Below are 72089 nucleotides of genomic sequence, written 5' to 3' on the forward strand. Positions count from 1 at the left end.
CAGTTACCGATATTCGGAGTTTTCTTGTCTTGGTCGATTATTATCGTCGCTTCGTGGAGGGTTTCTCATCTATTGCATCGCCTATGACTAAATTGACCAAGAAAGGTGCTCCATTCCGGTGGTCAGATGAATGTGAAGAGAGCTTTCAGAAGCTCAATAAAGCTTTGACTACAACTCCAGTATTGGTGTTGCCTATAGGTTCAAGGACTTATACTGTGTATTGTGACGTGTCACGTATTGGTCTCGGCGCAGTATTGATGCAAGACGATAGGGTGATTGCCTATGCGTCCAGAAAGTTAAAGGTACATGAGAAGAATTATCCGGTCCACGACCTTAAGTTAGCAATTATTGTTCATGCTTTGAAAATTTGGCGGCAGTACTTGTACGATGTCCATTATGAGGTATATATCGATCATCGGAGTCTACAACATTTGTTTAAATAAAAGGATCTTAATTTGTGGTAGTAAAGGTGGTTGGAGTTGCTTAAGGATTATGATATCACCATTCTCTATCATCCCTGAAAGGCCAATATGGTGGCCGATGCCTTGAGTTGTAAGGCGGAGAGTTTGGGCAGCTTAGCATACTTACCTGTAGCCGAGGGGCCTTAAGCCTTGGATGTTCAGGCCTTGGCCAACCAGTTTGTTAGATTGGATATTTCCTAGTTGAGTCAAGTTTTGGCTTGTGTGGTTTCTCGGTCTTCTTTATATGATCGCATCAGAGAGCGCCAGTATGACGATCCCCATCTGCTTGTACTTAAGGACACGGTTCAGCACAGTGATGCCAATGAAATCACTATTGGAGATGACGGTATATTACGGATGCAGGGTAGGCTATGCATGCCTAATGTAGATGGTTTGTGTGAGTTGATTCTCCAGGAAGCTCACAGTTCGTGGTACTCCATTTATCCAGGTGTTGCGAAGATGTATCAGGATTTGAGGCAGCACTATTGGTGGAGGCGAATGAAGAAAGATATAGTTGGGTTTGTAGCTCGGTGTTTAAATTGTCAACAGGTGAAGTATGAGCATTAGAGACCGGACAGATTGCTTCATAGACTTGAAATTTCAGAGTGGAAATGGGAGCGTATTACCATGGATTTCGTAGATGGGCTTCCACGGACTTTGAGGAAGTTTGATGTTGTTTGGATGATTGTGGACCAGTTGACAAAATCCGCGTATTTTATTCCAGTTGGTACTACTTATTCTTCGGAAAGGTTGGTTGAAATTTATATCCGCGAGATTGTTCGCCTACACGATATGCCAGTGTCCATCATTTCGGATCGGGGCACGGAGTTTACATCACAGTTTTGGAGAGTAGTGCAACAAGAATTGGTCACACAGGTTCAGTTGAGTACAACATTTCACCCTCAGACGGACGGACAGTCCGAGCGCACTATAGAGATATTGGAGGATATGCTATGCTCTTGTGTCATTGATTTTGGGGATTCTTGGGATCAATTTCTGCCACTGGAAGAGTTTGCTTACAATAATAGCTACCAATCAAGCATTCAAATGTCTCCATATGAGGCTTTATATGGGAGACAGTGTCGGTCTCTGGTGGGTTGGTTTGAGCCGGGTGAAGCTAGGTTATTGTGTACTGATTTGGTTCAAGATTCTTTGGAGAAGGTTAAATTAATTCAGGAGCGGCTTCGCACGACGCAGTCTAGAGAGAAGAGTTATGACAACCAGAAAGTCCGTGATGTTGCTTGCATGGTTGGGGAAAAGGTTGTGATCAAGATTTCACCCATGAAGGGTGTGTTGAGGTTCGGAAAGAAGGGCAAGTTGAGCCCTCGGTATATTGGGCCTTTTGAGATAATTAAGAAAATTGGAGAAGTGGCTTATGAACTTGCTTTGCCACCTAGTCTATCAGGTGTTCATCCAGTGTTCCCATGTATCCATGCTCCAAAACTATGTCGGGGATTCATCTCATATTTTGGATTTCAGTAGAGTGTAGTTGGACGGTAATTTGACTTATGATGTGGAGCCGGTGGTTATTTTAGACCGGCAGGTTCGGAAGTTGAGATCAAAGAACATAGCTTCAGTGAAGGTGCAGTTGAGAGGCCAGCAAGTCGGAGAAGCTACTTGGGAGACTGAGCGGGAGATACAAAGCAAATATCCATACCTATTTAAGACTCTAGGTATAATTCTAAACTCGTTCGAGAATGAACGTTTATTTAAGAGGGGGAGAATATAACGACCCAGCCGATTGTTTTGAGTATTACAACCATGTTCCTCCATTTACTGCTCAAATTATGATTTACGGTTGTTATTTGGCTTGCCGGGGTTATTGGTTTGGGTCCAATGAGTTTTTGTAATGATGTGGAATACTTAGTTCCAAGGTTTAAAATTTAAGTTGAAAAGGTTGACCGGATGTGGACTTATATGTAACAACCCCGGAGAATTTTTGCTAAAGAAATTAAGGTTTTATGGTGCCGAGGTAGATCAATTAGTACAAAGGTTAAAGAAGAATCACTATGCGGACCGCATAATAGCCGCAGAGTGAGGCAAGTAAGGGGCCATTTTGGATGCCATTTTGCGGTCGACTATGCGACCGCAGAACAGGTTTGCGGGCCACATATTGACCGCAAACCCAATCAGGTTCTTCCTAGTTCTGGAGGTCAATTGTGCGGCCGATATGTGGACCACATATCCATTATGTAGTCGCATATGCGATCACATATCCTGTCCGGAGCTTCGTTTTTGGGTTTTTATAACCCGACCCAACTTCGATTTATAGCGCTTGAAGCTCATTTGTGAGCCAATATCTGACATTTTTAGAGAGAAATGAGAGTATTCTAGAGAGAGGAAGAAGCTCAAGTGCTTTATTCATAAAGATCTTGTTCAAGCTTTGAAATCCAATAAGGAAATATCACAAGATCTTTACCCAAAAGGTAAGGTTCTAACCCCTAGTCTTCAATTTCGAGTTTGGGTAAAGATGGGTAATTAAGAGTATGATTCTTGGGTGTTAGAGTATTATTTATACATACACATACTAATAAGGTTTATGGAAACATTATTGAGTTCAAATGGGTAAAGATTGGGTTAAAAATTGTAGAAATCTTAAAAGACTTTAATTAAAGATTTGAGGGCCGAGTTGATGTCAGAATTTGGTGAAATTTGTATGCTTGGACTCGTGGTTGGATGGGCGTTCATATTTTGTAACTTTTGTCGGGTTCCAAGACATGGTCCCCACGGAAAATATTTGAGTGAATTTCGGATTTTTATTGGAAACTTAGTGTTTCCTTATGGAATTAATTACAATTAGTATTGACTGAATCGAATTAATTGTGGCTAGATACGAGGCTTTCAGAGACTAATTCTCGTAGCAAGGGCATAGCGGAATAAAGAATTTTACGGTTTGAGGTAAGTAACAGTTCTAAATTTGGTCATGAGGGTATGAAACCCCAGATTGTGTGTTATGTGATTGTTTTTGAGGTGACGCACATGGTAGGTGACCGGCGTATGGGTGTGCACCGTAGGAATTGTTACTTGGTCAAATTCCATGAAACTTTGTAGTTGAATAATTAGTTGATATCAGTACATTCTCTACGTGTTAGAGAAAATTGAGCTGAGACTCGTATTAAAAATCATGCTTAGACATATGTTGTTATTATTGGTACATGCTGAGGTTATTTCTGTGGTTGAATTATATGTTCAAATTATAATTTCACACTCAGTCATGTTCATTCATTTCATATCATATCTTAGTCTCTGTTGCTATTTATTGATGCATCATATTATCATTTTTGGGCTGATTTGCATGATATCTTGAGGCCGATAGACTGGAGAGGTTGATGACTGAGTGAGGCCTAGGGCCTAACTGTGAGGATATTTATGGGATCGAGCTGCACGCCGCAGCATGTTTCATTGCTATATGCCATGATTAGCTTGATATAGTTCTTGGGCTGAAGGAGTCCCTCCGGAGTCTGTACACACCCCCAGTGAGCGCAGGTACCTACTAAGTGCGAGTGATGAGTGACTGTGAGGAATGAGTGACTGTGAGGAATGAGTGACTGCGAGGAAAGAGTGACTGTGAGGTTGGAGTGAATGGGAGGACAGAGTGACTGTTGCTATGAGAGGATGCATTTATTTCATTATTGCTACATTTCAACTGTCATATATCACTGATTTGGAAAAATTTATAAAAGGCATTCTCTTCTGTTTAGTCGAAGTTGATATGAAATTACTGTGGAGTTTTAAATGTTGAACTTGAAAGCATGACTACCCTTTTATGTTGGAAAGTACTGTAATTGAACTTAGCTGAGAAGCTCGTCACTACTTTCAGTTCTTTATTTATTATTGTTACTTACTGAGTTGGTTGTACTCATACTACACCCTGCACTTCGTGCGTGGATCCAGGTGATCCCGGATACAGTGGGTGTTGATTATTTTACACAGTTGATTTTTTGGAGATTCAGAGGTAGCTGTCATATTTCGCAGACCTTGTCTCTCCTTCCATATCCTCTTATTTATAGTATTTGGTCTCAGACTATTATAGATCGTGTTTTTCATACTTGTAATGTATAGATGCTCATGTACTCAAGACACCGAATTTTGGGAGTAATTATATTCAGTATTGGAGGAATTTTTCCCCTTAAATTAATTACTATGTTTCCAATATTCAAAAAAAATTGTGGGTTATTGATGTTGTCGGCTTGCCTAGTATCGGGATAGGCGCCATCACGACAGGTATGATTTTTGGGTCGTGACACCAAACTTCTAAGATTTAATTTTTTTCCTCTAAAGTGATTATGTCTCGACCAAATATATATACTAACGTAACGACGTTATTTCTCAAAAACTATAATCAAACCTTCTTTTATGTAGATATTAGTGAAATAATGGAAATGAAGCAATAATCAACTAATTTCTATACTATTGAGGCAATATTCTTTATCATTTCTATCTTTGACAACTTATTATATCCCAGTAACCACCAACCAAATTAATTCTCGTCTAAGTGTATGGACGAAGAAGGAACCAAAGCCAAGGGCATATAAACAATCAGTATGAAGCAAACTTAATTTCCATCTAAATTACGGTACCTTATATTAGAGGTGTCAATGAATATTTAAAAATCGACTAAACCGACCGAATCGATTTTAAGGTTTCTTTTAATAAAATAATAGATTTTTATATAAATCTATAACTGTACCGATAATTAGGGTAGGTCTTTATTTTGTGAAATTAAACCGAAAAAATATCGAATCGTACAAAATAAATTTACATGTAAAAAAATATATTTATACATTACGTTTAAAAATAATAAAGCATTAATTTATTTTTTTGGCATTGGAATTATAAAAATGGTTAAAAGTCAACGAGTAATTAAACTCAAAATCCTAATTCTCAAAACTATTATGCTACTCTTATTGAAACTAAATTATTTTCAGCATATTCGCTAGCAAGATACAAGGTATTCTAGCGATTATGAGTAGCAAACTGCAATGTATTGAATATGTTTCTTCTCGTATGATTTAAATTTATCTTTTTGAATATTTAATCTTCTATATACTTTATTCTTGAATCTCAACTTGGTTAATAGCTTTGCATTCGTGCGATTTATATTTTCTTTGTCTTTGCTTAGCTTGTTTTATGCTGTTGAAAAATAGTTGATGGATCTAATACTATGTCCATCGCCATCTTTCATTTTTTCTTAATTCATCACCCTTTAAAAAATAAAAATATCTAGAGAGTTTTGCGAACTCCTATAAAAGTATGTATGTTATTGCATTCTACTTCTATTAGTGAACTTTACCTGACATTTAAAAAAATACCAAATATTAACCAAACCATACCGATACCGAAGAGAAACCGACATGATTGGGACGATTTCGGAAAGTTTAATTGTGGCTATACATAATAGAATAATCAAAATAATTAGTATGATATAAATATTATAAAATAACCGGCCGAATCGAACCATTGACACCCATACCTTACATTCAGCAAAATCTGTCGAGATATTTTTCATTTTTCGAAGATGAACTATCAAGGGAAAAATATTATTCTCAAGTTAATTTAAATTTCATCTCAAAACTATATATGTAACTCCATCTCATTTCTTAATTTCTAACATGACAAAATAGTTTGATGTTTTTATATTAGCTAATTCCAAATTACAATTCCCATTTCATTTCAACCCAAAAAGCAAAAAGAATTGAAGAAAAGAGAAGAAATTAAAAAAATTCGTAAATTATTTAACCTCACTAAACGTGGGAATATTTTCTCATGTCCATTTTCTTCACAAGTACTTCACCAATCTAATAGATTAGTTGAAACACACTAAAATTAAAATTAAAATCAATTTAGGCTGAAATAAGTAATCATTTTCATTTTCTTCTCTAACAAAAGTGAACGAAATTAAATTAAATTAAACCTAGTTAACAAAAGTATATATATTTTTAGACTCCGAAACAAATTGGTCAAAACCTACTTACAACAACAACAATAACATACCTAGTATTATCCCACACTGTGGGGTTTGTGAAGGGTAGTGTGTACGTAGAACTTACCCTAACCTTGTGAGGATAGAGAGGTTATTTCCAATAGATCCCCCACTCAAGAAAGAATAAGCACCACATTAATGAAAATATAGACAACATGAGATAATACAAAAATTCATATAAAAGCAGAATAAAAACAACAAGATAGTAAGGTGATCAACAATGAAAGAAAATAACGGTTAGTCATAAAAACCTACTACCAACAGAAAGCGAGACTACGTGTCAATACTACTGTTAATAACACTCTAGACTACCTACTCTACTACCCTAATCCTCGACTTCCATACCTTCCTATCAAGGGTCATGTCCCCCCTGGATGTGGCATGTCAGTACGTCCATCAACAGAGCAAACAATAAAGGGCTAAGTGTCGACCCCTGATGCAACCCCATCATAACCGGTAAATGGTCTGAGTCCACACCCACCATCCTCACTCGGGCCTTTACTCCATCATACATGTCCTTAATCAACCTAACGTAGGCAACATGTACACCTCTAGCCTCCAAATATTTCCACAAAACCTCCCTTGGAACTTTATCGTATGCCTTTTCTAAGTCGATGAATACCATATGCAAGTCCTTCTTTCTCTTTCTATACTGCTCCATAAATATACTAACAAGGTGGATGGCTTCTATTGTCGAACGCCCCAACATAAACCCAAACTGGTTCTCGGAAATAGACACATCCCTCCTCATCTTTAGCTCTACCGCTCTCTCCCAGACTTTCATAGTATGGCTAAGCAGCTTGATACCCTGATAGTTATTATAATTTTGGATATCACCCTTGTTCTTGTATACCGGAACTATCGTGCTCCACCTCCACTCTTCGGGCATCTTCTTCCTTCTAAAATGACATTAAATAGCCTAGTGATCCACTCCAAGCCTGCCTTTCCCGCACTCTTCCAAAACTCCACCGGAATTTCATCCAGCCCGGTCGCTTTGCCCCTGCTCATCTTACGCATAGCCCCCTCAACTTCATCAACTCTAATCTGCCTACAATACCCAAAGTCACAACAACTCTGGAGAATTCCAAATCACCCAGTACAATGCTCATTCCCCCTCCTCGTTCAAGAGATTATGGAAGTAAGTCTGCCATCTCCGACGGATAAGCCCCTCCTCAAACAAAACTGTATCTTCTTTGTCCTTGATGCACTTCAGTTTGTCCAAGTCATGCGCCTTCCGTTCTCGCGCCTTGGCTAACCTGAACAACCTCTTATCCCCATCTCGGCCCTCGAGTTCCTCATACAAACGACTAAAAGTTGCAGTCTTGGCTGCCATAACTGCTAGTTTTGCCTCTTTCTTAGCCAACTTATAATGATCCCTATTCGCCCTCTTCTCCTCCTCGTTTACACTTTTCACTAGCTTTAGATACATTGTTTTCTTGGTTTCCACTTTTCCTTGCACCTCTCCGCTCTACCACCAGTCTCCTTTGTGCCCACTAGAGTAACCCTTTGTGACCCCTAATACCTCTCTCGCGGCTTCCCTAATGCACTGTGCAGTCGTGGTCCATATAGCGCTTGCGTCCCCACTCCTCCTCCAAGCCCCCATAGTCACCAGCTTGACCCCCTAACTCCTGTGATTTATCTTCCGTAAAGGCTCCCCACTTGATCCTATGTTGGCTATACATCGCCCTCTTCCTCCTCTTCCTCATGATCTCAAGGTCCATGACTAGGAGCCTATGAAGGGTCGAGAGGTTCTCACTTGGGATGACCTTGCAATCTATGCAAAGACTTCTATCGGACTTCCTGCAAAGTAAATAATCAATTTGAGTCTCAGCCACCGAACTCCGAAAGGTGACCAAGTGCTCCATCTTCTTCGGGAAACTTGAGTTTTCTATCACCAAATCAAATGCTCTAGCAAAGTTCAGTAGATACGTTCCTCCCCCGTTTCTATATCCCAAATCAAAGCCACCATGCACATTATCATACCCCCAAGACGTCGCCCCAATGTGGCCGTTGAAATCTCCTCTTATGAAAAGCTTCTCGTTGGGCGGGATACCCCGCACCTTCTCATCCAAATCCTCCCAGAAACGCCTCTTGACTTCCTCATCCAAGCCTGCTTGGGGTGTGTACGCACTAATTATGTTCCAAGTAAAGCATCCAACAACTAGATTAATAGTCATCAACCTTTCATTCACCCTCCTAATCCCTACTACTAGTTCACGGAGGTCCTTATCAACCAAGATACCTACCCTGTTCCTGCCCCCACCCTTTGTCACGACCCGAAATTTCCACCTTCGGGACCGTGATGGCGCCTAACATTTCACTAGCTAGGCAAGGCAATGTTAAAATAATATTAGCCATTTTAAAATTATTTTAAATTAATTAATAACAAAAAAACAAATGTGGAAATAAAGTCTGAAATCAAGTGAGTAATCCATAATAATAACGATGTGTAAATACCATCCCATAACTGGTGTCACAAGTGCACGAGCTACTAGAATAATATAAATAATGGTCTGAATGAAAATAAAGTTGTCTGAAAGAAATACACATCTATGATAAAGTGTAAGGGGACTTCAAAACTATGAACGCTATGCAGCTATACCTCAAGTCTCCTACGAATAGCTGAATCCGAGCAAGTCTACTATGTGCCTCTAGGATCAACTCTGGTATCTGCACAAGGAGTGCAGAGTATAGTATGGGTACAACCGACCTCATGTACTCTGTAAGTGTTGAGCCTACCCTCGACGAAGTAGTGACGAGGCTAAGGCAGGTCGCTTACATTAACCTGTACGCATTAATAATAATAATAACAGGAATAGAAGTAAGACCGGTAAATCATATCAAATAATTAGGTCAATTCAGTAGTCATAATCCCTCAATTTATTTCCGTTACGGCGTGCAACCCGCTCTAACAATATAAACTTAAAATAAAATCCGTTGCGGCGTGCAACCCGCTCCAATAAATATCACATTTAATAAGAATTTATTAATAAATACCATATTTAATAAGAAATTATTAGGCAACAAAGCATACAATTATTATGATTTATTTAGGAAACAAGTAGTGACAAGTAGCAATTAATTGAGGAAATTAAGGATAAAATAGGTATTTTAATAATTAGTATGCTAAATGTCAAGTAGAAATTAAGTTACATAAATCAAATAAGCATGTAGCAATTATAACATGGATTCAAGGCATGATATTGAGCAAGGAATATGAGAGAAATAATTAATATAATAATTAATTAATGATTTAAAATAATTTATGATTTTTCAAGTAATTATGCAAACAATTAACTTGAAGATGTATAGGCACTCGTCACCTCGCCTATACGACATTACACATGAAATTCTATTAATAATTAATTTAAGGGTTCTCTTCCCCCAAGTCAAGGTTAACCACGACACTTACCTCACTTTGCAACCAAATTCAAGATTCCAATAAACCTTTGCCTCGTAAATTAGTGTCTGAAAGCTTCAAATCTAGTAAAAAATAATTCAATATACTCAATACGAATCGTAGGAATTAATTCCATATGTTTCCAGATAAAAAATCCGATTATTTTAAAAATTAATCGTGGGACCCACATTTTGAATCCTGAAAAAACTTACGAAATATGAACACCCGTTCCGATATAAGTTTAACCATACAAAAATTATCGAATTCCGACATCGGATTGCCTTTCAAATCCTCAATTAAAGTCTTTGAAGATTTCTACCATTTTCAACTCAATCTTTACCCATTTGAACTCAACAATCTTCCCACAAACCTTATTGGTACAAGCATGTGTAACTAATACTCTCACATCCAAGAATCATCTTACTAATTACCTATTTCTAGTTGGATTTCGAAATTGAAGGATTGACGAAAGATATTCTTACCTCTTTGAAGCTCTAGCAACCCTTTGATGTGATTTCAAGGTTTGATTCAAGGTAAAGTAGTGAAATCCTTAGTCCTTCTTTTCCTCTCTCTAGAATCTCTCTCCCCCCTCTATAAAATACCTAAAATATGAACCCTAAACGAGTTAAATGAAATGGAGGTCGGGTTATAAAATTCTCCAAATTTCGGACCGACCTACAGACCAAGCTAGGCACGCTCTGTAGCTCTGTAGCGAGCTACAGGCCAGGCTTCGCGAGCTAAATACCAGGCTTCGCGAGCTCTATAGCAAGCTAAATACCAGGCTTCACAAGGGATATAGCACGGTATACTGCATTACAGACCTGACTTCGCGAAGGATATAGCACGGTCTAGCGCGCTACAGACCTGGCTTTGCGAGGTTGAAATGATTTAACTCCCCAACGCACCGTTCAACCCAATAAGTCCGAAAATACAAAACATTAGCCTACCTTGGTACCACGAAACCTTAAATTTCTTGGCGAAAGTTTACGGGGCATTACATTCTCCCCCGCTTAGGATCATTCATCCTCGAATGAGAATCAGAGTCCGCCCAAACACATAAAATAACTTATCTCTTCTTTCACCCATTTCGATTTTCCGAATTTTAACTAACTCCTAATCTCAACACATGATATATAAATATAAAACTGCAAATCAATAATTACAACTCCCCAAAACCCGGTAGAAATTAGTCACAATCTTCTAAGAGAAAATACTAAGTGTCTATATACATCAAAGTCTAAAGAGAATAAGGAAAACAACATAATAAGGATAGAGGGAGACTCAGAGGTCTGCAGACACTGTAAGATATACCTAGAAGTCTCCACGTACAGTCCAGCTTACTAGTATCTGGCCTGGTAGGAAGAACCTGAGTGTGCACAAAAAGATGTGCATAAGTGTAGTATGAGTACACCACAACGGTACCCAGTAAGTGACGAGCCTAACCTCGGTAGAGTAGTGACGAGTTCAAGTCAGGGCCCTACTAGTTTAAAAGAAAAGTAAGGCAGAAGATATAAAAATATTTGAAATGATAGAAAATTAAAACAACGAGAAACTTCAGAAAATAACAGATCATCAATTAGAGGTAACAATAGAGGAGCTCCCTAGGTACCGCCTCGTAGTCCCAAATGTAAATATGCAAGACATGGGGGATCTCCCAAGGTACCGCGTCATAGTCCTAAAGTTAATATGCAAGACAGGGGTATCTCCCGAGTAAACGCCTCGTAGTCCCAAAGTAAATAAGCAAGACAGGGGGACCTCCCGAGTAAATACCTCGTAGTCCCAAAGTAAATATGCAGTATATGGGGATATCCCGAGGAACACTCGTAGTCCCAAAGTAAATATGCAGTAGATAACTGAAGGAACAACGAATTTACAGCAAGAAATCTTACAGCTAAAAATTTAATTCAAATTAAGGGAAGCAAGTAATTCAACTAAGCATGTTGCACAAATTGCAAGTAAAAGTTAAGGCACGCAGACATTTGATACTAGGCTAAACATGATCACTACATATGCTAAGGAAACTCAGTTAAGGAATTTAAAAGAAGACAACTCAGCAAGAACCGAAATTTTCATAATTAGCCCGTGTACGTACTCGTCACCTCGCATATACGGTGCTCACATATCACAAATTATTACAACAGTACCAAATTCTAAGTGAATTTCTCCCACACAAAGTTAGACAAGTCACTTACCTCAAATCTCGCTCAATTAATCGATAATGATACCTTTTCCTCGATTTTCCGACTCTGAATGGCCCAAATCTAGCCAAAAGCAATTACATAACATGAATACAACTACAAGAAACTAATTAAAATCATAAATCTACAACTTTAGCAAAGAATCAAAAAGTCGCCACAAAAAGTCGACCCAATCCCACGTCTCGGAATCGGGTAAAAGTCACAAAATACGAATACCCATTCGATATCGAGTTCACCCATACCAAAGTTACCAAAATTCGACACCAAGTAGCTACTCAAAACCCCAAATTTAACTCTCCAAATCCCTAGCCTCCAACTCCCAAATTCCACCTTAAACACACAATCTAGAAAGAAAAATTAATGGGGAAACAAGGTTATTGAATAAAAATAAGTACACGAGACTTACCTCAAGAAATCCCTCGAAAATGCTCTCAAATATCGCCAAACCAAAGCTCAAAATGTTTAAAATGAGCAAAAATCGCGAACCATTGCATTTAAGTGTTCTGTCGAGCATTCCGCTTCTGCGGACACTTAGCTGCATCTGCGGCGTCGCAGAATCGACATCATACCCACATATGTGGTTCACACGCTCCTGTAGTCCATGCATCCGCATCTGTAGAAGTTCTGTTTCTGCGGTCCTAAATCCGCTTATTCGGACTCGCTTCTGCGAGACGAAGGTCGCTTCTGCATATCCCCCATGCTCGGTCCCTTCGCTTCTGAACTGCCTTCTTCGCATCTGCTATCTCGCAGATGCAGAATTTCCCTCGCATCTGTGACGTCTGCCCACACTGCTCCAGCCCTCTTCTGCGATCAACGCACCACTTCTGTGTGCTCGCATCTCCGGTCAATATTGCACAGGTGCGATTACACCAGAGCTTGTGCCTTCAGCCATTCTCCCAAGTCCAAATTTGATCCATTAACCATCCGGAATGCATCCGAGGCCCCCAGGACCTCAATCAAACTTACCAACAAGTCCTAAAATATCATACGGACTTAGTCGAGCCTTTAGATTACATCAAACAACGCTAAAAATACGAATTGCACATCGATTCAAGCCTAATGAACTTTAAAACTTCAAACTTCTACATCCGACGCCGAAACTTATCAAATCAAGTCCGATTGACATCAAATTTTGCACACAAGTCATAATTGACATTACGGACATACTCCAATTTCCGTAATCGTAATCCGACCCCGACATCAAAAGGTTCACCCCTGGTCAAATTTTCCAACTTTCGCCAATTGACGCTAAAATAACTTACGGACCTCCAATTCACTATCTGAACACGCTCCTAAGACCGAAATCACCCTACAGAGCTATTGGAACCGTCGAAACTCCATTCTGGAGTCGTCTTCACATAGTTTGAACTACGGTCGATTCCTACGACTTAAACTTCCATTTTAGGGACTATGAGTCCCATTTCACTACGAAACCAAAAATAAATTCTCTCGGTAAGTCACAAAACCCAAAAATGAATATAGAGGGAGCAATAAATAGGGGTTCGGGGCTAGTACTCTCAAAAAAATCTGCTGGGTCTATATAAAAGATCCAAGAACAAAATAGGTAGCTAAGGAGATACAATTACGCCAAAATATCAAACTATTAAAAAATATCAAAACAAGAGAGGAGCAATAGAACCTGGATTGCAGCCCTTGAAGTTAACGGAAATCTAGCTGGCGGTGATGGATTGCGATGAGCTGGAGCAATACTCTATGTATTTCTCGTTCAAATAGAAAGAAGAAACTTCGAATATTTTGTGTTTTCTTTGGAATTTAGACCAACCAAGAAATCTGAAAATGGACCAAAATGAAAAGAAGAACCCTAAATTTTATCTGCCCCTCTTATCCGAAATCTGAAATTCACCGGTCTCTGAGGGATTTACCGGCGAGAATTGATCGGAATCTGAATCGTAAGCTTACTGCTGTCAACTCCGGCCAAGAACAAGAAACAAAAAAATATAGTGTCGAGAGTTGTTATTTTGTTGTAAATCTAATAAGAATATATTTTCTATTGCTAGATAACAGTGACCGAAAATCAAGAAATGGAGATCTGTTACTGGGTTTTCTTTCCTTCAATTCAAGTAAGTAATGAAAAAGGTTGAAGAGAAAGAATTCAAAGCACCTTTAGATGTTCGTTCACAATTCTTCAAATTATCAGAAACAATTTTTACTCTAATGGCCAAGAATTGTAGTATTTAAAAGAAAAGAGCAGGGGAAAAGTTAAAACTTTTACTTTTTTGGCCGACCAATGAATTGTGTAAAAAGTCCTAAAAGAGCGCAATAAATTGTTTTAATCCAAATTTTGTACAGTATTTGTTAGAATTTCAGAATCCACCAGAAATTAGAAATGACGGAATCAAAACTTGTAGAGGGAGGAGGGGCGACAACACCGTTATCGGCGGAGGAAAGGAAAAACCTAGACCGTAACGATAACAATTACCAGTACAATTATTCGCTTATAACCGATGGTCAAAACCTACTTGAGGAAAAACAAAATTGCTACCAACCCTCCCGCAAATAGATTCATAGAACCAAATAAATTCTTTTAAAGTATCACATTAGTAGAAGAAACAGTACATGCAACCGTTACTGCTTTAAAGGAAAACAGAAACATTGCATTTTAAGAATTGGAAAAGTGTCGTTTCATTTTTTAAAAGTTACTCCTACTACTTTTGGGCTACTAAAAATGAGGTGAGGTAAATGGAGAAATAAGGGGAAAGAAGAAAAAAGATAATTAGTTTTCTTGACTAAAGAGAGGTGCTAAGTCAACACTCTTTTTCCTTCCTTTATATATACTAGTTTACATTTATGTGCGTTGCACGTGTCATTCCACGTAAATCATATAAATATTATATGTCACAAGAATGATTTTATACGTATCTAACGTTAACAAAAATAGAAAATATGAGATATAAGTCCTTTAAGTTATATCAAACTTATATAACTAATGTCATGAAGGTGTATTTTTGTAATTTTTACCGATGTGCTCTTTTAACAGTAAAACATTTTGCTTTGTAGCTTGGAGTATTAATTTCAAGATGCAAAATTCATATGAGCTTTACAATGGTAACTGTAGACACATATATGAAAACAAAATGTGAATGATCAAAATTTGAATTATTGTGTAATTGCAGCAGATTTTTCATAAGAAGAAGGTGATCAACTTATAAAATATTGGTGAATTCGGTTTGAGAAATATACTTTTCCACCATTATATCAAACCGTTAGTTGAGCGAGTATAATTGAGATTTGAAAAGTTTTGATGTAATATGTTTATTAAAAAATATCTATCAACATCTCATTTTGGGGCTTCATTTAAAATAAAATGCAAAAAAAGATTTAAAGGTTTAGAAAAGCAAGAAAATGTGTATTTTGTAATATTTCTTGTTTTCATTATGAACATAAAAATTGAGAGTAAAACTTAAAAATTCTAAAAAAAAAAAAAAAAAGGCTTACTACTTTTCTGATGTTACCATACAAGAAAACAATTAAGTTATTCGTTAACTAAAATCTATTGCAAGGAAAATAATAAAGTACTATAATTAATTAAAAGGTCAAATGATGAGTAAGGAATTGATGAGTTTATAGAAAAATATATTCTACTATGAATGTTTGCTCCTTTGTTTCCTGACATTTTTTTTTTTGAGATCAAGATGTGATTATTAAAAAATGTGCCATGCATACCAATTGTAGCCATATTGCACGGATGAACAAGGTACTCCCTTCTAGTGAGGGTAATATTACTGATAAAAATCAAATTAAGCATAAAAACTGTTAAAACTCATGATGATCCTTAAGAGAAGCTCATATGCTAAGTAGGAAACTTGAAAAATAAACACAAACAAATCAACATCAGCGAAAGAGATGTGAATGGGTAGCATACCTCATAGGCCATTTAAATCAAGGTCAATGTCATCCAAAGTACTGAAAATTACAAAATGAAAGGAGGAATTAGCATATCCCAAAGTAATACTCTCACTGTCTCAATTTTTGTGATGGTATTTAATTGAGCAGGAGTTTTTAAAAAAAAAATTATGTTCCTAAATAGTAATATTGTTGGAGGACTCTAGTTTTCTAGAGGTAACCGATTGATGTAAAAATTTACAAAAAATAAGTAGATTGGTGCATATCCAAAGTTACTTTGCGTCCAAAAATCGAAGACGGACCTTGGCCCTATATGTCTGTCACTAATGGCTATTATCTCCATGCATCGCAGGCCCTGAGCTTGGGTAATCTAAGAAAATAGTGGAACACATAACGTCAATTTCACAAAGCCATGAAGCAAAAACTACACATAATGTTTTAGGTCTTATTGGTAAATTTGGTTGAGGTCCCGGGGACCTCGGGTAGATTCCGGATGGTTAATAGATCAAATTTGGACTTGGGAGAATGGCTGAAAGCACGAGCTCTGGTGTAATTGAACCTGCGCAAGATTGACCGTAGGTGCGAGCCCGCATAAGCGGATTTAGGACCGCAGGAGCGTGTGAACCACAAATGCGGGTATGTTGTCGCTTCTGCGATGTCGCAGATGCAGCTAAGTGTCCGCAGAAGCAGAAATGCTAGACATAACACTTAAATGTAAAGGTTCGCGATTTTTGCTCATTTTAAACATTTTGAGCTCGGGTTTGGCTATTTTTGAGAGCATTTTCGAGGGATTTCTTGAGGTAAGTCTCTTGTACTTATTTTTGATCTATAACCTTATTTCCCCATTGATTTTTCCATCTAGATTGTGTGTGTTTAAGGTAAAATTTGGGAGTTGGAGACTAGATATTTGGAGAGCTAAATTTGGGGTTTTGAGTGACGACTTGGTGTCGGATTTTGGTAACTTTGGTATGGGTGAACTCGATATCGAATAGGTGCTCGTATTTTGTGACGTTTACCCGATTTTGAGACGTTGGCTCGCGTCGGCTTTTTTGGACGATTTTTTGATTCTTTGCTAAAATCCGTAGATTTATGATTTAAATTAATTTCTTGTAGTTGTATTCATGTTATGTAATTGCTTTTGGCTAGATTTGGACCATTTGGAGTCGGAAAATCGAGGAAAATGCATCCTTATCGATTGATTGAGCGAGATTTGAGGTAAGTGACTTGTTTACCTTTGTGTGGGGAAAATTCCCTTATGATTTGATACTGTTGTAATAATTTATGATATGTGAGCTCCGTGTACGCGGAGTGACGAGTGCATACACGGGCTAATTGTGAAAATTTCGGTTCTTGCTGAGTTTTCTTCTTTTAAATTCCTTAACTGAGTTGCCTTAGCATATGTAGTGATAATGTTTAGCCTAGTATCGCATGTCTATGTGCCTTAACTCTTACTTGCAATTTGTGCAATATTCTTAGTTGAATTACTTGCCTCCCATAATTTGAATTAAATCTTTAACTGTAAGATTTCTTGTTGTAAATTCGTTGTTCCTTCGGTTTTTTGTTGCATATTTACTTTGGGACTACGAGGTGGTTCCTCGGGAGATCCCCCTGTACTGCATATTTACTTTGGGACGATGAGGCGGTTCCTTGAAAGATCCCCTTGTACTGCATATTTACTTTGGGACTACGAGGTTATTTCTCGGGAGATCTCCATGTATTGCATATTTACTTTGGGACTACGAGGCGTTTACTCGGGAGATCCCCTCTGTCTTGTATATTTACTTTGGGACTACGAGGTTATTCCTCGGGAGATCTCCATGTATTGCATATTTACTTTGGGACTACGAGGCGTTTACTCGGGAGATCCTCCATGTCGTGCATATTTACATTTGGGACTACGAGGCGGTACCTCGGGAGCGCCCCTGTTGTTACCTCTAATTGTTGAGCTTTATTTTCTGAAGTTTCTCGTTGTTTAAATTTTCTGTCATTTCAAATATTATTATATCTTCTACCTTACTTTTCTTTTAAACAAGTAGGGTTCTGACTTGACCTCTTCACTACTCTACCGAGGTTAGGCTCGTCACTTACTGGTTACCGTTGTGGTGAACTCATACTACACTTCTGCACATTATTTTGTGCACACTGAGGTTCTTCCTACTAGGCCAGATACTAGTGAGCTGGACTGTACATGGAGACTTTAAGATATATCTGCCAGAGTCCGCAGACCTCAGAGTCCTTCTCTATCATTATTATGTTGTTTGCCTTATCCTCTTTAGACTTTGATGTATATAGACACTTAGTATTTTCTCTTACAAACTTGTGACTTATTTCTACCGGGTTTTGGGGAGTTGTAATCATTGATTTGCAGTTTTATATTTTTATATCATGTGTTGAGATTGGAGTTGAATTTATTATTTATCTATTTCACAAATTGTTAGGCCTACATAGTCTTAGAAATTAGGTGCCATCACGACATCCTACGGAGGAAAATTGGGCTCGTGACAAGTTGGTATTAGAGCACTAGGTTCATAGGTGTTATGAGTCACAAGCAGGTTTAGCAGAGTCTCGCGGATCGGTACAGAGACGTCTGTACTTATCTTCGGGAGGCTATGGAACTGTTAGGAAAAGCTTCACTTCTTTGATTCCTTATCGTGCGAGATTTTGACTTCGGATGTTAAATTTTTGTCTTTCTATTCTATCACAGATGGTGAGAACATGTATAGCTGGATCGGATGGCCAAACACTCGAGCCCCCTACTAGACTCGCGAGAGGCCGGGGTAGAGGCCGAGGACGTCCATGTGGTGCAGCCAGAGCACCCGCACGTGCTACTACAGAGGATCTACCAGTAGCTCAAGTTGGATGGCAGGCACCTGAGACGCCTGTTACTATACCAGCCCTCTAGGAGACTCTAGCCCAGTTTCTGAGCATGTTCAGCACCTTGGCTCAGGCAAGATTTATACCACTTACTCCTACCATATCTCATGCCGGGGGAGGAGCATAGACTCCTATCACCGGTACCCCAGAGCAGCGGGTTCAGGTCGACCAGGTTCCAGAGATCATACCTATGCAACCAGTAGCTCCAATTCAGCCCGAGATTAGGGTAGCAACTTCTTAGGCGGATCAGCTCAGGCTCGAGAGGTACAAGAAGTACCACCTTCCTACTTTCAGTGGCTTGGAGTTATAGGATGCCTAGGGTTTTCTTGAGGAGTGCCATTGTATCCTCCGTACTATGGGTGTTGCGGAGACTAGTGGGGTTTCTTTCACTACGTTACAGCTTAAAGGAATGACCTATTAGTGGTGGCGCGCATACGAGTTAGATAGTCCAACTGAGGCAACTTCACTCACTTATACTCAGTTATCAGATATGTTCTTGAGGGAGTATATTCCCTAGAGTCTTAGAGATGCTTGGCGCGCAGAGTTTGAGCGGTTGTGCCAGGGTGCTATGACCGTGTCAAAGTATGTGGTCTGATTAAGTGATTTGGCCAGGCATGCACCAACCTTGGTTGCTACTGTCCGAGAGTGGGTTCGTCAGTTTATTGAGGGGCTCAACCTCAGTATCAGATTGAGCATAGTCCAAGAGTTGGAGATGGATATTGCGTACTAGCAGGTAGTAGGGATTGCTAGGAGGTTGGAGGGTATGCTGACTCGGGATAGAGAGGAGAGAGGGTCCAAGAGCTCTCGAGAGTCTGACACTTATAGTGGTACACGTGCCCCAGCGGCAGCTCGTCAGGGCAGGGGTTATATGAGTCGCCTTGTTCATTCAGCACTTCCAGCCTCCAGCGGTGCTCCAACAACTACTAGGCCCCAGGATCCTTATTATGCACCGCCAGTCACTAGTGTGCCTCATGTACGGGGTGCCACAGTACTCATTCCAATCGATCAGGCCCGAGCCAGTCGCAGAAGCCACACCCTCCTAGAGCTTGTTTTAAGTGTGGTGAGGGATTGTCCCAGATTTAGGAGGGGTGCACCTCCATAGATTTCTCAGGCACCGCGTGCTCCACCGGGTCCTCAGGCTATGGTTACAGCACCAGCTACCACCCCACCTGCACAACCAGCTCGAGGTGGAGGTCAACAGGTAGAAGTCGCCCTAGAGAGGTAGGCCAGACCAGATATTATGCCCTTCCTGCTAGGACAGAGGCAGTTGCATCAGATTCTGTTATCATAGGTTTTGTTCCGGTCTGTCATATAGATGCATCAGTATTATTTGATCCAGGCTCCAGTTATTCCCATGTGTCATTTTATTATGCCGTGTATTTGATCTAGGCTTCACTTGTTTATGTATTTACACTCGTGGGTGATTTCATTGTTGTTGACTGTGTGTATCGGTTGTGTTTAATTGTTCTTAGTGGTTTTGAGACCAGAGCCAATTTATTATTACTCAGTATAGTGGATTTCGATGCTATTTTGGGCATGGTCTGATTGTCTCCCTATCACGCTATCCTTGATTGTCATTCCAAGACGGTGATGTTGGTTATGCCAGGTCTACCACAGCTGGAGTGGAGAGGTACCTTAGATCATGTTTCTAGTAGGGTTGTCTCATTTCTTAAGGCTCGGCAAATGGTTAAGAAGGGGTGTAATGCATATCTGGACTATGTGAGGAATGTTAGTGTTAATACTCCTACCGTCGAGTCTGTTCTGATAGTGAGGGACTATTCAGATGTATTCTCGACGGATCTTCCGAGCATGCCGACCGACAGTGATATTGACTTTGGCATTGATTTGTTACCGAACACTCATCCCATTTCTATTTCACCTTTTCGTATGGCCCCAGCAGAGTTGAAATAATTAAAGGAACAATTGCAAGAGTTGCTCGATAAGGGCTTCATTCGGCCCAATGTGTCGCCCTGTGGTGCTCCTGTCTTGTTTGTGAAGGAGAAGGACGGTTCTATGTAGATGTGTATTGATTATCGCCAGTTGAACAAGGTTACAGTGAAGAACAAGTATCTATTTCCATGTATTGATGACCTATTTGATCAGCTTCAGGGTGCTCGAGTGTTCTCTAAGATCGACTTGTGTTCATGCTATCATCAGTTGAAGATTCGGGAGCTAGATATCTCGAAGACTGCTTTCAGGACTCGGTATGGTCACTACGAGTTTCTTGTGATGTCTTTTGGGCTGACCAATGCCCAAGCAGCAGTTATGCACTTGATGAATAGTGTATTTCAGCCATATCTTGACTCCTTCATCATTGTGTTTATTGACGACATTCTGGTGTACTCCGGAGTCGGGAGGATCATGAGCAGCACCTAAGGACTGTGCTTCAGCCCTTGAGAGAAAAGAAGTTGTATGTAAAAATTTCAAAGTGTGAATTTTGTCTAGATTCAGTGGCATTTTTGGGTTATGTGGTATCGAGTGAGGGGATCAAGGTAGACCCGAAAAAGATTGAAGCAGTGCAGATTTGGCCTAGACCATCCTCAGCTACGGAGATCCGGAGTTTTCTTGGTTTGGCGAGGTACTACCGTCGATTTGTAGAGGGTTTCTCGTCTATTGTTGCACCTATGACCATATTGACCCAGAAGGGTGCTCCATTTAGGTGGACCGAGTATTGTGAGGAGAACTTTCAAAATCTCAAGACTGCTTTGACTACAGCCCTAGTGTTAGTGTTGCCTATCGGATCGAGGTCAAATATAGTGTATTATGACGCGTCGCACATTGGCCTTGGCACGGTGTTGGTGCAGGATGGTAGGGTGATTGCCTATGCGTCTAGACAATTTAAGGTGCATGAGAAGTATTATCCTGTCCACGACCTCGAGTTAGCATCTATTGTGCATGCTTTGAAGATCTGGTGGCACTATTTGTACGGTGTCTTTTGTGAGGTTTTCACCGATCACCGGAGTCTACAACACCTGTTTAAAGAGAATGATCTTAACTTACGGCAGCGGAGATGGTTGGAGTTGCTTAAATATTATGACATCACCATTCTCTATCATCTCGGGAAGGCCAATGTGGTGGACGATGCCTTGAGTCGCAAGGCTGAGAGTTTGGGCAGTTTAGCATATCTACTAGTAGCAGAGAGGCCTTTAGCCTTGGATATTCAAGCCTTGGCCAACCAGTTTGTTAGATTGGATGTTTCCAAGCCGAGCCGAGCTTTGGCTAGTATGGTTTCTCAATTTTCTCTTTCGGATCGTATCAGGGAGCGTTAGTATGATGACCCCCATCTACTTGTCCTTAAGGACACAGTTCAGCACGGTGATGCCAAAGAAGTCACTATTATAGATGACGATGTATTACAGATGCAGGGCAGGCTATGTGTGACTAATGTAGATGGTTTGTGCGAGTTGATTCTCCGGGAGGCTCACAATTCGCGGTACTCCATTCCCCCAGGTGCTGCAAAGATATATCGGGATTTGAGGCAGCATTATTGGTGGAGGCGAATGAATAAGGACATAGTGAAATATGTAGTTCGTTGCCTAAATTGTCAGCAGGTGAAGTATGAACATCAACGACCAGGTGGATTGCTTCAAAAGTTAGATATCATAGAGTGGAAATGGGAGCGGATCACTAAGGATTTCGTTGTTAGGCTCCCATGGACTCATAGGAAGTTCGATGTAGTTTGGGTGATTGTGGATAGATTGACCAAGTCAGCTCATTTCATTCATGTGGTTACTACTTACTCTTCAGAGCAACTAGCTCAGGTTTACATTTACGAGATTGTCAGGCTTCATGGTGTACCGATATTTATCATCTCTGGACGGGGTACGCAGTTTACATCATGGCTCTGGAAAGCCGTACAACGTGAGTTGGGTACTCATGTGGATTTGAGTACAATATTTCACCCTTAGACGGACGGACAATCCGAGCGCACTATTCATATATTGGAGGATATTATTTGTGCGTGTGTGATTGATTTTGGGGATGCTTGGGATCAGTTCTTACCACTTGCGGAGTTTGCCTACAACAACAGTTATTAGTCGAGCATTCAGATGGCGTATGAGGATTTGTATGGTAGATAGTGTTGGTCTCTAGTGGGTTGGTTTGAGTCGGGCGAGGCTAGTCTATTGGGTACAGACTTGGTTCAGGATACCTTGGAGAAAGTTAAATTGATTGAGGATCAACTTCATACAGCCCAGTCCAGGTAGAAGAGTTATGTGGATCGGAAGGTTCGCAACGTTGCATTCATGGTTGGGGAGCGGGTCTTGCTCCGAGTTTCACCCATGAAGGGTGTTATGAGATTCGAAAAGAAGGACAAGTTGAGCCCTAGGTATATCGGGCCTTTTGAGATCCTTGAGAGGGTTGGAGAGGTGGCTTACAGACTTGAACTACCACCTAGTCTCTCTGCAGTTTATCCAGCATTCCATGTTTCCGTGCTCCGGAAGTATCACGGTGATCCGTCTCATGTTTTAAGACTTCAGCTCAGTCCAATTAGACAAGGATCTATCCTATGTTGAGGAGCCAATGGCCATTTTGGACATGCATGTTCGAAAGTTGAGGTTAAAGAACATCGTTTCTGTGAAGGTTCAGTGGAGGGGTCATTCGGTCGAGGAGGCGACGTGGGAGATCGAGCATGATATGCGCAGCAGTTATCCTCATCTTTTCACCACTCTAGGTATGTCTCTATACTCGTTCGGGGACGAACGTTTATTTTAAGAGAGGAAGATGTAACAACCCGACTGGTCGTTTTGAGAGAACTTGCCCTAAACCCCTATTTATTGCTCCCTATATATTCATTTTTGGGTTTTGTGAAGTATCGGGAGGATTTGTTTTTGGTTTCGGAGTGAAATGGGACACATAGTTCCTAACATAGAAGTTTAAGTCGTAAAAATTGACTGTAGTATGAACTATATGAAGACGACTCCGAAATGGAGTTTCGACTGTCCCAATAACTCCGTAGGGTGATTTTGGTATTAGGAGCGTGTTCAGATGATGAATTGGAGGTCCGTAGGTCATTTTAGTGTCAACTGGCGAAAGTTGGAAAATTTGATGATTTTTGGACCTTTTGATAACGGGATCGGATTCAGATTCTTGAAGTTGGAGTAGGTCTGTAATGTCAATTATGACTTGTGTGTAAATTTTGAGGTCAATCAGACTTGATTTGATAGGTTTCGACGTCGGATGTAAAGGTTTGAAGCTTTAAAGTTCATTAGGATTAAATCGATGTGCAATTCACATTTTTAGCGTTGTTTGATGTGATCTAAAGGCTCGAATAAGTCCGTATAGGACTTGTTGGTGAGTTTGATTGAGGTCCCGGTTGCCTCGGGTGTATTCTGGATGGTTAACGGATCAAATTTGGACTTGGGAGAATAGCTAAAGGCACCAGCTCTGGTGTAATCACACTTATGCAAGATTTGACCACAGATGCGAGCCCACAAAAGCGGTCCGTTGATAGCAGAAGCGGGCTGGAACAGTGTGGGCAGATGTCGCAAATGCTAGGGAAGTTCCACATCTGCGAGATCGCAGATGCGAAGAAGGCAGCACAGAAGGAAAAGGACCTGGCTTGGGGAGGGGGGAGGGGCTACGCAGAAACAGCCTTCGTCTCGCAAAAGCGGATTTAGGACCGTAGAAACAGAAGTTCCGCAGATGTGGAAGCGTGTACCGCATGAGCGTGTGAACCACAAATGCGAGTATGTTGTCGATTCTGCGACACCGCAGATGCAGCTAAGTGTTCGCATAAGCGAAAATGCTGGACAGAACACTTAAATGTAAGGATTCGCGATCTTTGCTCATTTTAAATATTTCGAGCTCGGATTTGGCGATTTTTAGAGCATTTTCGAGGGATTTCTTGAGGTAAGTCTCTTGTACTTTTTTTTTATCAATAACCTTGTTTCCCCATTGATTTTTTCACCTAAATTGTGTGTGTTTAAGGTGAAATTTGGGAGTTGGAGGCTAGGGATTTGGAGAGTTAAATTTTGGGTTTTGAGTGGTGACTTAGTGTCAGATTTTGGTAAATTTGGTATGGGTGAACTCGATATCGAATGGGTGTTCATATTTTATGACTTTTACCCAATTATGAGACGTGAGCTCGGGTCAACCTTTTGGGGCGATTTTTTCGATTCTTTGCTAAAGTCGTAGATTTATGATTTAAATTAGTTTCTTGTAGTTGTATTAATGTTATGTAATTGCTTTTGGCTAGATTTGGGCCATTTGGAGTCGGAAAATCGAGGGAAAGGAATCCTTATAGATTGATTGAGCGAGATTTAAGGTAAGTGACGTATCTAACTTTATGGGGGGAGGGGGGGGAACTCCACATAGGATTTGTTAGTGTTGTAACAATTTGTGATATGTGAGCGCTGTGTACGCGAGGTGGCGAGTGCGTACACGGGCTAATTGTGGAAATTTTGGTTCTTGCTGAGTTGTTTTCCTTTGAATTCCTTAACTGAGTTGTCTTAGCATATGTAGTGATCATGTTTAGCCTAGTATCACATGTCTACGTGTCTTAACTCTTACTTGCTATTTGTGCAACATGCTTAGTTGAATTACCTGTTTGTGATGACCCAAAATGTTATCTTTAAATTTAATAATTAATTTTGTGTTCTAAGACCTCAAAAAGTACTATTTATCATTCATCGACTTGCATGCGTAGTCCGTAAAATGTTCCTGAACGTTTTCAGGTAAAAAATGGATTAAAATATGAATTAGAGGTTTAAAACTCAACTGAGTTGATTTTGGTCAACATTTTGAGAAAACGGACTCGGATCCGTATTTTGATAGTTCTGATAGGTCCTTATCGTGAATTGGGACTTGGGCGTATGCTCGGAATCAAATTCCGATGTCCCTAGCCCGAGATATGGAATTTTGATAAAAAATTAAAAGTTTAAGTTCAAATAGTGACCGGATGTCAAATTTTATGCAAACGACCCCGGAATAGAATTTTGATGATTCCAACAGCTCTGTATGATAATTTTGGAGTTAGGAGCGTGATCGGAATTTTATTTGGAAGTCCGTAGTGAAATTAGACTTGAAACGGCTAAAATAGGAATTTAAAGTTTGGAAGTTTGACCGGGAAGTTGACTTTTTGATATCGGGGTTGGAATCCAGTTTTGAAAATTTTCACAGTTCCGTTATATCATTTATGACTTGGGTGCAAAATTTGAGGTCAATCGGACTTGATTTGATAGGTTTCGACATCGAATGTATAAGTTGGAAATTCTAAGTTTCATTAAGATTGAATTGGAGCATGATTTGTGATCTTAGCATTGTTTGATGTGATTTGAGGTTTCAAATAAGTTCGTATGATATTTTAGGACTTGTTGGTGTATTGGATTGAGATCCCGAGGGCCTCGGGTGAATTTCGAATGGTTAACGGATCAAAAATGGGTCTTAGCTGCTGCAATTTTTCTGCTGGAAATGCTGTCAAAATCGGGTTGCCTGTCAAAATCGAGGTCCCTGACAAAATCGAGGTCCCTAAAAAAATCGAGGTCCCTTACAAATCGAGATCCCTCATAAATCGAGCTCCCTGACAAAATCGAGGTCCCTGACAAATCTGTAAGTTATAAAAACAAGGGACTTCGCCCAATTTGCCTTTTTGACGAATTGGAGCTTGAGGAGAGGCGATTTTGATATGTTTTCAAGAAAAAAATATTTGGGTAAGTGATTCTAACTCGGATTTGATCATTATACTCGAATACATCATTGTTTTTACCATTTAATTAGTGTTTTGAGATAGAAATTTGAAAAAAATTTAGAAATCTCATAGAAATGAATTTTTGAGATTTCGGTGTCGATCCAGAGTCCGATTGGAGTGAAACTGGTATGGTTGGACTCGTAATTTAATGGGCTATCGGATTTGATAAGTTTCGTCGGATTCCGAGATGTGGGCCCCATGGGCAAATTTTGAGCTAATTTCGGATTTTATTGAAAAATATAATATTTTCTTATGAAATTGATTACTATAATTTTTGTTGACTGTATCGAATTAATTATACTAGATACGAGTCAATCAGAGTCGGAAAAATCGAGGAAAAGGCATAATACTTGGTTAAATTGGAGCAAGTTGAGGTAAGTGACTTGTCTAACCTTGTGTGAGGGAAATTTCCCTAGGATTGATAATGGTAATGTGTGAAAAGTCGTGTACACGAGGTGACGAGTGTGTACACGGGCTAAATATAAAATATTATATTTTAAATTGTATAGATCACTGTTGCGTATTAATTAAATTATTTTATTTTGTTATATTCTTCATTATTAATTTAATGTTTATATTTTTAAATTTGCTTGACCTTTTCCTGCTAATTATTTTATCTGTTTAGTTGAAACTTGATTTCTTTTATTCTGTGCATTATTTGAAGGTTGATTTTCTTTAAATTAAATATTATTAATATGAAGTATTTGACATTTTTAAACTTGATATTAAAGCAACGTATTAAAGATTTTGAAACATTATTTTCCTGAATTATTTACTCCTGAATATTTTTGTAGGCTTTTCGTATTCATTGTGATGGAGCAGTGAGCTCTTTATTATGGAAAAATATTATTGATGATTTATTTTAGCATGAGTTGTGAGCTCTTTATTGTGGAAAAATATTATTGTTGAATTACTTTGACATGAGCCGTGAGCTCTTTATTGTGAAAAAATATTATTGATGATTTATTTTGTCATGAGCCGTGAGCTCTTTATTGTGGAAAAATATTGTTGTTGAATTATTTTGGCAAGTTAAATTATTTGAACACTTGAGGTGCAAATTGTGATATTGATACGCATGCGGTGGTATAAGGTTTGGGTATTGAAACGTATGCGGTGAGATAAAGGTGGCTTGATACGCGTGGCTAGTAGAGGGAACTACTAGAAGTCATGTGGTGTGATAAGGATGGCTAAAACGCGGGATGCTATTTCGGAAAAAATATTTTCTTTCAAATAAATTGTGAAGGCTCCCGCGGTGAGATAAGGAAATGAGATATTGTGAATTTGTTTATGATTTGGGACTACGAGGCGGTACCTCGAGGATTGCCCTTGTCAATATTGATTTATGGCCGCAGTTGCCTTTGATTATTGTGTGATTTTCTTAAAGTTGAAAAGAATTTTGTTTTGTTTCCACGAGGTATTTATTTGCCATTATTTGATGTAATTAAATGTGACATACTACTTGATTCATTTCCATTATCATTTTATCTTTTAATATTGTTTAAACATTTTACCATGCCATTATTTATTCTCCAGTAGGGCCTGACCTGACCTCGTCACTACTCTACCGAGGTTAGACTTGGCACTTACTGGGTACCGCTGTGGTGTACTCATACTACGCTTCTGCACATATTTTTGTGCAGATCCAGGTACATCTTAAGACCACGCATCAATAAACTAGTTGTACGAGGAGAGTTCAAGGTATATCTGCCAACGCCCGCAGACTCCTAGTCCCCTTCTATTCTTGTTATGTTTCTTCCTTATTTTCTTTAGACACTGTTATATAGAGACATCGAGGATAAATTCTTAGAAGCTTGTGACTTATTTTTACCGGGTTTTGGGAGTTGAAATTGTTTGAATTATAGTTTAATTATTTCAGATATTTATTATTATTCCGCATTGATAGGCTTACCTAGTCGTAGAGACTAGGTGCCATCACGATATCCTACAGAGAGAATTTGGGGTCGTGACACTGCTTCCCTTGATTTGAATTAAATCTTTAACTGTAAGATTTCTTATTGTAAATCCGTTGTTCCTTCGGTTATTTGTTGCATATTTACTTTGGGACTACGAGGCGGTTCCTCGGGAGATCCCCCTGTACTGCATATTTACTTTGGGCCAACGAGGGGTTTACTCGGGAGATCCCCCCATGTCCTGCATATTTACTTTGGGACTACGAGACAATACCTCGGAAAATCCCCCCTATCGTGCATATTTACATTTGGGACTACGAGGCGGTATCTAAGGAACGCCCCTGAGCTGTTATTTTCTGATGTTTCTCGTTGTTTAAATTTTTTGTCATTTCAAATATTATTATATATTCTGCCTTATTTTTTTTTTAAACCAGTAGGGCCCTGACTTGACCCCGTCACTACTCTACCAATGTTAGGCTCGTCACTTATTGGTTACAGTTGTGGTGTACTCATACTACACTTCTGCACATCTTTTTGTGCATATCGAGGTTCTTCCTATCATGCCAGATACTAATAAGCTAGACTAAACGTGGAGAATTCAAGGTATATCTGCTAGCGTCCGCAGATCTCGGAGTCCCACTCTATCCTTAGTATGTTGTTTCCCTTATCCTCAGACTTTGATGTATGATGACATTTAATATTTTCTTTTAAAAGTTTGTGACTTATTTCTATCGGGTTTTGGGGAGTTGTAATCATTGATTTGCAGTTTTATATTTATATATCATGTGTTGAGATTGAAGTTGAGTTTATTATTCATCTATTCCACAAATTGTTAGGCTTACCTAGTCTTAGATACTAGGTGCTATCACGACATCCTACAAAGGAAAATTGGGGTCGTGACACAAGTCGATAATGAGACCAGTGTAATATCGACAAAGCAAAACGGTTGAGAAAGTAATATAATTGTAGCTAAATGTATTCTTTTCATTGTTAAGATTCTTTCATATATGTGCTTTTCTATTTTAAGTAGGTTTTTATTTGTTTACTTGAATACGAATAAAAGTCTTACAATACACATCGTAAAAAATAAAAATCCTAAAGAATCCTACATCTAAAGGAATCAAAAACCAATGGAAAAAAAAACATAAGGAAAGAATCCCAAACAATATAAATTCTAAAGATTCCTAAACCTAAAAGCAAGCACACGATATTTTTTTATTTCACCCACAAGAAAAAAATAGTGATTACAATTACAAGTATATCCAACATATAATGTACTTATGAAGGATAAAAAAGGCGAACGATATTTCGATAGGGGCTTCGTACTTTTAATATAGTATAGATATAGATATAAACTAGTGTTAGGATATTAATCTTATAAAGTTATGATTTAATATATTAAATTATTTTAATAAATATTAGCTATTATTTTATTATTTCATTTAGTGTACAGAAAAATAACAAAATCTATACAAAACCAAAGAATACACATTAAATAGTAATCAAATAAATTATTTATTCCTTATTACTCTTTATTATTATTATTATTATTATTAAATTAGCAAGTACTTAGTACTATGCATTTACTAATATGACTTTTTATTAACTTGTCAATTATTTTTATATTTTGAAATTACTTCTCTCTTTTTATAATATAGATATATGTTTTAATAATCTAAGAATATATTTTTTAAAAACTTATGTTATACTGTTCAAAATTCTTCAATTGTCTAAATTTATTAATAATTTTATTGATGGTTATTTATTTATTTATTAATTAATTAAGTCTATAAATATCATAAAATTATCTTTATCCCCATCCTTTTGTACATTCTTTTTTACTGTAATATTTGATTAGTTTTCTTATTTTGTAATTTACTGAAAATTTAAATAATGTAATATTTTTAACTAAATTATAATTTTAAATTCATCAAAAGTATAAAGATATAAGCCTTTTTATTATTTTATATATATATATATATATATATATATATATATATATATATATATATATATATATATATATATATATAGAGAGAGAGAGAGAGAGAGAGAGAGAGAGAGAGAGAGAGAGAGAGAGAGAGAGAGACTATATTATTCAAATTGAAAGTTTTTTATTTCTTTATTTTTATTTTAATTATTTTGAAATAATTTTAAAACTCCAAGTTAAAACTATTCCCCAATTGGAATTGGCAATTCTTTTTTTAAAAATTTCTATAATTCCAACTTGAAACTACTCCCCAATTTGAATGGGTAGTTTTGTTTTTGTTTTTTTATACTGTAGCTAATTATAAGATATCTATATTTTTTAATTTAAATAGAGTAACCAATTAATTTAAAATTTAAAATTCAAAAGGTTTTTAGTTAGAAATGTAGTTTATTTTGTCTTAAAACTCTAACTTGAAACTACTCCCCAATTTGAATTGACAATTATATTTTATTTTTAATTTTATTTTTATTGAAAAATAATTTTGAAACTCTAACTTGAAACTACTCCCTAATTTGAATGGGTAGTTTTTTTAATATATATATTTTCCTCTTTTATTTTCATCTATTTTTAAAAAAAATAATTTAAAATTACAACTTGAAGCTACTCCCAATTTGAATGGGTATTTGATATATATATATTATAGCTAATTATAAGATATCTATAATAATCAATTAATTCAAAATTTAAAATTCAAAAGGTTTTTTTAGTTAGAAAATAAGTTTATATTGTCTTAAAACTCCAACTTGAAACTAATTCCCAATTTGAAATGGCAATTTTTTTTAATTTCATTTTTTATTTTAAAATAATTTTAAAACTCCAACTTTATTGGAGCTTTGTCCTAAAAATCTACACTTTTCGTCTTATGGTTATACCACTTGATATCATATAATTATTTACTTCTTTTTTATATATATAAAATAAAATAGATATTTATATAGACTACTATATTAGGAAGAAACTACTCCCCAATTTGAATTGAAAGTTTTGTATTTCTTTACTTTATATATATATATTAGGAAGAAACTACTCCCCAATTTGAATTGAAAGTTTTTTTATTTTTTATTTTAAAATAATTTTAAAAATTCAACTTGAAACTAATCCCCAATGTGAATGGGTAGGTTTTTTATTATATATTTTCGTTTGTTTATTATAGCTAATTTTATTTTTTCTTATTTTTGTTTTTTTATTTTAAATTAATTTTAAAACTTCAACTTTGAAACTAATTTGTTTTGTCTTAATGTCACTTGCGTTTTTGTTTGGGTCGTGACACTTGTTTTAATATTATATATCTATCTATCTATCTCTCTCTCTCTCTCTCTCTCTCTCATATATATATATATATATATATATATATATATATATATATATATATATATATATATATTTAGTGTCTCTCGCACGTTTGCCTCGTTTGCATCTCTCTCTTGCCGTCTATTCACTCCGTTAAGAGTTCTAAATCCTTGCTAGCATCACTCTGAATCTTCAGAAAGTTACGTAAGATTCAAATGCCATTGTCGCCTGGTACTAAGCTTCAGATTCGCTTCGTAAGATCTGCTGGCCGGTAAGCTCTGCGATCATACTTGTGTAATTTCGTTTACATCCTCCAATTTCATCTTAAATTAACAAAAGCATGAATTTCTGCGCATTTTAACGCGTTTTTTTATTTCAGTTATTTATCCCTTGCTTTTTAAAATCAAATAGTAACGCAAATTGTAGTGTATAGTCAATTTCTGAATTTCGACCAAATTGTTTTTCTGAATTACAACTGTATTTGTGCTGAAATTTACCACATTTGAAACTAGAACTTAGTTGATCTCAAGTTTGACGATGGAGAGTACTTTTGATTTAGGTAACTATGCTCTTGCTGGGTTCTGAATTTTTTTAGAAGCAACATAGAAGTAACCTAATGATGATAAATTATTTGAGCTCTCCCCGTGTCAAGAAGCCCCACCAAGTGAACTCTCAAGGTCTTTCCTGGGTTACTCAAAGGAGTGTCTTACCCATATGAATTAGGAAACTCTACGGGCGGCGCCTAGTCATGTGCTGGCGTTGGGCGCCTAACGTTTGCCAGAGGATTGTGATATGGAACGACTATGCTCTGCGGGATTTTCTTTGGGAAGGATAAAGACCTCCACTGATTGAGCACTTGAGGCACCACTCTTAAGAGCCTTGTGCGTTGATTTGTGAGCATGGCTTGGGTCTAGCCTTGCGAGCAAGGGTCCGTTGGCCTAGACATGTAATTGTGGGGTGGCGCTGCACTACGCGGGATGGAAGTATGTTGTAAGGGCAGTATTTGGCAATGCCTTAGCCTTATGACAATTGTTGGCATTATATGAAAGATAGCATGACAAAGGCCAATTGGATTAAGCGTTGCCGTACTCTATCAAAGCACAGGTTGCATCAGCAAGCACAAGACAAGTGTTAACCTTGAGGAATGGACTGTGCGCGTGAGTGTAATGGACTGTGCATGCGAGAGGGGCGCTCAGTACTACGTGAGGGATTGACATGTCTGTTGCCATTCTCGGGTGTGCGCCTAGACAAGATTCATCATATGAAATGCGCAAAGGGAGTATGACAACAAGTCATGGTTGAAACCCTTGATATCAAATTGGCGGGACAACTGAAGCTAGGCCTTTGAGGCAAGCTTCGCCATAGTTACAGGTTCGTGAAACCCGGGATAAGAGAAGACTGGCTTGTATTCAGGTGAGACTACATGTGCCCCACTAATTTGTGCACCGCTTATACTAAGGAGGAGTCGGCCCATGGCGCTAAACACGCGTTAGCTTGAGGGCATAGTTGATTGTGCGAGCCGTGTTAATTGTGATGTGGTCATTTGTTTGGTTTGACGATTTTGATGCAGTTTATCTGAGTAGGTAGGAAAGGTATATTCTCATTTGCCGAGTCGCACACCATCGCGTATTTTCTTGTTTATGCAGATGATATTTATCATCACTAGAGGTCATTGTCATCTTGGGAATCTTTACTATTTTTTAGAAGTCGAAGTGATTCATAGTGCAAATGGAATTAGTTTGTCACAATCAAATTATATCAATGACATACCACGTGCAGAAATTTGAGAGAATGCAGTCCAGTCAAAATTCCAATGAAATGACACCGAAGTACTTAATCACGATGATGGTGCAAAATACTACATGATATAGGAAAGTCTTCGATTAGCTCCAATACTTGTCATTCGCCCGTCCAGACATAAGCTTCTCAGTGTATAAATTGTCTCAATTTATACACTCGCTATCTGAACTTCACCAGGAAGGCATGAAGGACGAGTATTAAGGTTGAAGGTTGACATATAGTTGCGAGTCTCTCCTAGGCTTGTCAGTAATACTAGTTCTGTTGTTGTATTTTCTTATTCCTGGTCCGTTATTAGTACATGTTGTGTTATTCGTTTCCATTACCCTGTTACCTTGTTGCAATTGTTTGTTACTTTAGTTTCACTGTTCCTTGAGCCGAGGGTCTACCGGAAACATTCTCTCGATCTTCATAAAGTAGGGGTAAGGTCTGCGTACACACTACCCTCCCCATACTTCACTTGTGGGATTACACTGGGTTTGTTGTTGTTGTTGTAGTAGTAGCATTTGAACTTCATCGGAAAGTACTCAGAGAAGTGCTTAGGTATCTATAAGGTACAATTCAGTGTGGTTTCTACATATGCGAAATAATTCAATCTGTATATGTACTTTGATGCGTAGTGGGCTAGAGATGTGAGTGCCCGAGCCTCGACTTCTGGTTACATTTTGTTTTTTGGTCAAAATCCCGTGAGTTGGTCATCCCAAAACAAAACACAATAGATCGCTCATCTACTGAAGACATTGCTGTAAATTTTCACTTTGTTTAGAAGCAAGTGCAAGAAAAATTAGTCCAGGTTGTTCACATTCATATTGCAAATTAACTCGCCGATGCTCTCACTAAAGCTCTTCAAAAGTCAGCTTTCGACAACCATGTATTCAAGCTAGGCATTGTTACACACTGCCTACCTTGAGGGTTCATATCAGCGCACATGTTTACTGTTAAAAAATTTGTTAGTGTTAGGTCCATTCTTTAGCATTCTATTAAGATAGTCTATTTGAATAAAGGTTGTTAGGTTGTTAATAGAGGCAGACCCAGGATTTTAAGACGATGTGGGCACAATATTCTGCTCAACCAGTGCCCTCTAAAGGCTTTTAGTGTTCAGGGTACCAAGTGATTCAAATTAACCATTTTTAAGGTATACACATATACATATACAAGATTTAAGTTTACGGGGTCCGGTGACCCCTAAATAATACACATAGGTCCGCCTTTGGTTGTTAGAGTTAGACCTTATCTCTAGCATTTGAATTAGGATAAGTCTTGTTAAATAAGTGCTCTTCATCAAACGAGCACATTTTAGGAAGTTCATTTTTCATTGTATTTAAAGGTTGCTCATGGCTTAATGATCATATAACATTTTAGCCTTTACACTTCTATCGTATAACATTCCGATATTTCCTCTCCATTTCAACCATATGATTTTGATTCTATATGTAACATTTTGGCACTATGTTTGTACCATTCAATTCTTCTGAAAAGCCTAGATATCTAAATTGTTTGCATTTATACATCACAATTCCATCTAATTTCACATGAACTTCATTCTTTTTAAGTTGACTAAACTTGGAGTGCATATATTCAGTCTTACTTCTACCTATCCTAATCATTACCCTCTAAAGTGCTTCTCTATATTTCAAGCTTTTGGTTAACACCCTTGATGATTCCATCAATTAGCATAGTATCGTTAGCAAATAGCATACACCATGAGATCTCATCGTATATTGTGTTGATTAGCTCATTCATAACTAGGATAAACAATTATGAGCTCAATGCCGAACCCTGGTGTAACCGATGGTTATGGGAAACTCCTTCCTATCTCCTACTATTGTTCTCACAGTAGTGACTCCTTCTCACATTTTTTGTGGCATTTATATATTTAAGATGAATTCTTTTCTTCCCCAACACTCACCAAAGGACCTTTCATGGTATTTTATCATATGATTTCTCCAAGTCGATGGACCATGTAAAACTTTCTTCCTCTTATGATAAATTTTCATCAATCTTCTTTACAAGAATATAGCCTCTATTGTAGATTTACCACGTGTAAATCCAAGCTGATTCTCTGCCACTCTTGTAATGTTCCTAAATCTACACTTTATCACTCTTTCCCAGAGTTTAATAGTATGACTGATGAATTCAATCATGATAGTTTTGTACAATTTTGACTTTCTCATTTGTTCTTATAAATTAGAATCATGGTATTCTTGCTCCACTTGTGGGGCATCTTCCCACTTCTTAGTATGGCACTAAATAGCTTGGTAAGACGCCCTACTCCAATCTCTCCAAGAGACTTCTAAACCTATAAGGGATTACATATTTGATATTTTCCATAAATTATGCGCTTCACTTTAATGAAGTTGCACCTTAACGTATCGCTTTTTGCTTCAAGCCCCATGGACCTTGTTGCTTTTTTGCGCTTTTCGCTTTTTAAACAGTGGAGTGTAAAGTTTCTATCATGTCCAGATGTATGGAGATCTAAAATGTTGTTCTTGTGGTTCAAATTGAATAACTGATTAGAATTGCCTCTCCATCTCTCATTCATTATTTTTTCTTCTATCAACACTTGTTGAGAATCGTCTTTAATACACGCCACCTAGTTTATGTCCTTACTACTCTCAGTAAATTGCCAAACTTGTACTTGTAGAAAAAGTTTGCAGACCTGAATATAGAGAAATAATTCGAATTTGATCATTTATCTTAAATATCTTAAGAAACATTCAGTTTTCAAGGCTTTCATAGTACTAGTCAAGAAAACAACAACAACAACAACAATAACAACATACCTAGTATTATCCCACACTGTGGGGTCTGGGGAGGGTAGTGTGTACGCAGACCTTACCCCTACCTTGTGATGAGGACAAATAGGTTGTTTCCAATAGACTCTTGACTCAGGAAAGTATAAGCACCACATTAATGAAAATATAGACAAGAAGAGACAGTACCAAAAAGCCATATAAAAGCAGAATAAAAACAACAAGATAGTAAGGTGATCAACAATGAAAGAAAACAATGGTTAGTCATAAAAACCTACTACCAACAGAAAGCGAGATTGCGTGCCAATATTACTGTTATGAATACTCGAGACTACCTACTCTACTACCCTAATCCTCGACTTCCATACCTTCCTATCAAGGGTCATGTCCTCGGTCAGCTGAAGTTGTGCCATGTCTTGCCTAATCACTTCTCCCCATCACTTCTTTGGCCTACCTCTACCTCTCCGTAGGCCCTCCAATGTCAACCTTTCACACCTCCTCACCGGGGTGTCTGTGCTCCTCCTCCTCACATGACCAAATCACCTAAGCCGCGCTTCCTGCATCTTGTCCTCAATAGGGGCTACACCCACCTTATCGCGAATAACCTCATTTCTGATCCTATCTAACCCGGTGTGTCCGCACATCCATCTCAACATCCTCATCTCTGCTACCTTCATCTTCTGGACATGAGCGATCTTGACTGGCCAACACTCAGTCCCATACAACATCGTCAGTCTGACCACCACTCTGTAGAACTTACCCTTAAGTTTCGGTGGCACCTTCTTGTCACACAAAACACCGAAACCGAGTCTCCATTTCATCCATCCCGCCCCAATACGATGTGTGACGTTTTCATCAATCTCCCCATCCCCCTGAATAATGGACCCAAGGTACTTAAAACTTCCTCTCCTAGGGATGACCTGCGAGTCCAACCTCCCCTCCCCCTCCCCTCCTTGAGTCTCGCTACTGAACTTACACTTCAAGTATTCTGTCTTTGCCTCCATACCTCTAATTGCGCGTTCACATCTTCTCGCGTCTCGTCAATCAATACAATATCATCTGCAAATAACATGCACCACGGCACCTCCCCTTGGATGTGACGCGTCAGTACGTCCATCAACAGAGCAAACAACAAAGGGCTAAGTGCCGACCCCTGATGTAACCCCATTATAATCGGAAAATGGTCCGAGTCCACACCCACCGTCCTCACTCGAGTCTTTACTCCATCATACATGTCCTTAATCAACTTGACGTAGGTAACAGGTACACCTCTAGCCAGTGTTTTGAAAAGCGAGCGCTTCGTCGCTTTAAGCGAGAAGCGAGGCGAAGCGAGAAGCTGTCGCTTTTTCCTTACCGAGGCGACACGACCAGCAGAAGCGATCGCTTCAGCCAAGAAAGCGAGAAGCGATCCAGAAGCGAAAAGCGCAGAAGCGAGCGCTTCTGCCCAAAGGGGTCATTTTGAAAAAAAAAAAGTTTGGGTCTTTGTTTTTGTTATACAAAACAGACCCAAAGTGAAAAGACCTTTCTTTGTCTTGCCAAAAATTGAACGTTAGCAGCAGCAGCAGCCAACTAGGGTTCCAGCCTCCAGGTAATTTTTCTTCTTTTATTCTTCTTTCTTCTTCTTCTTCTTCTTCTTCTTCTTCTTCTCTCTTCTCTTTTTTAGTTTTTCTCGTCCAGTGTCTGCGCGGCAGGCGTTGGTTCCCCCCCAATCCTCTTTATTCTTCTTATTTATTAATTTTAATATGTATTTTAGTTTGTAAAATTAATTATTATATATATGTTATATTTTCAGTTTATTTGATTTGTTTAATGTGTATTTCAGTTTATAAAATTAATTATTATATATATGTTATATTTTCAGTTTATTTGATTAATTTTATATGTATTTCAGTTTATAAAATTAATTATTATTATACATGTGTGTTATATTTTCAGTTTATTTGATTAATTTTATATGCATTTTCAGTTTATAAAATTAATTAATATATATATGATATGTTTTATTTTCAGTTTATTTGAATTTTTTAATGTGTATTTTTGTTTATATAATTAATTATTATATATATGTTATATTTTCAGTTTATTTGATTAATTTTATATGTATTTTCAGTTTATTTGATTATGTATTTTCTTATATTAATAGGGATTTAAAAATGTCCCTAAGTTTTTAAATTGAATTTTTTGATTATTTATATTGTGTCTTTGCAAGGTTTACATTATGTTTTTTAAAAATTGCGCTTCAATTCAATGAAGCGTGCGCTTTGCTTTTGAAGCGAGGCAAGCCCATGTCGCTTTTTTGCGCTTCTCGCTCTCAAAAACACTGCCTCTAGCCTCCAAACATCGCCACAAAACCTCTCTCGTAACTTTATCGTATGCCTTTTCTAAGTCGATGAACACCATATGCAAGTCCTTCTTTCTCTCCCTATACTGCTCCATCAATATCCCAACAAGGTGGATGGCTTCTGTAGTCGAACACCCCGGTATAAACCCAAACCGGTTCTCGGAAATAGACACACTCCTCCTCACCCTTGGCTCTACCACTCTCTCCCAGACTTTCATAGTATGGCTATGCAGCTTGATACCCCGATAGTTATTGCAATTTTGGATATCACCCTTGTTCTTGTATACCGGAACCATCGTGCTCCACCTCCACTCTTCGGGCATCTTTTTCGTTCTAAAAATGACATTAAATAACCTAGTGAGCCACTCCAAGCCTGCCTTGCCCGCATTCTTCCAAAACTCCACTTGGATTTCATCCGGCCCGGTCGCTTTGCCCCTGCTCATCTTACGCATAGCTCCCTCAACTTCATCAACTCTAATCCGCCTATAATACCCAAAGTCACACCCAGTACAATGCTCCTGTCCCCCTCCTCGTTCAAGGGACTATGGAAGTAGGTCTGCCATCTCCGACGGATAAGCCCCTCATCCAACAAAACTCTACCTTCTTCGTCCTTGATGCACTTCACTTGGTCCAAGTCACGCGCCTTCCTTTCTCGCGCCTTGGCTAACCCGAACAACCTCTTATCCCCACTTCGGCCCTTGAGTTCCTCGTACAAACGACTAAAAGCTGCAGTCTTGGCCGCCGTAACTGCTAGCTTTGACTCTTTCTTAGCCAACTTATAATGTTCCCTATTCTACCTCTTCTCCTCTTCGTCTACACTTTCCACTAGCTTCAGATATGCTGCTTTCTTGGTTTCTACTTTTCATTGCACCTCTCCATTCCACCACCAGTCTCCCCTGTGACCACCAGAGTAACCCTTTGAGACCCCTAATACCTCTCTCGCTGCTTCCCTAATGCACTGCGCAGTAGTGGTCCACATAGCGCTTGCGTCCCCACTACTCCTCCAAGCCCCTATAGTCACCAGCTTGACCCCCAACTCCTGCACTTTAGCTTCCGTCAAAGCTCCCCACTTGATCCTATGTTAGCTATACATCGCCCTCTTCCTCCTCTTCCTCGTGATCTCAAGGTCCATGACCAGGAGCCTATGAAGGGTCGAGAGGCTCTCACTCGGGATGAACTTGTAATCCGTGCAAAGACTTTTATCAAACTTCCTGCAGAGTAAATAATCAATCTGAGCCTCGGCCACCGAACTCCGGAAGGTGACCAAGTGCTCTCTCGTCTTCGAGAAACTCGAGTTTGTTATCACTAAATCAAATGCTCTAGCAAAGTCCAGCAAAGACGTTCCTCCTCCGTTTCTATCTCCAAAACCAAAACCACCATGCACATCATCATACCCCAGGCGTCGCTCCAATGTGGCCGTTGAAATCTCCTCCTATGAAAAGCTTCTCGGTATGCGTGATACCACGCACCATCTCATCCAAATCCTCCCAGAAACGCCTCTTGACTTCCTCATCCAAGCCTGATTATGTTCAAAGTAAAACCTCCAACAACTAGCTTAATAGTCATCAACCTGTCATTCACCCTCCTAACCTCCACCACTAGTTCACGGAGGTCTTTATCAACCAAGATACCTACCCCGTTCCTGCCCCCCACCCTCCCAGAATACCAAAGTTTGAAACTGCCCTCAACCCGCGCCTTATCTCCTACCCACCTAGTCTCCTGTACACAAGCTATATTAATCTTCCTTTTCTCGAGAATCTTCACTAACTCTACAGATTTTCCAGTAAAAGTTCCTATGTTCCAAGACCCCACTTTCAGCCTAGTAGCTCCCTTAGCCCTCTTACCCCCCCTTCCCCACGCTGCGCTGACACCCCCGAGGACAAGACCTTACCCTACCATCGTTCACCAAAGACACTATAATCTATGAGTCACTATGCAAGCACTATCCCGAAAACAAGTGACAAAAATAAAATGAATTACCGAAATATAATCTGCCACCACAGGTTGCAAAACAGGTGAAGAAATAAAATAAAGGAACTAACGAGAACTATATTCTTCAACTAAAGGTCAGAGAAACATGTGAAGAAATAAAACAAAGAAACTAAAGGAACTATAATCTACAAATAAAGGATAGAAAAATAGGTGAAAAAATACAATACAAGAGCTAAAGGGGGCTATAATCTACAACTAAAGGTCACAAAGAAAATGTGCAATAAAGATTCAAAATAAAAAGATTCAAAATAAAGATGTACACAGGTAGATAACAATATAAACAAGTAGGCAAAGCTATCTCTAATGCAATTAATATGCAATTAATTTGACAATGCTAGGGCAAATACTAACTAAAGATCCAAGAACAAAATAGGCAGACAAGGAGATACAATTACGCTAAAATATCAAACTATTAAAATATCAAGACAAGAGAGGAACAATAGAACCTGGATTGCAGCCCTTGAAGTTAGCGGAAATCTGGCCGGCGGTGGAAAACCCCCCTATAGCTGAGAACTTCTCTCCTTCACCAAATAGAAGAAACTGTTTCTACAATTCAAGACTTGGGCTTGTTTAACTTTGATTGGATGTACACCGACCTTCAGGAAACCCTTATCGATGCAATCGGGGGAAAAGATATCAAAGAAGTGCGCAAAACTGGGTTATTGGGGAATTATCGGAGAAAGTGAAAGTTCAATGAAGACGATGGAACTCTATAGATCTGCGATTTAATAAATCAAACGAAAAAAAGGTTTGGCCAAAGCGCTGTAAGTGAATTGTGGGGGCTTGTGGGACAAGGGGAAGCAATAATGGCGGTTTTGAGGAGAACTCTAATTGAAATCTTCCCAATTGGTGTTTTGACTGAGGAATCAAGAATGAAAAGTTGATCCCGAAATCAGCAACCGTACGTAATCGGATTGATTCAACAAAGCAAATGAAACTGAAACCAGATCTGAGAGAAAATTTTCGGCAAGGACAACTTCACCGGAGCGGCGAATCAATCGGCGATCACTACAGAGATTGTACAAAGTGTATTTTCCTCCACCATTCCACCAAATTTTTTTGTCATATAGTCCTACTGGTCAAGAAAAATTGTATTTACTAATGTAAGATTATGAGTTTTTGGTTTTTCTTTCTATTCTTTCAAGGACTACTCTTCATAAGTAATAGAGCGTCTTTTCTAGTAATCTGATACTTGAGATAGTGATTAATTCTCTACTTTGATTATGGTCCATTTATTTCTTATTTATTTTTATTTTCCTATTTTCTATTCTTATTTTCTAGGGGAAGCATGTGCACAAGGCTTCAGTGAGTTCTTCTGCAGCTTTTCGGACAACAGCCCTGCTTCTTTTGAGTTCATGCATTAAGGAACTATAGACAGTCTTTTGTTGAAGAATCACTTCAATTTGAGTTAACCAATTCTCACTTTGCAGGTTCATGGCATCAGCCTTGTGCTGATCATAGGAGAAGAAGCTTTTAAATCATGATATTTTGTCTCAAAGAAGCAGCATTTATAAGCTCCTCTATGAGGTAGTAGTAGTTAAGAGATGGTATTGCAATTCAACTATCTGTTGACATGGAAGAGATACCAGATGAAGTTGAGCTTCCAGAGCATAGATACCCCAATACTGCATGGTGGCCTTCAGATTATGTTGAAAAGTTGGGATCCGTTTCACTTGATGGAAAAGAAGAAATTATGAGGAATCGGGAACCAACTGAGAGAGAATATGATAGGCTATCCTCTCAGACTGCTTCCCAGATTCTCTGGAAAACTGGAACACTTTCTGAACCTATTCCAAATGGTTTCTACTCTGTTGTTCCTGTGAGCACTGAAACTTATAACTTCTTTGTATTGTTGCTTGTATCACGGCATTCGTTCTGCTTGATTAAAAATTCTTTTTGCCCTCTAGGATCTAAAGGAATTGAATATTAACCGCATACAACTGATACACTTCTAATAATAGATGCACTTCTGATATGATTTTGTCAAATGAGCAAGTTACATGCCATGAATGATAGAATGAGAGAAATAAACATGATTGTTCAGCTGTGCTTCCACTTCGATATTATTTAATCCCTCGAAAAAAGATATATTTTTAGCTTAACCGTTTTCCTATTTTAGTTTTTAAATTCATTTTGAAATATAGGAAACCTTCAAGTTATCTACCTCAATTTTTTCCGAGTAGCTGAAAGAGGTTCTTCAAGTATACGATCTTGGTTATCAAGTATCTTTGAGGACATCACACTGATAAAGGAAGCTTGAAGGCACATGTAGAGTTTGCAGTCTGAAAAGTAATTAGAGCAATATCATGCCATAAGACTCTTTTAATATATTTTTGGTGATGCTTAAGAACTTTAAATCTTTTAAATTATGGTCAAATCCCACTAGCAAGAAAAACGTGAGATTCAGATTGTAGGATTTTCATTTTAATTGGAAAAGAAGTTAAGTCTTCACTGGTTGTGAGGAGTGCTAAGTAGCTGCCATGTCACTTTGATCCTTGCTTCCATATCTGCTTACTGGCTTACTTTATTCTTAATTGGCGCAAAATGAAATCAAAGGGAAATAAAACTTTCAGGTCATAGGGATCATATGGTCAAAGACAAAGTTTTACAGGAATTCTTTGATTTATTGCAATGTGATTAAAGTGAACTGCCAATACAAGAGCATTGGCACCTCTTCGGTGGCTAGCAAAACTGAATTCTAACTGTTTGTTCCTCTGCTATTCCTTCGGCAACATCTGATCATCGTGGAATGGGGACTGTTAGTTGCTGTGCTCTGTTTCTCAAATCATAGAAGGTTTGAGGTGAACAATAACATTAAACCTTCTCATGTACTCTACCTTGCCCCAAAAAAAAAAAACTCTCATGTAGTCCGAGAAATGAATATATGGTCCCTTACTTGTAGTAAATGGACACAGAAGTTTATATGGGTGGTGCTTGGTCCATATGTTACAAATTTTTGCTTGGTTCATATATTACAAAAATTACTTACTTTTGGAGGTGAATTAGAATGGGTAGGGAGTTCGAGGAAGGATCTTACGTCAGTTTTTAGGTAAAAGGTAAGATGAAATGATCAGTTTCTTTTCTGGAAAATATTAAATTACATCGGAGGAGGATAACTATCCTCAAATACATAGAAATGTATGATAATAAACTGAATAGATCCTGCCAATGTCATTGGTTTTCTTGTAATAGACCTTAAGGATTATACCCATTACATGAAGCAAGACTAGTTTATCTATCCCACAGACTCAAGTCGTGTTTCCTCTCTTCTTATCATGTTCAGGTGATATACTTCCTCTCTCTTCCATGGAATGCAATGGAGGAAGTCCAGTCGTTCCTAGGATCCCCTCATTCGTTTCATTCTTTTCTACAACCAAGATAGCATAATGTGGTCATTATTTTCTTTTGCTTCCACGAAAAAAATTAGACCATGTCCGTTTCTCTGGGACAGGAATATAGAAGAAGGGAGGACAGGGATATAGAAGAAGGGAGGACATAGAATTTCTCCTCTGTTAAGGAAAAGCTAACAACAAATTAAGATTTAAGAAGTGATATCATGAATATGACTCTTTCTTTTGTGATAAATATAACGGTAAAAACTTTGCTGGCTTCTTTTATTTTAGTTCTTATTCAGGATGCATGTAGTTTCACTTTCTCTACTTTATTTTATTTTGAATGTTGCACTTAGCATTGTTGCTCTCTTTTTTCCTGAGACAATATTATAACTCTACTCTTTTTTTTTTTGGATGGGTCAACTTCGCCATTATAATTATTAATCTAGATCTTATATTTCCATATGATTACAGTTTTCTCGAGATCCATCACCTGCCTCAATAGTATTTTGTTTGTTTAATCTGATCCTTTATATTGCTTAAGGAATACACCTGAAATTGACCTTTACATTTCTGTAAGGACACATTTCTATTGGAGTTATATATTCAGTGCCCTAGAACTTTAATGTTTGTACTTTTTATATCTTCTAATGTGGGTGCTGTTACAGAATTACAATAGGAATTGCATGGCTAAAATTTTAATGTGTGAATTTTTTCTCTTCTCCTGTTTTGCAGGAGAAAAGGCTAAAGGAACTTTTTGAAGACATTCCTACATTGGATGAGCTTCATGCTTTGGAGCCTGAGGGTTTAGGAGCAGATGTTATAGTTGTGGACACCAAGAAAGACAAGAAGCTCTCAATGCTAAAGCAACTCATTGTTGCACTGGTGAAAGGTTTGAACTCAACTCCTGCAGCTATGATAAAAAAGATAGCTGGATTGGTGGGTATTCATATATCCTTTTCTCTCAACTTACATATTAACTTGTTCCATGAGTTCATGATTTTTTTGAAGAACCGTGGTGTCCGGGCCAACTTGTGCGCACCTCGACTAATTCCTGCTACTCCCACCAGCTCAAGTTCCATGTAACTCTATCCACCAAGACTTAGGACATATTTCATTACCTAATGTCCCTTGAGTTCATACTTGTTTATCTTAGTTATGGATAAGATAATGTATGGTATAAAGAACGACGTTTAGCCCATATATAGGTAGAACAAAGATAAAGTGAGAATAGATGGAGTTATGGTGCCTAAAATGAAGTCAATATGAATATCAAGCTTAGTCATTTTCAGAAAAATGACATAGTAGAAGAAAATATAGTTCATAAAATTAAAGTAGGATGATTGAAATGGAGGAGTTCTATGGAGCTACTATGTAATAGAAAGATACTTAACAAAGGGAAAATAAATTTCTATAGAACAGCTGTGAGTCCAACCATATTACATGCGGGGGAATTTTGGGTTTTTGGGGTCTAATATATCTGCAAGATGATTTTGTAGAAATACGGATGGATGTGCGCTCTTACAAAATTGGTTGCGATTAGAAATGATCACATCAAATAGAATTGCTTGAAGCACACTTAGAGGATAGAATGACGTCAATAGTAGAAGATGGTTTGACCATGCTTCTTGTAGACTTCCGGATGTACCAATTGTAGGTGCGACAAGATGATACTTGAGGGTGCTGAAAAGGGCGGATATACGAAAAAGCACACGATGTTGTCTCAAAAGATCTTAATCAATGGGGATTTAGCTAAGAATAGAATATATTGGAAGCAAATAATCCGTATATGCTATACAGAAATTCCTACTAGTTGGGATTAAGGATAAGTTGCTGTTACACTTACATTAGTTCCAACATTTTTAGGATTGGAGACTTGTATGTCCTATATAAAGGGATAAAGAAACACACAATTTAATTTATTGAAGGCTAAGTATGCTTAGCCAAATATCACGAGTATCTAAACCAGAATTTATTAATAACTCAAGGATCAAAAGTTTTTTTATCCCTTTAGTAAAATAAGAATTCAAAATGTATTTTTTAGTTTCTAATGGGAGAGCATAAGAATTCAAACTGAAAATACTTTAGCGTTAAAATGGTGGGAGCATGTGAAATCTGTAGGTTTATGCTTTGAACTTTTACTCTTAGAAGAGGGAAAAGAGTTGACGTTAAGGTCTATCGACATTTATGATTTCTTTTTGTTGCTTGTATGACTTCCTACACAGGTGTCTGATGTTTACAAACGACCAAACTCGGAACTATGTCATACTAAAGCCTCACATGATGAAGCCTCTCACATTTCTGACAACCGAGGTGTCCAGATGTTGGGTCAAATAAAGCATGGCTCATGCCGTCCTCGAGCAATATTATTCAAATTACTTGCGGATACTGTAGGTCTTGAAAGCCGGCTAGTTGTGGTGAGCTTGAAAATTATTTTTGCTTGCACATTTCTGTTTATCTCTAAAATTAGGACTAAACAGTGTCTTGCTACTTGTTACTATGAATCGTTGCTAACATTTCTTTAATTTCCATATCTGCTTATATTTTACTTATTATAATTTTATGTTTCACAAATCAGGGTTTACCTGCTGAAGGAGCGTCCGAGTGTGAAGAATCTTATAAGCACATGTCTATACTAGTTGTGCTAAATTCTGTGGAGCTACTTGTTGACCTTATGCGTTTTCCTGGTCAACTTATTCCACGAACAACCAAGGCTATTTTCCTAACCCACATAGCTGCTGGGGAGAGTGATTCTGCAGAAAATGATTCCTGCGATTCACCTCTGGAACCGAACAGCCCCCTCTATGGGGTTTCAGAGAGAAACGATACTGATAGGTTAGAAGGAAATTATTCTTCATTTTGAATATATTCAATTTCGATTTGGTTTTTATACTCTTCTTCTGTTGTGTTATGAGAATTTTCTATTTAGTTTTCATACTCTTCTTCTGTTCAAACTACCCTCCCCGGACCCCACTTGTGGGAATACACTGAGTATGTTGTTGTTGTACTCTTTTTCTGTTGCGTGATGAGAATCTTCGTAGACATACTGTAACTTCCCTTAGAAATTTCGTTTTCTTTGGTGGAGAAACAGATTGTTGCTCACTTATATATTGTAGCCTGTTATTTTAAACTGATCTTCCATTTCTACAGTTCTGAAAAAGATGACATCCTCCAGTATCAGAGGAGATTTGAAGCATCTTCAGGTGCTGCTGGATATTCGTTGAGGAATATGATGTTGCGTTCTAACACTTCAATTGACAGAAAACTGAGGTATTATTTAGCTCATACCGAGACCCTCTTTGAATGCAAAACATTCTGAACGGCCATTTGTTGGATTACTTTTGGAAACTAAGGTATTATTTTGCTTCTTTCGTATTAAATCATTTCTGTACCAGTTTGTCGCATAGCGAACCTAATACTGCTTCAACGGTTTGGAGAAGAGGTCGCCGGAAAGTTATAACAGAACCGAGGACTGCAAGTTCAAGGTTTTCTTTTTCATGACCCAGACTCTACTCTTTTTTTCCTTAACATGATTTTTCAATATTTTGGACTTCTGACAATATATTTATTCACAGTCCTGTAATGTTTGGGTCTATTCGTGCTTGCACATCTCTCAGTATGTTATATGAATTTGTGTGTGAATGTTAGAAATGATTATGAAACACACAGTTAAATCTATTCAGTTTCTAGTAGGTTTTCTGACGGCGTCACTTCTCACCTTCAATGTTACCAAACTTTGTTGCCGTGAACATATTCTTGATTGGATAATCAGAACGATGCTGCTGAGCAGGTCATGTAGGGCATAAATGAAGACAAATTTATCATGTTGGGTAACTTTAAAGTAAAGATTAACATGCTTCTGAAACAGAGTGTTTGAGGTCTTTGTGTTCTGAGATTAAGGTACTTGTACTTATAAAAAAGATTAAGGTTCTTTGTGCATTGCACATTGCATAACGTCACGGGAGTGTCAAATTTGATTGGTTGGCTTTTTATCTGATTTAATTCCATTGTTAATTAGACACTACTATACGATTATCTTTACTCTATACCCATAGATCCTTGTCAGAAGATGAGGATGATCCTGCTATGTTGTGATCCTTGGTGCTGTTGCTAAGTTTTGATTCCGAGTGTAAAAGTAGAATCTTATTGGTGACACATATCTGGTTCTCTGGGAATTATTCTGAAATTGGATGAGCAAGCATGAAAGAATGCGATTGCTCCTATACGTGAAAGTGTTAAGCTAAAAATACTTGCCCCCTGAATTAGTGTAATAGAAGACTCTGAGAAAGGAATTTCCAGGCTTTTTTTTTGACAAATGATGGTTACAAGTTACAATACCTTAAGTCGCTACTCGGCTTTGACAGCTCATGGTAGAGCATACATTTGGGGTACCTCCTGTATGAATAGTTTCTACTGTAACTTCACATGTGAGATTGTAGATATAACTTATTGATCCTTAGGGAAAATAAGGATATGCATATATTTTTAAGAGCTTGGCATGGTTTTTGTTTCAATCCCTGAATCTGTCTAGTGTATCTAATGAATAAACTGGGACTTAGATGTTTATGTATTTAATAAACATCAAAGTGACTATTATCTCCATTTACTTGAACTGCACTGTGCAATATCTTAATGTGTAGTTGTGTTCTTTTTTCTCATTTTTCAATTGTATTATATTCTTTCAGTCCCGAGCATCCTTCATTTAGAGCACATGGACGGTCCATGCTTAGTGGTGATAACAAAACATTCAGGGATTATTCAGATGATGTTGCTACTTCAAGGTATCTGATTCAGTCCCGTTTTCTGTTTCCTCTGAAGTATAACTGCAAAATTTACATATCAGAATCAATTATATTGTAACTTTTGGCCCTCCCATTATTTGGTCTATATCAGGTATTTTTCTCATTCATGTTTAGTGTCTCCCAGTTTACACCCTTTGGTTCATACACTTAGGTTAGAAGTAATAAAAGAGGTCAATGATGCTTAAATATAAGTTCCGAATCTTATACTTTAAGATCACTTTATGTCGCATCAGAGCATCATTGACTTCTCACGAGCCATCTCATGTGAGATTGTATAATTGATGAAATTCTACTCTGAAGTTAATCATGGCCGAAATTCTAGTATGGATTTCGGACTTCTTTATCAATCATCAAGGTACAACATTGTGATATAGTTAGAACATTTGAAGTATTGTGAATGAGTATTTAATTTCTGAAACGCTGATAATGAGTAAAGAGTGCCTTGATTTAGAAGAAAAAGTATAAACTACAGGGCAGTTCTTTCTATCTTTTTGTGGGTAGGTGACCTTGTGTTGTCAACGGACACATTTCGTCAACATCTGAATGAGGTGTCAGCAAATGATTTTTTCTTGACGATTGAGAAATCCGCCTGGGGCCAACCCTTTGGACCAACCATAACATTCAGAACTCGGGTATAATGAGCCAGTCCCTCTGCCCTTCTCCACAAAAATACCAGGCTTAATTCGCATGACGTGGGGCTCGAACTTGTGACCCACAAGTCCCTCAACCTTTGCCACTTGAACTAAGCCACGATGTCAGCAAATGATTTTGGGAGCTCACTTTATAAAAAAAAATGTTGGGTCTAGCACAAGCTTTACATGGATGTGGTGTCTTTGATATTATGTTAATAGCTTATAGAGAAACTCTAACGATACCCGATCGTTTTGCCGTCAAAATAAACAGAGCCCACGCAAACCAATGTTAATCAAAGCAATCTTCCTCTTGGCTTTGTTCCCGTGCTCCATTTTGTCGTTCTCCATTGGACTCAGTTCACACTTTGATCCAAATCTTGGTCTTATTGGCGATGCTAAGATCACTAAAGATGTCTCCTTTTTGCAACTCACTGACCCATCAAAGTCTTCTCAGGGTTCCAGATTTGTCTTCCAGAGAATAACCTTCAAGTTTCTCGACTCCAGTTCATTTTCCATTGACTTCTCATTCTCTATCTCACCCCACAATTGTGATGGTCTTTTGTAATTGTTCCTACCAATTTCTCATCCAAGTTTTCCAGGAGAAACTTTGGGCTTCTTAATGAAATCTGGTTTTTTGGGATTGAGTTTGATACTTTATTGAGTGAAAAATGTGGGGATAAAAATGCCAATCATGTAGGTGTGTCCGTGGGTATTATTTATGCAAAGTCGACCAAGAAGGCACCTTTGTTTTGTAGTTAGCTCACCTAAACTGCACATGCCGAAGACTCCGTTTATTTTGACAGAAAAAGTAGCAAATATCTTTACCTTATAGAGATTAGGACCAAGTAATCACCTTTTAGGATACAATAAGGATCATTTCCATCAGGTTTATACATTACCAAGTGCAACCAAAGCTCATACATTAGGGACCGTTTTGATCATTTTCTCGATAGTTTGTAGATAAATTTAAGCCACTTAAATTCATATTGGGCTCAAAATGAGTTTAAGCTTTTAATTTTTTCCCATCCATGTATCCCTTCAGCAATCAATTTGAGATTGTTTGTTTCAGTGCACCTTAGTGCAATTCACCGAGATGCTTAGGTGTCGGTTAACCCAAAAACTATTTTCAACATGCTGTTAAAATTAAGAGCTACATACTTTTAATAGCAAAGGAGAACAATACATGGGCAAACAACATGAGTCAGTTGCTAATTTCAGTATGATACTGCAGTTGGTTTTCTAGCTATGGGAACACTTCCTAGGTCATTAGAAGCTTAAACATGTTCCACCACTTCGATTTCTCTTACCTCTTTTTATAGACCATCTCAGAGAAATTAAAACCTCTTTAAAATGGAAAAACTATGTGCAGTTTGTTCATTTTTTCTGTTCTCAACAGAACTACATTACCCTTTCATATTTTTATATGGAGAGGTAATACCAAAAATACTAGTGTGCATCTAAGTCAAAATATGTGCAGGTTCTAAACTTTTATACTCGTAAGATTCACCCTATTTCTTGTTAATAACTGAATCAACATATCAGGATTGTGATTGTCAAATATTATTATTATTATTATTATTTATATGTTACCTTTTCAAAAAGAATTTTTTTCTTCTTTCCAGAATGCTGAGTTCCCTATTGTTTCTGTGTTTCACAGGTCAGAAGGTGCATCAACATCAGAAACACGAAGATTACGAAGAAGGAGCATTAGTATAACTCCAGAAATTGGTGATGATATCGTAAGGTCAATGTTTCTACTATAATGGTCTTATCAACAGTGCTTACAACAGCTCTATTATACATTGGCTCACTTTTTCCTGTATAAATTTTGTGCAAATCTGAACGTACTGATTCCTACTGTGTCATTATACCTATCTTCCTGGCACATTCCAAGAAGTTTCTCAGCTGTGTTTTATTTGAAAAAGTTTATAATGTTTTTCGTGTTCACAAACAGAGGTAATTGATATAGAAGCAAGAAAATGTGTTTTTGTTTTTTCAAAAAAGCAAAGCAAAGCTCATTGATTTCACTTTGACTCTTCTTTCTTAAATTCTTTCTGAAATTTAAAGAAATTTCTATTTTATTTCCTCCCTTTGTTTTTTCTGTAAGCTTTTTTCCATAATTCACCTTTCTTATTCTATTACTTATTCCATATTTTGCTTGAATTTTTCAAAATTTTCTCTAACTTTATTTTGTTTTGCTGTAAGCTTTTATTATCTTTTATATTATTTTCTTGCTTTTTTAAATTGTTTCTGTCATAATAACTCATTTGCCTAATACATGTTGCTTTATTGAAATGTTATTATGTTTAGATAATGGTCATGAAAGTAATAATGTGGGTGGTTTGGTGAAAATCAAACAAAATTATGAATCGCAATAAACATTTCCAAAGAACTATCCGAACATCACCTAGGACCACTTACGGGCAGAAATAGAATACCGTACCTAGAAATTATGCCTGTTAGTTCTTTGCCACTATATGGATGTTGACCTGAAGATTGTTTAAACACTTGTTAGGTACCACGTTCTTGTACTTAATTTCATTTTTGGCTCATATTGATACCAGGGCTGTTAGAGCAATGAATGAAGCACTTAAGCAGAACCGACTCTTGAAAGAACAAGAGGAAAATACTTCATTTCATGCTTCAAACAACAGAGATTGTGCGTCAGATCTGAAAAAGGATGTATGTTGCTTTTTCTCTCTGTTTTGAGGACCACTAGTAGTTTTGATGTCTTTTGCTCTGGTAACAATTAGGTTTTATTTTCGATCCAATGACCGGCAGAATTATGTTTTTCCAGTTGTACCTCTTTTGCTCTGATGTTTGGATTTGAGATTGAAATTTCCTTTTAACTCTGATTCATCTAATTGTGGAAAATAAATGAAAAAGTTTATCCTTTCGCTTCTGAGGACCACTAGTAGTTTTGATGTCTTTTGCTCCGGTAACAGTTAGGTTTTATTTTCGATCCAATGACCAGCAGAATTATGTTTTTCCAGTTGTACCTCTTTTGCTCTGATGTTTGGATTTGAGATTGAAATTTCCTTTTAACTCTTATTCATCTTATTGTGGAAAATAAATGAAAAAGTTTTATCCTTTCGCTTCTGATTTTGGTTTAATTCTAGAGGTTGTTGCTTTTCCATCCAAAACCAGTTTAGAACCCGAAACTCATCATTTCAATCTGTGAAAGTTAAGATCTTGTCTGAATCTATTTTTACCTTCTCTAGATTGCTGGACATGTATCAGGGGTATATGCTAAATTCCTTGGTGATATTACGGGAAGTCTGATTGACAACTAATACTTCTATCTTCACCTCACAGATTTCAGCCCCACAGTAGTTTGATGCTTTTTGGTCTCCACTTGTTTCAGTCAATGACTAACTAGCGTACCTTTTTGGTCCCTGATTTTCACCATTATCAGCGTGATGAAATGTTGGATCTGCATTCTAACTTTTTGGCTTTTTCAAGGGAGCAGATCAGTTCACAGAAGGCAATGTCATTACCCTCATCTCCCCACGAGCTGAGGAGGCAGGCTCCAGAAAGTAGTGGTCCGGACAGGACGAATAATGAATTGTTTTCAACCTGGAACAGGATTCTAGAATCACATATGTATCAGAATAAGCCTCTTCTACCTTTTGAAGAATGGAATATAGACTTCTCAGAGTTGACTGTTGGCACTCGAGTTGGCATAGGTAAGCATTGTTCTAGCACATTTTTGTAGTAGTGCTTATATATTTCAGCTTCTTTCTTTGTTTATTTGTTAAGTTCTTCGATAACATATTTCTTTAGTGCCACTAATATGCCTGCATTGACTGCGTATTTGCTCCTTGGTCTCATGCTTTGTAGACTAGAATGCTATTGCTGGTGGATCATGCTCTGCCCACTTTAATGTATGAGCAACCTAGCTCATCCTTTGTCATCATCTCATGAAATCTTTGATCCTTTTGTGCGTTAATTAGCATTAAATGAAAATCGGATATATCTGCTTCACTTCAGACAATGGAGGATTCTACAGAGGGATGGATACTTGGGGACCGTATTCAAGTAAACCTAAGCAAATGAGGGTTCATATGTGTTGTGTGAGGGAGCGAGGGAAGCAGATCACCTGTAGCTATCTAAACTTACTATTTAACTAAGTATACATTGATTTTAGAACATCTACGAAGGGCTGAAGACATGAAAGTGGATCATATTGAAGATTAGTGACACAGGGAGGGTTTCTAATGGCCTATTGATGTGTTCTGTTGGGTTTTGCTACATTGCTCATAGATTCTCCAATATGCTTCTGCACCTCTCAATGTGAAAGATGAGCTTAGTACTGAACCTGAAATGTCTCATTTCAATTTTCTTTCTCTTGAATCTGAGGTACAAAACGACAACATTTGTGGCCTCTATGGCAGAAAAAACACGTGTGGACATTGGGGTGAAATAGGTTCTTCTGTTAGTTCTGACATACTAAAGGTGACACCATAAATGGAGATGAGTCTATTTGTTTTCTTGATCGTCTGTCTCTTTTCTTGTGACTATCAGCTCTAAGATCCTGTGTTCCATTATAAAATTTCTTAAAAGAATTTAGTTGATTTGACTTCAAAACGGATTTATAACAAACACTGTATCTCGTGATTTGTATCTAAATCTTCCATCCTTAATATTATTTTTTGTTGTTCCATACTTGAGCCTCTGCAATGGGTTTATTGCTACTGATCAGATGATCCCTAGGGCATGGACAGCAAAAACATTGTTGGGAACGGAGATACTAAACTAAAAGCTATTAACTTGAATGTGGACCTTGCAAATTGAATGTACACCAGAGCTTGCGTCCTATCCAGTCTTCTTGTCTTAGAGAATGAGGTCCTCACAGTGTCTAACACCCTTGCCAAATAAGAAACAAATTGTGTCGTGTCACTGAAGTGTAAGAGATGCACTAGATAACGGATGCCAGAAGGATTTGTATTGGAAAGGTTTTGTACATTACCTATTGAGAAAAGTAAAATCATTTTCTTGTCTCTTCTATGATCAAGGACCAGATATGCATTTTCTTATGTTTTGTTAATTCATTTCATCAGAAGATAAAATATTTGTTGTACAGTGATCTGTAGAATCAATGCTGAGTTTTACAATATGGCGCGGACTTCTGATTTTTATAATGAACGATCTGGTTCCACCACCCTAAGTTGTATTAGAGATTGAGGTCTAAACCTTCTGGTTATATTTCTAGGGTTCTTTGGAGAAGTTTTCCGTGGCAAGTGGAATGGAACTGAGGTTGCTATTAAAGTTTTTCTGGAGCAAGATCTTACTGCTGAAAATATGGAGGACTTCTGCAATGAGATCTCTATCCTTAGGTGTTGTATCTTCTTTATGGATTCTGTTACTTTCAGCTTTATACTATACTAACATTAAGTGTTCTTTTCTTGTCATTTTTTCCCCAGCCGACTTCGGCATCCAAATGGTACATCTCTTTTCTTGTTTCTTTTAAGTGTTCGTTTTTACTGCCAATTTGCTTAAAAGTCTGATATTTGTAGTTAGATGAGTGTGATCTAACTAATGTCATTCCTCACAGTTATATTATTCCTGGGTGCCTGTGCAAACCCTCCACGTTTATCAATGGTTACTGAGTACATGGAGATGGGATCTCTGTATTATTTGACCCATTTAAGTGGTCAAAAGAAGAGGCTTAGCTGGCAGAAGAGGCTCAATATGCTTCGTGATATATGCAGGTTGGTTTATTAGAACCTCTGGAAAAAAATACCGCAGTTATGTAATAGAAACTGACTCGTTTTTCTGTTGGAGCTAAAGAGGGTTGATGTGCTTACATCGGATGAAGATTGTCCATCGTGATTTAAAAAGTGCAAACTGCCTCGTGAATAAGCGTTGGACTGTCAAAATTTGTGATTTTGGGCTCTCAAGAATAATGACAGATGCATCTATGAAAGACTTGGCGTCTGCTGGCACTCCTGAATGGATGGCTCCAGAACTCATTCGTAATGAGCCTTTCACGGAAAAATGTGACATTTTTAGCTTTGGGGTGATAATGTGGGAGCTTTGCACCCTAAACAGACCGTGGGAGGGTATACCACCAGATCGGGTATGTTAATGTAACCTTGTAGCTTGATACAGGTTAATTAGCTCTAGAAAACACATTGGTATTTCCACATGGCTGCATCCAGTAAAGCGCTGTGTTTGTTTTTAGGTAGTTTATGCTGTTGCCAATGAAGGAGCAAGGCTAGAGATACCTGAGGGACCCCTTGGTAGACTAATCGCAGGTAATTACAGCCGAATTTTAAGCTATATTAATATACACTGACAATATAAAGATTCTTTACACTATCAAATTAGTTTAATTACTACTTTATAAGTGACTCGATTGTGTAATTTTTTTTTTTTACACCTTCTGTGCATAGAACGTATTTAGTCTCAATTACAGCTAGATGTTTGACGAGGCATTTACATTTTTCTTTTATGCTTATTTTGCAGACTGCTGGGCAGAGCCAAACGAAAGACCTAGTTGTGAGGAAATTCTAACACGACTGCTAGACTGCGAATACTCACTATGTTAGTGTGTGAATTCACTTTTCCTTTGTATAGAGGAACACATGGTAGAGGTGTTAATGATCTCTGGCTCAAGTTTTCACCTTTGTGTGATTTTCCAGTTTCAGAAGAATGTACGTTTTACCTACATTGAAAATACAAAAATCTTCCTTCCTTTTTTGTTTAATCACAAATGAGTATGTTTATCCATTTCTTATATTAGCAAGCAAAACTCACTCCCAGAAATAGTGAGAAGTAATGATCTTTTTTTCTTCCTTATGCAAATTGCATCAATTAAAGCACAAAAGAAAGTAATAAAAAAGCGGATATATGAGAATTTGGTCTTATCTAGTGTAACAAGGACACATCTAATTCAATGCATGAGTTTAAAACACTAAAATTTGAGTTTCGACACTGTCAACAAAGAAGGGAGTCTTGGAGCAATGATAAAGTTGTCTCTGTGTAACTTATACGTCACAAGTTCGAACAGTGAAAACAACCATTAATATTTGGAATGCTCCAAATTCGACTTGAGCAGCTAAATCTGGGTCAATACCAGAGAAGAAGAGCAAAGCAAATGAAGCATGCCCAAAAGTATACCAACCTCTTGGACTGCTACGAAAAACACCATCGGATTTCAAAGTAGCATATGATCCAATTCAAAATTTTTACCCAGTTGAGCACGTCTAGCATATTTTTTCACAGTAGCAGAATCACTATAACTGACGCTGTTGAGTTCACTACCGTAGAACTCAACAGTTGCACCTACTTGTTCAACACTATACTTCGATTCTGCCCTTCTAAAAGGACATTGGCTCTAACAATTCCATCACCATCTACCAAAATGACCAGAAATGTTTCAAAAAAAGTAGGCATACGACGTACAAAAAGTTCACGCCCTTCTTTATCTCTAAAGATAGGGTGTCCTAACCATCCAACCGCTATTCCATCCCCGTTATACATCAACCCCTTGAGGTTTGGCTCTTCCCCATACCTTACCTTCTTCAAAAGGAGAAGAGCAAAGGAAAATGCAAAGAAGAGACGGCAAGCCAGAGCATTATTGCGTCCATACGATTCGAACTTGGGTTCTTTTGAAAAAGAAAGACTACAAAAGCTGAAAAGCCTAACTGATCCAGTGGCACCTTGAATTGCAGGTGGCACTTTAAGTTTATAAACGTTTTAGGCTAGATATATAGTTACATATTCAAAATTTTAATCGAAGCGGGCGGGTGTCGTACCATCCCGAACTCTCACGATAGATCCGCCCCTAGGCGAACATAGTTTATAAGTTATGAGTTCACGTGAATATTATTAAGAATTTTATTTAGATTATACATATATATATTGTCACGACCCAAACCCAACTTGTCGTGATGGCTCCTATCATGCTACTAGGCAAGCCGACTACTCAGACATTTCCAACACTGTTAACCTTTGAAATATACTAAAACAGTTTAAATAAATAAAAATCTCATAAAACAGGATAGCATATCATAACTCAATACATAAGTCTTCCCAAAACCGGGGTGTCACTGAGTACATAAGCACCTAGATAATTACATAGTCTGGTACACATGTCTAGAAAGTAGAACTGAAAGATAAGGGAGGAGAGTTAAGGTCTGCAGACGCCAAGCAGCTACCTCGATGATCTCCGAATGTCTGAACTTTGTGAATCAACAACCGTCGTGACCGGAAACACTCTGTGAATCAACAATCGTCGTGACTGGAAATACGAGGTGCATGGTGTAGCGTGAGTACAACCAACTCAATAAGTAACAAATCTAACCTTTGGACTGAAAGTAGTGATGAGTTTGAGTAATACAGTCCACATGCAGTATTAACAGAACGGAGACTTACAACAAATATGACAGTGATATCTTATAAATTTATAATCTACAAGTAAAGGTACATGAATTTAGACATGCTTTCAGGTTTTGCAATAAAACTCAACACAGAACATGGCATATCCAGCCTAAAATACAAATAAACCAGGGCAGATCCAGCCCAAAAATTAATAATTGCTAGCATTGCGCTCACTGTGGATGTGCAGACTCCGGAGGGGCCGATCCAGCCCAAGCGCTATAATAAGCCAAATCCTGGCATGAATCAATAAAGCATGATACGGCATGCAACCCGATCCCATGAATATCACTCACAATAGACCCTCAGTCTCACTCGGTCATTAATCTCTCCAGTTTTTTGGGCTCACCAGAATCATGATAGTCACCCCAAATAATGATGATATGATGTATCAAATAAAGGACAACAAAGGCTGAGACATATTATGCAAATAATAGATGTGGCTAAGTAAAATTTGACAAATTAAGCAAATAATTCAACATGTAACACGACCTTTGTGGGTCCCAACAGTACCAATACAGAGCCTAAGCAAGATTTCTAACATGACTCGCAGCTCAATTGATCTAACACATGGTAAAAATACAGGTAACAACATGATTATTCAACTATACAGTTCCACGGAATCGACGAAGTCACAATTCTTACGGTGCACGCTCACACACCCGTCACCTAGCATGTGCATCACCTCAACAACAATCACATAACACATAATTTAGGATTTCATACCCTCAGAACCAAGTTTAGAAGTGTTACTTACCTCAAACTGAGCAAATCCCTACTCCAACAAGTCCTTGTCTCGCGAAACGGCCTTCGATTGCTTCGAATCCCAATCACTCCCTTGAAAATCTCTCCAAGAATCGCCTCCAACCGAGCTCCCAAAATCAAATTTGTGATATGAACTCAAACCCTCATTTTGAAATATTTAAAGTCTGGTCAGATATCCTTAATCGCGATCACGGAAACACCTTCGCAATCGCGAAGCATAAATTCTACTGCCCCATAACTTCCTTTACGCGATCGCATACACACTCACGCGAACGTGAAGCATAGGCTTCCCAGGCCTACGCGATCGCGAATAGACCCACGCATTCGCATAGAACAATGTATGTGGCCAACTCTTGCCTGATTTGCTCTTCGCGAACGTGGCTTAGCCCACCCATTTGCGTACATTGATTCCCCAGCCTACGCGATCGCATACCAGAACTGGCGATCACATTGAACAAAATACCACAACTGCTAACCAGATCAGTGCACCAGAAAATTTCAGCAATTCTCCAAGTCCAAATATTGACTCGTTAACCAAACAAAACTAACCCGAGGCCCCCGGGACCTCAACAAAATATACCAACAAGTCCACGATACGAACTTAGTTTAGCCTTCAAATCACATCAAACAACGCTAAAACTACGGATCACTAATCGATTCAAGCCTAATGAACTTTTAAACTTCTAACATCTACATTTGGTGCCGAAACCTATCAAATCACGTCCGATTGACCTCAAAATTTTCACACAAGTCACAAATGACATAACAGACCTACTCCAACTCCCGAAACTAAAATCCGAGTCTGGTAACCACAAAGTCAACTCTCGGTCAAACTTCTAAATTTCCAAAGCTTCTAATTTTTTAACTTTCTCCATTTCAAGCCTAATTCAACTACGGGCCTCAAAATCACTATCCGGACACACTCCCAAGTCCAAAATCACCCAACGGAACTAACAGGACCATCAAAATTCCATTATGGAGTCGTTTATACATAAGTCAACTTCCGGTCAACTTTTTCAACTAAAACTTCCAATCTTGAGACTAAGTAGTCGTTTGGACATAAGAATTGTAAAATTCAAAAATATGGTGAAATTGTTTTTCAAGTAAAAATGGTATTTGAAATTTAGAGTTGTACTTGGATATAAATTTCAGTTTGGATTATTTTTGAAGTTTTGTGAGTGATTTGAGTGAAAATTTTAAAAAATAACTTTTTGGAGTTTTTAAAATTTTCAAAAATTTTCAAAATGCTCTTCAAGTGAAAATTAAAAATTTTATGAACAAACGCTAATTTTGAAAAAAAGTAATTTTTTTGGAAAAAACTTCCATTAAATTTTATGTCCAAATGAACTCTAAGTGTCTCAACTCATTTTGAAACCTCCCCGGAACCGAACCAACTACCCCGGCAATTCACATAGCAACTATTAAGTATAAAATGAGCAGTAAATAGGGGAACAAGGGTACAACACTCAATACGAACGGTCGGGGGTGTTACACATATATATTAAATATTTTACATAATTAGTGAACCTAGTTATTACTGCATATTAACTTCAGATATGAAAACTGCCATGTCTTTTTCTTGAACTTTTGTAAAGATCAAAGTGATGTGGTCAAATAAAAGAGCCCACTTAAATATTGAGACAGAGTAACTGTTGATTAGTTTTAGACTTTTAGTCGGTAAAAAGAGGGAATCTTACAGAAATGTCCGCAAAAACTTCTAACTTATCAATTTCTAGTCATTAATCATAAACTTACTAAAACTAGCCAAACACATAAAAATTAAAAACTCAAATAAATAAGGTTTTTTCTCTCTAAGAATCACACACAAAGATCTCCTTCTATATTTTTAAACGTGATTAGCAACATTAGATGCAAGACGGAAAGGAAATTTCATGAATGAGGTAGCAAATAAGGTGATGAAATACAAAAAAAAAATATATATATATATATATACAAGATTCCAAAAATCTAAGCAAAAAAGGACTTTTTTCAATGGGTATGGTTGAGATTCATTGAAAACATATAGATGAGTCAATATATAAAATTTGAGGAAGATGGAGGTGATTTGGACTGATTTGATATGCAAATTCATAGTTAAAATCGAGTTTAAAAGATTCTTTTGTGACACATGTATCACACATGTATCTCGCATACAAGTATACATGAATATACATGTGATACACATTTGATACAAATATGATACATGTATAATACACAATGTGATACAAATATCATTTTTTTTTCATGTTCATCTTCTACTTCAAATTTTCAATTCAAACCACCTCAAAACTCTGTCAAATCATCCCAAAACTAAGATTCAAGCTCCTTAAGATGTACCCAATCTATTCTAATAACACTCACTAAAAAGAAAGCAATTTTTTTGGCTACAAATACCTAATTGGCTAATATTGGTAATATTTTATAAATTAGCCAATTTTTATAATAAGCTAGTTATAAATGGACAAATTAGTATTTTCCCGTAAAAAGATGACAAAAGCGAATAGTCCAAAAGTCTAATAGCAAACATATTTTTCGAAAAATAACTAGCATATGGCTTTTGGTTAAAACCAACTCGTAAATGAAGGTCACACACATGAACAAAATTTGATAATTTGGAAGAATACGGGAAAAGTAACAAATTTTTTTTGTTCTGACAGATTTAAGCCATGTGATTTATGAAAGATTTTAAGAATTTTCTTTAATAAAAAATTTGATATACTAGGAAATATTAAGTATATACTTATTACTTAATTATTCGTCCCCTCCTCAGGCAATTAGTTTTAGTTTCTTTCCGACTTTGGGTGAATAGTGCAATTTTAATTTCTCCCAACTATAAAGTCTATATTTAGTTTAAACATTATAAATAACTTTTGTAGTTTCAATTTGTTATTTGTTTGACATTAAAATTTTGTAAAACATAGAAATTATAAAAGGTATATTCTTATACATTCTCATTAGTAGGGTATTTTGGCAACTTGTTTTTCCCCAAATGGCTTGTCGCTCTAATTTGTTACAAGCTAAGAATTTTGTATTAGTTTTGGTAATAAGAATATCTTCTTTTAGAGTGTCTTTTCCCACAATTTCCTTTTTGATTTGCTTTGAATTAGAATTTTTTTTATGGTAGCAGTGCAAACCATCTTTAGATGTACTTTATTTTAATATCACTGGTGAGAGGCTTCTTTCTCCTCCCTATATTTTTTTAAAGAAAAATAAGGACTCCTCTTTCTTCATACTAGGAGGCCTCACTGTGGAAAATAAATTTGGAAAGGACTTACCAGTCATTTCATCTTAATTAGGATTCTATGAGGGCCACTTATGATTTAAGGATCCATAATTTTTGCATCACCAACAAAATTACAATGCATCATCAGGATTTTCAGTGAAACCAATAATTTACACCAGAAACTGAAAATTCAAATAATTTCCAAATTGGAAAAAATATCTAGTATTTTACATCTAATTCATTTTAAGCCTACTGTAGGTCCTGCCACAAGTTTAGAACTCAAGCCACATTCATCACTAGTAGAAGGCTAGATGCGCTTATAAGAGCATGTGTTCTCACACAAGGTAACATTTTGATGGTAAATTGACATATAATGTTTAGTTAAGATCTCTAATTAGACATGCAAAGAATGCATAGTTTATTAATGTGGCTGTCAATTATTGAAAACTCGTTTTTATTTTTAATAAATTATTATATGTGTTGTAATATATCTTTCTTTTTTTTTTTTGACATTTTTGGTTTATTGTACTCTTTTCAATGTGTGTGTAGGCATCTAAAGTTTATTGGATTTAAATCCATAAAACTATTTGGACTATATTTTTAAATTGAAGATATATTAGTTCAAAAAATTTAATTGGGCTAATATAATTGGATTAGTTATATAAGTTCAATATATAAGGATTAAATAAATAAGTCCAAATTTATTGGGTTAGCCCATTTAATTGGTCTACAAGTAATGAGCCTACTTCATTAGGCCCAAGATGTCATCTTCCTAGAGGCCCCGTGCCATGTGTCAAATGACGTGGCACGCCAAGTCAAACAGAAGAGCCAATAGAATCATGCCATGTGTCAAAATGACAAGACATGCCAAGTTAGATTAAAAGGCCAATGGAATCGAACCACATGGGCAAGTGACATGTTCTGGCCAATCAAATGTGGTCCTGTCATGCTTCAATCTGATTGGTCGGAAAGAGTTTATTCTTATCATAATTCTTCCCTCCCACAACTATAGATAGGGTCTTCATAACCCAGAAAAGACACCATAAGTTATAACAAGAAGCAAGAAAGAGCTTGTGGATCAAACGCAAATTTCTCCACAAGTTCAAGTTCAAGCAATCAAGTACATGCTCAAGAACGAAGAATAAATCAACGTTCAAGAAATACGATTTCAAATCAAAGTTCGTGCTAGTTGAATTCAAGATCATCGTTCGTGGCAACAACTACATATTCAAGATTAAGTTCGAAGGCCCTTGAATTTATTTACTATTGGAAAGAAGAATCGGAGGATTCATAGAGATTGTACACTCATATTATTTGAAATCAAATACTATGATTGTTGCAATATTTTTCTGTCTTGATTATTTTCTTGACGCAAATTTATTGTCAACAGTACGTGTTAGCTATAGTATACTACTTATTTTATTGAAACTTTTGTGTTTTATAGACTTTTTACAATTAAACTTACACGTATTGGGTGTCAAACCCATGAAAAAAATTAAGGAAGACTACATAAACAAAATTATAATTCATATGTAATAGGTTACAAATGCAATTGAAGAGATATGTGTGAAAAGTTGTAGGTGGGCCCCATATTCTATGATAGCTTTTGAAAATTTCCCATTTTTCATAGTGAAATAGTAAGTCTTGGGTGGAGCCATTTCCCTTCAAATTCACTTAATATTCCTTAGAGTTTGTTAGAGTATAAAAAAAAGATAACAAGGAACGAAAATGGAAACAAATTTCTGTATAGGAAAATCATTTCTAACTTGTCTTCTCTTTTGTAAACTTATAAATACTGCTTTAAAGGTTTGAGAATATCTCTGTTCTTCTACTTTTTCGAAGGATAGAACAAATATTTTTGTTACATAGTAGAGCACTATTTTTAACGCCGTTAATTTAGGAAACCACATAAGAAATTCCCAGGAGAACGTTAAATTTTTTAGACAAATTTCCGTTATTTGATTTGAAATAATACCAAGTATTCCACTGTGAATCTGTATGGTTAATTGGAAACAAAAGTTACACCATATCTAAACGGGAAAAAATGCGGGGTGGGGTTGGAACGTGGGACCCAGAAACAAAATTGGGCAGCATAAAGTTATTGGGTGAAAAAAATGTGCGGTGATGGTTAATGACATAAGCCTAAGGGTAGTTTAGTCAAGAAGTTCAAAATGTTATACATAAGCTACAGTAAGATTCTTTTTTAAGCAATTACATTCTTCCATTTTAACTAAAATGACCAGTTTACCCTTTCAATCCCAAGCAAGAATGTTGACCTGCTACCTGCTTATTCTCTCCGTGCCCCTCTAAGAAGGCATGGATATAATTACCAATTTACCCTTAAAATGTTTGAACATGTTCGTACACCACAATTGCCGTTTCTAAATAATACTCGCTCCGTTTCAATTCATGTGAATCTATTTGATTGATCACGAAGTTTAAGAAAAAATAAAGATTTTAAAAATTTGTGATCATAAATAAATCAAAAATGGACCCAGAATATTTTGTGTGGTTATAAAAATTTCTCATTAAGGATACAAATTGTAAGTTTTAAGTTAAATTATTACCAAATTTAGAAATGGGTCATTCTTTTTTGAACGGACCAAAAAATAAATAGGTTCACATAAACTGGAACAGAGATAGTAATAAAGTAATATATTATAAAATTTGAAAAATAAAATGAACGGGCTTAAATCTTTGAGTAGAGTGTTCCTATAATTTCAAAAGGAACCAGTTGGTTCAGTAGACCCAAAGATTTAAATGGTAGCTACAGCAACTTCATTTGTCAGCCAATAGAAGAATCATTTTGTTTTTATGTAATTACAGTAATACCCTCTGACCCGAATTGCAACCGGATGCAACTCAATTTTTTTTTCCGGAGGCACTTGTCATTCCCACCCATAAAGGGATGAAAATTATATATATAAAAAGTTGAAATTTTAAATAGCAAAAGATTAAAAATTTCAATGTTACACAAAATTTCAAGTTTATTTAAATAGCTACAGTAAGATTCTTTTTTAAGCAATTACATTCTTCCATTTTAACTAAAATGACCAGTTTACCCTTTCAATCCCAAGCAATTATTCAAATAAAAATCATTCGATTATAATTCTTTCAAATAAAAGTCATTATGTGACACCTCATTTCATAATCATAAAAACACGGGTCTCAGCCCACTTTTATATTTTTGCTACACCTCGTGCCCATATCTCTATTACAACCGCACGGACAACTCATGTACCAAAATATCAATGTATATAAGATTCGCATGATCAATTTATTTTCAATAGCGTAAGTTTACAATTTTTAAACCTAGTAAGCTGAGAAACTTTATAAACTATATCAATTACCTTTGTTTGTGAACATGAAAAACTTTATAAACTTTTTCAAATAAAACACAGCTGAGAAACTTCTTGGAATCTGCCAGGAAGATAGGTATAATGACACAGTAGGAATCAACACGTTCAGATTTGCACAAAATTTGTACAGGAAAAAATGAGCCAATGTATAATAGAGCTGTAGTAAGCACTGTTGATAAGACCATTATAGTAGAAACATTGACCTTACGATATCATCACCAATTTCTGGAGTTATACTAATGCTTCTTCTTCGTAATCTTCGTGTTTCTGATGTTGATGCACCTTCTGACCTGTGAAACACAGAAACAATAGGGAACTCAGAATTCTCAAAAGGAAAAAAAAAATTCAAAGGGTAACATATAAAAAATAATAATAATATTTGACAATCCTGATATGTTGATTCAGTTATTAACAGGAAACAGGGTGCATTTTACGAGTATAAAAGTTTAGAACCTGCGCATATTTTGACTTAGATGTACACTAGCATTTTTGGTATTACCTCTCCCCATAAAAATATGAAAAGGTAATGTAGTTCTGTTGAGAACAGAAAAAATGAACAAACTGCACATAGTTTTTCCATTTTAAAGAGGTTTTAATTTTACTCCGAGATGGTCTATAAAAAGAGGTAAGAGAATTTCCCATAGCAAAAAAAACAACTGCAGTATCATACTGAAAGCTACAACTGGCTCATGTTGTTTGCCCATGTATTGTTCTCCTTTGCTATCAAAAGTATGTACCCCTTAATTTTAACAGCATGTTGAAAATAGTTTTTGGGTTAGCCGACACCTAAGCATCTCAGTGAATTGCACTAAGGTACAATAAAACAACCAATCTCAAATCAATTGCTGAAGGCATAAATGGATGGGAAAAATTTAAAAGCTTACAACTCATTTTGAGCCCAATATGAATTTAAGTGGCTTAAATTTATCTACAAACTATCGAGAAAATGATCAAAACGGTCCCTAACGTATGAGCTTTGGTTGCACTCGGTAATGTATAAACCTGATGGAAATGATCCTTAATGTATCCTAATCCCTATAAGTAAAGAAATTTGCTACTTTTTCTGTCAAAATAAACGGAGTTTTCAGCATGTGCAGTTCAGGTGAGCTAACTACAAAAGAAAGGTGCCTTCTTGGTCGACTTTGCATAAATAATACCCACGGACACACCTACATGATTGGCATTTTTATCCCCACATTTCACTCAATAAAGTATCAAACTCAATCCCAAAAAAACAGATTTCATTAAGAAGCCCAAAGTGTCTCCTGGAAGACTTGGATGAGAAATTGGTAGGAACAATTACAAAAGACCATCACAATTGTGGAGTGAGATAGAGAATGAGAAGTCAATTGAAAATGAACTGGAGTCGAGAAACTTGAAGGTTATTCTTCTCTGGAAGACAAATCTGGAACCCTGAGAAGACATTGATGGGTCAGTGAGTTGCAAAAAGGAGACATCTTTAGTGATCTAAGCATCACCAATAAGGCAATGATTTGGATCAAAGTGGGAACTGAGTCCAGTGGAGAACGACAAAATGGAGCACGGGAACAAAGCCAGGAGGAGAAGAAGGAAAATAGGAAGATTGCTTTGATTAACATTGGTTTGCATGGGCTCTATTTATGTTGACGGGAAAACGATCGGGTATCGTTAGAGTTTCTCTATAAGCTATTAACATAATATCAAAGACATCACATCCATGTAAAGCGTGTGCTAGACCCAAAATCTTTTTTTATAAAGTGAGCTCCCAAAATCATTTGCTGACAGCCTGACATTGCCCATGGGCTTAGTTCAAGTGGCAAAGGTTGAGGGACTTGTGACTTAGGTCACAAGTTCGAGCCCCACGCCATGCAAATTAAGCCTAGTATTTTTGTGGAGAAGGGCAGAGGGACTTGCCCATTATATCCGAGTTCTGAATGTTATGGTTGGTCCTACGGTTGGCCCCAGACGGATTTCTCAATAGTCAAGAAAAAATCATTTGCTGACATCTCATTTCAGATGTTGACGAAATATGTCCGTTGACAACACAAAGTCACCTACCCACAAAAAGATACCAAGAACTGCCCTGTAGTTTATACTTTTTCTTCTAAATCAAGGCACTCTTTACTCATTATCAGCGTTTCAGAAATTATACTCATTCACAACACTTCAAATTTTCCAACTCTATCATAATGTTGTACAACAAGAGTGGGTTGCTCTAGTGGTAAGCACCCTCCACTTCCAACCAAGAGGTTGTGAGTTCGAGTTACCCCAAGAGCAAGGTGGGGAGTTCTTAGAGGGAGGGAGCCGAGGGTCTATCGGAAACAGCCTCTTTACCCCAAGGTAGGGGTAAGGTCTGCGTACACACTACCCTCCCCAAACCCCACTAATGGGATTATACTGGGTTGTTGTTGTTGTTGTATCATAATGTTGTACCTTGATGATTGATAAAGAAGTCCGATATCCATACTAGAATTTCGGCCATGATTAACTTCAGAGTAGAATTTCATCAATTATACAATCTCACATGAGATGGCTCGTGAGAAGTCAATGCGACATAAAGTGATCTTAAAGTATAAGATTCGGAACTTATATTCAAGCATCATTGACCTCTTTTATTACTTCTAACCTAAGTGTATGAACCAAAGGGTGTAAACTGGGAGCCACTAAACATGAATGAGAAAAATACCTGATATAGACCAAATAATGGGAGGGCCAAAAGTTACAATATAATTGATTGTGATTTGTAAATTTTGCAGTTATACTGTCAGAGGAAACAGAAAACAGGACTGAATCAGATACCTTGAAGTAGCAACATCATCTGAATAATCCCTGAATGTTTTGTTATCACCACTAACCATGGACCGTCCATGTGCTCTAAATGAAGGATGCTCGGGACTGAAAGAATATACTCCCTCCGTTTCAATTTATGTGAACCTATTTACTTTTTAGTCAGTGCCAAAAATAATGACCTCTTTCCTTATTTGGAAACAATTTACCTTTATGCAATAATTTATAGCCACACAAAATATATGTGCCTCATTTTACACCACAAATTTAAAAGTCTTTTCTATTTTCTTAAACTCTTTGCCCAGTCAAATGGGTTCACATAAATTAAAACGGAGGGAGTAATACAATTGAAACATGACAAAAAAGAACACAACTACACATTAAGATATTGCACAGCACAGTTCAAGTAAATGCAGATAATAGTCACTTTAATGTTTATTAAATACATAAACATCTAAGTCCCAGTTTATTCATTAGATACACTAGACAGATTCAGGGATTGAAACAAAAACCATGCCAAGCTCTTAAAAATATATGCATATCCTTATCTTCCCTATGGATCAATAAGTTATATCTACAATCTCACATGTCAAGTTACAGTAGAAACTATTCATACAGGAGGTACCCCAAATGTATGCTCTACCATGAGCTGTCAAAGCCGAGTAGCGACTTAAGGTATTGTAACTTGTAACCATCATTTGTCAAAAAAAAGCCTGGAAATTCCTTTCTCAGAGTCTTCTATTACATTAATTCAGGGGGGAAGTATTTTTAGCTTAACACTTTCACTTATAGGAACAATCGCATTCTTTCATGCTTGCTCATCCAATTTCAGAATAATTCCCAGAGAACCAGATATGTGTCACCAATAAGATTCTACTTCTACACTCAATCAAAACTTAGCGACAGCACCAAGGATCACAACATTGCAAGATCATCCTCATCTTCTGACAAGGATCTATGTGTATAGAGTAAAGATAATCGTATAGTAGTGTCTAATATTACAATGGAATTAAATCACATAAAAAGCCAACCAATCAAATTTGACACTCCCGCGACGTTATGCAATATGCAATGCACAAAGAACCCTAATCTTTTTGATAAGTACAAGTGTACAACAACAACCCAGTTAAATCCCACAAGTGGGTCTGGGTAGGGTAGTGAGTACGCAGACCTTACCCCTAACACGAGGGAGTAGAGGGGTTGTTTCCGAAAGACCCTCGGCTCAAGAAGACGAAAAGAGACAAATACATCAGTACCATCAGAAACCATAGAAATAATAACAGCGACATAAGAACCAGAAAATAGATAAAAAGCAATAACAATAACAAGTAAATAAGCCTGATACTATGGAAAACAGGAGAATAGTGTGAACACAACATTAACCACTATCAATCTAAGACGAAACCCTATCAGGCTAGCCTCACACCCGAAGTAGAAAAATGCTCAACTACCTCCTAACCTACAACCCTAATGCTCGACCTCCACACCTTCCTATCAAGGGCCATGTCCTCGGAAATCTGAAACCACGTCATGTCCTGCCTGATCAACTCTCCCCAATACTCCTTAGGCCGCCCTCTGCCTCTTCTCGTACCCGCCAAAACCAACCGCTCACACCTCCTTATCGAGGCATCTAGGCTTCTCCTCCGTACGTGCCCGAACCATCTTAGCCTCGCTTCCCGCATTTTATCATCCATAGGAGCCATGCCCACCTTCTCCCGAATAACTTTAATCCTAATCTTATCCGTCCTAGTGTGCCCGGATATCCACCTCAACATTCTCATTTTTGCTATTTTCATCTTCTGGATATGTGAGTTCTTAATTGGCCAACACTCTGCCCCATACAACATGGCTGGTCTAACTACAATATGGTTGGTCTAACTGGCTTTTTGATAAGTACAAGTACCTTAATCTCAGAACACAAAGACCTCAAACACTCTGTTTTAGAAGCATGTTATCATTTACTTTAAAGCAACCCAACATGATAGATGTGTCTTCAACTATGCCCTACATGACCTGCTCAGCAGCATCGTTCTGATTATCCAATCAAGGATATGTTCACGGCAACAAAGTTTTGGTAACATTGACGTAGAGAAGTGATGCCTTCAGAAAACCTACTAATAAATTTACCTGTGTGTTTCATAACATTCACACCCAAATTCATGTAACATACTGAGAGATGTGCAAGCATGAATAGACCCAAACATGACAGGACTGTGAATAAATATATTATCAGAAGTCCAAAATATTGAAAAATCATGGTACGGAAAAAAAAAGAGTAGAGTCTGGGTCATGAAAAAGAAAACCTTGAACTTGCAGTCCTCGGTTCTGTTATAACTTTCCTGCGACCTCTTCTCCAAACCGTTGTAGCAGTATTAGGTTCACTATGCGACAAACTGGTACAGAAATGATTTAATACGAAAGAAGCAAAATAATACCTTAGTTTCCAAAAGTAATCCAACAAATGGACGCTCAGAATGTTTTACACTCAAAGAGGGTCTCAGTACGAGCTAAATAATACCTCAGTTTTCTGTCAATTGAAGTGTTAGAACGCAACATCATATTCCTCAACGAATATCCAGCAGCATTTGAGGATGCTTCAAATCTCCTCTGATACTGGAGGATGTCATCTTTCTCAGAACTGTCAAAATGGAAGATCAGTTTAAAATAACAGAATACAACATATAAGTGAGTAACAATCTGTTTCTCCACCAAAGAAAAAGAAATTTCTAAGGGAAGTTACAGTATGTCTATGAAGATTCTCATCACGCAACAGAAGAAGAGTACAACAACAACATTACCCATTGTATTCCCACACGTGGGGTCTGGGAAGGTAGTATGAATAGAAGAAGAGTATGAAAACTAAATAGAAAATTCTCATCACACAACAGAAGAAGAGTATAGAAACAAAATCGCAATTGAATATATTCAAAATGAAGAATAATTTCCTTCTAACCTATCAGTATCGTTTCTCTCTGAAACCCCATAGAGGGGGCTGTTCGGCTCCGGAGGTGAATCGCTGGAATCATTTTCTGCAGAATCACTCTCCCCAGCAGCTACGTGGGTTAGGAAAATAGCCTTGGTTGTTCAAGGAATAAGTTGACCAGGAAAACGCATAAGGTCAACAAGTAGCTCCACAGAATTTAGCACAACTAGTATAGACGTGCTTATAAGATTCTTCACACTTGGACGCTCCTTCAGCAGGTAAACCCTGATTTGCGAAACATAAAATTATAATAAGTAAAATACAAGCAGATATGGAAATTAAAGAAATGTTAGCAACAATTCATAGTAACAAGTAGCAAGACAATGTTTAGTCCTAATTTTAGAGATAAACAGAAATGTGCAAGCAAAAATAATTTTCAAGCTCACCACAACTAGCCAGCTTTCAAGACCTACAGTATCTGCAAGTAATTTGAATAATATTGCTCGAGGACGGCATGAGCCATGCTTTATTTGACCCAACATCTGGACATCTCGGTTATCAGAAATGTGAGAGGCTTCATCATGTGAAGCTTTAGCATGACATAGTTCCGAGTTTGGTCGTTTGTAAACATCAGACACCTGTGTAGGAAGTAATACAAGCAACAAAAAAGAAATCACAAATGTCGATAGACCTTAACTTCAACTCTTTTCCCTCTTCTAAGAGTAAAAGTTCAAAACATAACCTACAGATTTCACATGCTCCTACCATTTTAACACTAAAATATTTTCAGTTTGAATTCTTATGCTCCCTCATTAGAAACTAAAATATACATTTTGAATTCTTATTTTACTAAAGGGATAAATGAACTTTTGATCCTTGAGTTATGGTAAATTCTGATTTAGGTTCTCGTGATATTTGGCTAAGCATATTTAGCCTTCAATAAATTAATTGTGTGTTTCTTTATCTCTTTATAACATACAAGTCTCCAATCCTAACTAATGTAAGTGTAACAACAACTTATCCTTAATCCCAACTCTTTATAACATACAAGTCTCCAAACCGGGGATACCGTTCACATGAAAGGTAGCTGCCTATTTCTACTACTTTCTAGGAAACAGGTCAGAAGTATCCCAGAATTGATGTGCTACATCCAAACGCAAGGGGGGCTAGAGAAATTGAGTATGAAAAAGCTATTATAGATATACTATCATTAGCTCTCCACATTAATCACTTTTTCTAATCATTTAACTTCACTACTATCATTAATACAGTAACGGAGTCCTATCCCAAATACTATCGTATCATAAGGATAATACTACAAAACTTCATCTCTCTTCAAATTGAAAAGCTAAATATTTCATTTGC

The 72089-nt window shown here is 37.3% G+C and overlaps 2 protein-coding genes, 1 long non-coding RNA gene and 1 pseudogene across 6 annotated transcripts in view; 2 read left to right on the forward strand and 2 right to left on the reverse strand.

Moving 5' to 3' along the window:
• The first annotated feature begins 31756 nt into the window (after positions 1–31756).
• On the forward strand, positions 31757–56038 carry LOC107799674 (serine/threonine-protein kinase EDR1). 4 transcript variants are annotated; one of them, XM_016622816.2, is made up of 19 exons: positions 31757–31928; positions 41822–41845; positions 41971–42359; positions 44608–44764; positions 44884–44954; positions 46098–46289; positions 46451–46707; positions 47023–47142; positions 47268–47357; positions 48558–48653; positions 50964–51050; positions 51871–51988; positions 52776–52992; positions 54519–54642; positions 54730–54749; positions 54861–55017; positions 55097–55385; positions 55491–55563; positions 55775–56038. In XM_016622816.2, exons 3-19 carry the CDS (start codon positions 42114–42116, stop codon positions 55855–55857), a joined length of 2397 nt encoding a protein of 798 aa, XP_016478302.1. In that variant the 5' UTR covers positions 31757–31928; positions 41822–41845; positions 41971–42113; the 3' UTR covers positions 55858–56038. The 4 variants fall into 4 exon arrangements, with proteins under 4 accessions (XP_016478302.1, XP_016478304.1, XP_075083224.1 ...); XM_016622818.2 differs by lacking the exon at positions 44884–44954 and having other exon boundaries at positions 44608–44811; XM_016622817.2 differs by lacking the exon at positions 41822–41845 and having other exon boundaries at positions 31766–31928.
• A 5846-nt stretch (positions 56039–61884) lies between these two features.
• LOC142167451 (uncharacterized) lies at positions 61885–63020 on the forward strand. The gene is made up of 2 exons (XR_012697588.1): positions 61885–62020; positions 62431–63020. It is a non-coding gene; the product is annotated as an uncharacterized LOC142167451 (long non-coding RNA).
• Positions 63021–65086: 2066 nt separating this feature from the next.
• Positions 65087–71492, reverse strand: LOC142167394 (uncharacterized; annotated as a pseudogene).
• Positions 71493–71899: 407 nt separating this feature from the next.
• The window catches only part of LOC142166979 (uncharacterized), a 2700-nt gene continuing 2510 nt past the window's right edge, over positions 71900–72089 (reverse strand). The window contains exon 8 of the mRNA XM_075227122.1: positions 71900–72089. This exon is cut by the window's right edge and continues 162 nt beyond it. The gene's annotated coding sequence lies outside the window, so the exon portion shown is untranslated.

Source organism: Nicotiana tabacum, chromosome 12, assembly GCF_000715075.1.
Source record: "Nicotiana tabacum cultivar K326 chromosome 12, ASM71507v2, whole genome shotgun sequence".
Lineage (NCBI taxonomy): Eukaryota > Viridiplantae > Streptophyta > Magnoliopsida > Solanales > Solanaceae > Nicotiana > Nicotiana tabacum.

Bases quoted from the DNA above. Each gene is read 5' to 3' on its own strand.
- LOC107799674 (XM_016622816.2), top strand. From the start codon at position 42,114: ATGGAAGAGATACCAGATGAAGTTGAGCTTCCAGAGCATAGATACCCC. The intron at 52,993-54,518 runs GTAAGCATTGTT...TTATATTTCTAG, and splicing joins TGGCACTCGAGTTGGCATAG to GGTTCTTTGGAGAAGTTTTC. The intron at 55,018-55,096 runs GTTGGTTTATTA...TTGGAGCTAAAG, and splicing joins ATGCTTCGTGATATATGCAG to AGGGTTGATGTGCTTACATC.